Here is a 72,089-nt window from a genome sequence, read left to right as displayed (position 1 = left end):
CTCCGAGTGGATGAAGAGACATGCCGACAAGAGATGTCTGGACCCACCTCAATTCCGTCTGGGAGACAAGGTTTTGCTCTCCTCCAAACATGTTCGTCTCAAAAAACCCTCTTACAAGCTGGGTCCACGGTTCATCGGTCCATTTGAAGTCCTCAAGCAAATCAATCAAGTCGCCTACAAGTTAAAACTCCCGGCCACCTTACAGATTCCCAACTCCTTCCACGTATCTCTCCTCAAACCGGTTGTTCTTAATTCTTTTTCCAATGATCCAGGTTCCCTTCCCAGATCCTGTCTCCGCTGAGGATGTTTATGAGGTAGAGAACGTTCTGGCCACCAAGAGGGTAAGAGGAAAAAACTTTTTTTCTGGTGGATTGGAAGGGGTTTGGTCCAGAGGAGAGAACTTGCGAACCCAGGGAGAACATCCACGCCCTGCTTCTTCTTAAAAAAATTCTTTCAGGCCTAAAAAAGGCGTAAAGGAGGGCGGTTACTGTAGCATTGGCATCTCTGCCCCCTGACAGGTAGAGATGCTGTCCCCCTTACCGCCGGGCTCCTGTCCCGGCGTCTTCCTGCTCTTCTGCTGCTGCTGCCAGAGCGCGCAGCTTCCCGGGCACTGTGCAGCTTCCTGGGCACTGTGCTTAGGGTGCACGAGTGCTCCCTCCCTCTTAAAGGGGCCGCGCGCGCCATCCTAAGGAGTCCATTGGCCGGAGAACTTCTCATATAAAAGGCACCTCCTCCAAAATGGAGGTGCCCATGCAAGGTTGTAGCTCTGTGTTCTAAACTCTGCTTCAGCCCTCAGGTCCCGCTGCTAGTCTGATGTCCAGTCCAGTCCGTCAGCTTGACTACCAGTCCTCTCTGCCAGCCTGACTACCAGTCCAGTCTGCCAGCCTGACTACCAGTCCAGTCTGCCAGCCTGACTACCAGTCCACCAGCCTGACTCCCAGTCCAGTCCTCCAGCCAGCCTCCCTGGAGGCTCCTGCTTCTTACCTGCCATCCCTACTAGCCTGCCTACCTGGAGGCTCCTGCCAGTTACCCGTGGTGTCTGCCAGTCCATCTGCCCCTATCACCCGTCAGCCTGCCTGCCATGCTCATCTGCTGTACCAGTCAGTCCCTGCCTTCTGACCCATGGGAGTCACCTGCTCTCATACAAGGACTGGCCCAGAGTAGCACCTGATCCCTCTGCTCAGTCCTTCCCTGGTTCACGGAGTCGATTGAGCCGCCGTGCGACCTTGGTCATCAATCCGAGTTGATACCTAGTTATGCCCCTCTGGTCCCTTCTTGCACCGCAGCACAGAGGTTCCACCACCCGGATCCGTAACAGTTTAGATATGTACATAGGCTGCCAACCAACACTCACCACATCCCAGACCTCCGCTCAGCATGCACCACATCTCTGCACCTCATGTAACTGCTTACACTGTGAGCAGTGACAGGGAAAAGTTTGTACTTCACAGCACAGCACAGCTGCAAGCCATAACAAAGTGGCAACTGACGTCACAGTTGTGGGGGGGCCACAGCTGTGACCTGGACGGCCCAGGGGGCGAGCTCAGTTCACAGCTGTAGGCAGAAACAATGTAAGAGATTTGGTCAGCATAGATTCCAACCGTCCCAATTTGGGGGCTCAATCCTGACACATCAGTTGTTCCTCCTCAGCAGCGGGGCCGCATCTCTCTGCTGAGACATGAATTAAATTATAATATTCTCTTGTGATATCCCTGGGACTTAAACTCACATTTCTATGTTTACAGAGAGGAGCTTTAGCTATAAGCCAAAGCCCATAATGATGTAGGTAGGAGAATTTAGGAATCTTAACCTGTATTTCAAGCAGCAAACCCAGAAGAATATTATACAGGTACATTGTATATTACAGTGTATTCCTAAGTTCCCTGTATACTAAAGGTGAAGAAAAAGTCTGTTTTTTGCTCCTATAAAACTACTAAAAATAATAAAAAGCAATTATAAAAATGTCACTTTTTCTTTTTCTGTGAGTTTTTCTGGTACTCGAACCTATGACCTTCAACATTACAGGCAGGAGCTAAATCAGATTGAGCCATATGCTCTGGTGATGTCACTGAGAGAATTTTGTTTACTTGAGCTGTATTGCAGGGCCTAGTTCCACAGACTGATTATAGTGATGCATTGTACATAAGTGTATTTCAATATCTTTGTATTCTAGAGGGAGAATGAAATATTTATTTCCCTATAAAATGATTAAACAAAATAAACAAGAACAATAACAATAATGTCATTTTAATGCACTTTTTTAAAAAAAAATAATAAACATCAGAAATTACCAGAACATATTTGGTGTCCTTAAAATTGTAATGATCCACAAAACACAGCGGTCAGATTTTTTAAGGGGATTGAAAAATAGCATAATTGTTATTTTTTTCTCTATTAAAACCATAAAGAAATGTAATAGAAAAGGTAACGCTGAAGCCGTGATTACACATGGTGCAATTGCTGCATTTATTTTATGCATTTTCTATCATATTTGGTGCGTTTTTGATGCAGATGTGAAGCCGCATTTTTAGCACTTTTTAAAGAAATACAGAAAAGTTTTAATTCTGCCCTTAATAATATGTTTTTTTTTCAAGCTCCACATAGAAGCCTATAGAGAAAAAAGCACCAAAGCTGCACAGTTCAGCAGCGTCTTTACCTGCATTAAATAGGAGGAGTGTTCATGAAATCACAATCACTTTGCTTGGACATTTTGGCTATGTGCCCACGTTGCGGACCTGAAGCATATTTTTTACGCTTCTCCCTGGCGGGAAAATCGCATGCGGATATTACATGCGGTTTTCCCGCCAGGTAGAAGCGTTTGTGAGGCGTCTTTGCATGCATTTCCGCATGCGGGTTATCAAGCACTTCTCCAAGCATCACTTGGAAAAGTGCTTGACAACTTGTTCAGAATGGTAAAAAATAAAAAAATAAAGTTTATACTCACCTTCTGATGCATTCTCTGCCCCGTCCGGAGTCTTGAGCGGCTCACGCTGTTGTGTGCAGGACCTGCGGTGACGTCATTGAGTCATGTGGTGGGTCACATGACTCAATGACGTGGCAGGTCCTTCAGACAACAGCGCGACGGAGGGAAAACATCAGAAGATAAGTATAAACTTTATTTTATTTTTTTTTTACAGGTTCTTTGGTACCCAGGTCTGGATGAGAGTCTCCTCTCATCCAGACTTGGGTACCATCCGCACATTGATTCCGCTGCGCTTCCGCAAAATTAATGAAGATGCTGCGGATTTTTGACCGCAGCATATACGCTGCGGAAAAATCCGCAGCATGGGCATTGACATTGCGGAATGCCATTGGGGACCATGGGGTGCGGATATACATGCGTTTTTCAAGCGTTTACGCTGCGGAAATTCCGCAGCATATACGCTTGAAAAACGCTACGTGGGCACACAGCCTTTGGCCGTGTTCACATGTAGCATAGATGCTGCATGTTTTCTGCACAAAAATTCTCCTGTTTAACTGTCCAAACAAAGTGGATGTGATTTCATGAAAACTGTAGAATCAAAGCTTTTCTATGTTATAAAAAAACACATTAAAAATGCAGCTTCACATCTGCTCCAAAACGAATCAAATAAGGGGGAAAAGGTCTAAAAAATGCATCAAAGATGCAGTAAAGATTGTTATTGTGAAGTTTGGTGCGAATGCTGCAGGAAACAAAAACACAGTATTTCTGCAATGTGTGAATACGGCTTTACAGACACAAAAATGTCAGACGTCATATAGTGAAGCCACCTAAAGGTGAGAAAGTTCTGGCAGCTCCAACTGTGAGTGAAGGAACAAAAAATATATCCACAGGTCTGACGTAGAGATGAGCAGGACGCAAAGATGACCTCACACCGGCCCTGGCTCATCAAAAGCCGCTCCCGGGACGCCAGAAGGAAAAAGATTAATGTAAAAATAAAAGTTGTGTCACCTTTCCTTTAAGGCCCATTAGGACACACACCTGTGTTGTAGGATGGGACTCCAGACTCTGGTTTGGTGCTCCACCTTCTGTGCACCATGCTTTACCTTCCTTCGGTCCCTACTGGGCTCCACTACATCCGTCCTGCTGCTCATGTACCATCCTGCATTAACACCCGGGGTCCGTGTTCCCCCCCAGACCTGAGGCTTAGTGGATCCATCTCACCAGGTAAGCCTAAACAGGGGCTAATGGCTTCAAGTGAAGCACCTCTGAGAACATCCACGTGTAAGTCTAGACACGCATGTAATACATTTCTTTTTTTGGATTTTTTAGAATATGGAGATTGAAGGTATGTTTTTAACCACAGAAATTAGCCTTTTTTTTAAGATTTAGCCTTTTAGATTTTTCCTCCTTTTGTTAGTTAACTTTTTTTTTCTATTCATTAACGTATCAGTCTGCATGAGGGCTTTTTTTTGTGATAGAGACAAGTTATTTTGAATGACACTTTACAACGTATTGTATTGTAAAAACAAAAAACCCGTAAAATGTGGTGGGAAAAAAAGCCATTAGATTAGATTTTTCATCTTTACACCACTTAGTGATAAATGAATGTGATGCGCCTGCTGCTATGTCATTACTAGTGTTGAGGGAATTTATTCGGCATTTCAAATTCGGGTTCGTGTTCAGGGTTCTGGTTTGTTCACAGGTAACATCTGTGTGAGAGCATGGTAAATCAGGGATGTTCGCAGGCAGAGCCGTTTTTTGTTTTTTTTTGGCGCAATAAAGCCGGAACCCTGAACACGAAGCCGAATTTAAAATGCCGAACAAATTTGCTCAACAGTAGTCGCTACCACCTTCAATATTTTTTTTCCTCTGTTACTGTTCATTCCTTTTGCTTTTTTGAGACTTTAACAAAAATATACAAAAATAAATTTTACAGAACAGGGGTAAATGTGAGCCATTAATCCAACACAAGAAAGTCACAAGGACCATTAAATAATTGCCTCCTACGTCATCCAAATCCGCTGACATCAGCAGGACGGGACGACCATCTAATGAATATGGGGGTCTCCTTTCTCAGAATCGTCAGTTGGAGAGAATCAAAGGATCTCCATTATGAATTGAAATCGCCCCAATTGTTCATCCGTCTGGGGGAGACTGGTGAGATAGGCGTCAGGAAAACGAACAAACACTCCCCATGTGAGGGACATGAATACATTATGGCCAATCTCCCATGATAAAGTCATTCAAACCTGATAAATTTGGCAAGTTTTGATCAATATCTAAGGTGTATAGAAGATCTCTTACTCTTCCCTGACACATGATGTTGGCTTAAATATGGATCGTTTGACAATAGGGAGGTCGGGAGAAATAGGTGTTAGCCAAATGTTACCTCGATAGCTGTTGATAGTGTATGGGGGCCTTATTTCTTCTGTGTTTGAGTATTCGATTGTCAACAGCTTTCATCAAACTCATCTGGATCTGCCAATGGTCCAGTGACAAATATCCATGTGTATGGCCAACTTTATTCTCTTATGTCATAGAAATGGCCATCTAAAAATATCTGTAGGCTGCATCATCCATTGTGTGCCAGGCAGAAGACAAGACATTGGTAGATGAAGGGAATTAGTGGACAAATAATACACCGGGCATCACGTTTATTGTGGTAAACTTGGGATTAAACTGGTGTTAAAAAAAAAATATATATAATTTTTTTTTTTTTTTTTTAGGAGGAGAACCAGTGGCTGTGAAATTGGTGAGGAAGGACAGAACTCAGCTGCAAACATTTCTAATGGAGTTGTTGTTGTCAATCACCCTTTTGGACCACCCAAACATTATTGGCACATATCCCATCTTTATTGGAACGATGGACCAATATGTACGGAGGCAAGAGTTGGCAACGGCAGTCACCTTGCATCATATTATCCAATGTGAGGTAAGTAAGGCTGGCTCCATATGTTCTCTTACAATATACCCATATTTTATTGTTAAACACAAAAAAAACTGGAGATAGACATCAACAGTCAGGGGGAGAATTTAGTTACTTCCATAAATGATAGCAAGTTAGCTAACTAATGTGTATGGGATTCTTTGGGAATACATCAAGCCTTTCAAAGGGTGTAAGAGGGTTTCATAGCATGCACTGTTTGACACATGAACATCACAGCAGCAGTTTTACCTACTGCAGCATCCACTGTCCCAACAATAGCAAAATGTTCAAAGTTTAGTAGTTTTTCTTTAGATTAGGCACAACACAAGTAAATCTCATGATACTGATCTGTTTTCTGCAGGTTGGCATTCCCGAGGATGCAGTGAAGAGGTGCGCAGTAAAGATCTCTTGGGTTCCTGGACTATATGCATGGTAGAGGGTTGGTGCACAGGGACCTGAAGCCGGACAACTTGTTGCTCATGGATAAAGACTGTTATCAAATCAAGCTGAGTGACTTTGGTTTGACCAAACCAGTGGGGGAACCTATGTGTCATCCATGTCACATATAATACTGTACATGCCTCCAGAGTTGTGTCTTGAAAGAAGAACAATATTTAATCTTAGACCCTACTTTGGATACCTGGGCTTTCGGGGTTCTTCTCTTTGTTATTTTAACTGGATATTTCTCCTGGCTGGAGGCAATAGAAACTGATGCAATGTACAAAGTCTACATCAAGTGGAAACAAAGTCCAGACTGTACTCCTCCACTTGCTCAATGGGAGATGTTTTCAAGAGAATCCATAAACATGTTTGGCGATCTCCTCACTCCATTTCCCTCTTCTCGTCATCCAGTTCTCTCTGTCTTTGATTACCTCAATTTACCCTGGAAAATAAACCTCTTGGAAAATGGCACCAACTTGGCAGTTGAGGAGGAGGAATTGGAAATCGTTGTGGAGGACAATCAATAGCTTCAGTTTATGATGAAACAGAACCCGGAAAGCAACACATTAAGTCTTTAGACACAAGTCTACAATCCAATCATATTGATCCAGGCAGAAAGCATCACACTGAGTCTTGGATTGAAGTGGAAATTTCTAAAGACATGGAAGGACACCGTGGTGCAGTTATTCTCCCCATATCCTTGTGGTCGAAACTCCGGAGGGCACCACAATTACAGGAAGCAAAAGAAGCTTTACAAAGTGTGAGTAATGCATAAAACACTTGTAATTCTTAATATAATGAATGTTTTTTATAGAATTGAAAATATTTCACAGAAAGCTCTCTTGCTAGGGAGATCTGTCCGCAAATTTATACAATTTTTGTAGAATGCAATATGGTTATGGATTCTGACTTGATTTTTATTTTTTGTAATTTAAGGTAAACCTGTTAGTAAAGTTTCTGTCACTAAATGCTGTGTCACTTATCACTATGCTTATCTTTGCCTTCTTCACATCCTACATTTTAGGCTGAGTTCACATGTCCGGTATTTATCCATTTGAAACATATCTGTATTCTTTTTGTGGATCTGTTTCAAATGGACGAAAAAATTATTATTAAAGGATAGTTTTTAAAAAGTATCCAGTTACATTTTAATCCAGTTTTAGAATAAACATTATTTATATCTGCATTATTCCTGTTTTTGTTTCTACTCGATTTCTTTCTTTTTAACTTTTGTTTCCTTTTAAATGGATCTGTTAAGGATATATAAAGTAGGAAGTAACAAGAAATCCTTTCTGGAATGTGAGAAACTTCATTTGTGTGGCAACATTTGGGGAGGATTACACTGTTTGTTTTACATATTTATTTATTTTTTTTGTGAATTGGATTACTGTGAAAATGCTGCCTGCTTATATCATGTACAGCTTCCACGTGACGCTCCTGAAGAAGTGGAGAAGGAAGACCAGGGACTTCATCTGTGCCCAGAGAAGTATTGCACCTGCAAGTGGATGTCCATTGCCAGTTTAGATGAACACCAGGAATTGGTGTAGGAAGGAGGGGTTTGGGTTCCTGGAGAACTGGGCTGACATCTCAGTTGGCTACAGATTCTACGCTAGGGACAGGCTGCACCTCAATTTAGAGGGTGCAGCTGTGCTAGGAGAGAAAATGGCTAGAAGGTTGGAGGAGTGTTTAAATTAGGGATTGGGGGAGGGTATTCATTTTATAGGTGGGGAAGATAGTGCAGATAGTGACCTGGGCACAAATAAAGAAATTGGGGATGGGGTTAGAAGAGTCAATATAGTAAGAAGGAATAGAGGTACAGAGAGAGTCATAAAATGCATGAACACTAATGCCAGAAGCCTCACCAACAAAATGTAGGAATTAGAATTAATTTTGTTGGAAAATAATTATGACATGTTGGGGATATCTGAGACATGGCTGGACGAGAGCCATGACTGGGCAATTAATTTACAGGGCTATAGTCTGTTCAGAAATGACCGTACAAACAAGCGAGGGGAATGTGTGATAATATGTAAAACCCATCTTGCATGAGAATATATGTGAATCTAATGAAAATGTAGAGTCCCTGTGGGTGGAGATAAGGGGAGAATATCCTCATAAAGCAAATAGATGAAGCTGCTACTCAAGGAGAAGTCATTATTATGGGGGACTTCAACTACCCTAAAATACATTGGGGAACAGAAACCTGTAGCTCCAGCAAAGGTAATAGGTTTTTGACAACTATGAGAGACAATTGCCTTTCACAACTGGTTCAGGACCCAACAAGAAGGGGGGCACTGCTAGACCTAATATTAACCAACAGGCCAGACCGCATATCAAATATGAGTTGGAGGTCACTTGGGTAATAGTGATCAAAAAATAATAAGCTTTCATGTACCCTTTAATAAGATGTGTAGTAGAGGGGTTACCAAGACACTAAACTTCAGGAAAGCAAATTTCCAACGGTTGAGAGATGATCTTAGTGCAATAAACTGGGACGATATCCTGAGACATAAAACTACACAAAGCAAATGGGAGACATTTATTAGCATCCTGAATAGGACCTGTGCACAATATATACCCTATATTAATAAACATGCTAGAAATAGGAGGAAACCACTATGGCTAAATAGAGCTGTAAGGGACACAATAAGTGCCAAAAAAAGCATTTAGAGAATTAAAGGAAGTAGGTAGTGATGAGGCATTATATAAATTCTGTAAAAACCAAATCAAGGCAGCAAAGATTGAGACAGAGAGACTCATTGCCAGAGAAAGTAAAAATAATTCCAAAATATTCTTTAACTACATAAATAGTAAAAAACTAAAAAATGATAGTGTTGGCCCCCTTAAAAATAGTTTGGGTGAAATGGTGGATGAGGAAAAAGCCAATATGCTAAATGATTTTTTTTTCAACGGTATTTACACAAGCAAATGGCATGACACAAAACAAGATTAGTGTTGACAAAAATTCTCCATTAAATGTCACTTGCTTAACACAGCAGGAAGTACGGCGGTGTCTAAAATCACTAAAGTTGACAAATCCCCGGGCCTGGATAGTATTCACCCGCGAGTACTGCAAGAATTAAGTAACGTCATATATAGACCATTATTTTTAATCTTTAAAGATTCCATAATAACAGGATCTGTACCACAGGACTGGCATATAGCAAATGTGGTGCCAAAATTCATAAAGGGGACAAAAACCGAACTTGGAAATTATAGGCCAGTAAGCTAAACCTCTACTGTGGGTAAAATCCTGGAGGGTTTTCTAAGAGATGCTATACTAGAGTATCAGAAGAAGAATAACCTCATGACCCAGTATCAACATGGGTTTACCAGGGACCGTTCCTGTCAGATTAATCTGATCAGCTTTTAAGAGGAGGCAAGTTCCGGACAGGACCAAGGAAATGCAGTGGATGCTGTGTATATGGACTTTTCAAAAGCTTTTGATCTTTTGATACGGTTCCACACAAAAGGTTGATACATAAAATGAGAACAATGGGGATAGGGGAAAATATATGTATATGGGTTAAGAACTGGCTCAGTGATAGGAAACAAAGGGTGGTTATTAACGCAACACACTCAGACTGGGTCTCAGTTAACAGTGGGGTACCACAGGGGTCAGTATTGGGCCCGCTTCTTTTTAACATATTTATTAATAACCTTGTAGGGGGCATACAGAGTAGTATTTCAATATTTGCAGATGACACTAAACTCTGCAGGGTAATCAATACAGAGGAGGACAATTTTATATTACAGGAGGATCTATGTAAACTAGAAGCTTGGGCTAATAAATGACAAATGAGCTTTAATGGGGATAAATGTAAGGTAATGCACTTGCGTAGAGGAAATGTTTAATTATATGCTTAATTGTAAAATACTGGACAAAACTGTCACTGAAAAAGACCTGGGTGTATTGGTGGACGACAAGTTTACGTTTAGTGGCCAGTGTCAGGCAACTGCTGCAAAGGCAAATAAAATAATGGGATGCATTAAAAGAGGCATAGATGCTTATGATGAGAACATAATTTACCTCTATATAAGTCACTAGTGCGATCACACTTAGAATACTGTGTATAGTTCTGGTCTCCGGTGTATAAGAAAGACATAGCTGAATTAGAGCGGGTGCAGAGAAGAGCGACCAAGGTTATTAGAGGACTGGGGGGTCTGCAATACCAAGACAGGTTATTACACTTGGGGTTATTTACTTTGGAAAAATGAAGGTTTAGGGGTGATCTTATTACTTTGTACAAGTATATGAGGGGACAGTACAAAGACCTTTCTACCGATCTTTTTACTCTGAGGCCTGAGACGGGCACAAGGGGGCATCTTCTACGTCTGGAGGAAAGAAGATTTAATCATAATCCCAGATGCTGATTCTTTACAGTAAGAGCAGTGAGACTATGGAACTCTGTGCCCCATGATGTTGTAATAAGTGATTCACTACTAAAATTTAAGAAGGGCATGGATGCCTTTCTTGAAATGTATAATATTACAGGTTATATATACTAGATTCCTTGATGGTGCGTTGATCCAGGGAACTAGTCTGATTGTCGTATGTAGTAATTAAGGAATTTTTTTCCCCAATGTGGAGCTTAGTGTTTGCCACATAGTTTTTTTTTTTGCCTTCCTCTGGATCAACATGTTAGGCTATGGGTTGAACTAGATGGACTTAGTCTTCCTTCAACCTTAAAAACTATGTTACTATGTTAATGCAGTGAATATCACTATGGACCCAGCACCAGCTCATTCACACTCGCAGACCACACTCCTTTTTTGGACACTGCTCTGTCCCAGGGATGATCTGTACAGGACCACATCCAGAACATTTAGGCTTATCTAGCAGACTCGGGTGGACCTCTTCTGCTCATCCCAGTTGCAGAACAGACTCCTCTCCCAGACTCTGCATAAGTTCATGAGAGGAGCCAAAACATCTGGCTCACCAAGTAGACCTGAGGGTCTCTTCACCTCATCTTATATGCCTTTCCCTAACTCTGCTCTTTCCCTGGGATGTATATTTTTACTATTTTTTTAATTTAAATGTTAAAGATCAAATGATAAATGTAACTATATAATTAATTCTGCAGCAAAAAAATTATCCCAAACATCCATCCAATGTCATTAAGAGCAATCTTCATTGTAAGTAAGAACAAGGAGTCCTGGAAGTGAAGTTATGGTGTGGCGCCCCTGGGGGTTCAGTCGCCACAGAGGTACTACACCTCACCCAGAGGTGTGGTGTCTCCCTCTCTCATGTAAGCAGGGATTGCTACCCAGGACCCCAACACCCGCATTCAACACTACACTACTCCAGGCCTGCTGGAAAGGCATATGCACTCCTTCTGCTGCCCTGTCCATGGCTGGAGTGGGGGGAACCAAAGAGAGGGGGAACCAGTAGTGGGTGTGGGTGGAGGATGCAGAACAGGGGAGCACTTTTATAGGAGATATATAGGGAAGCCATCTTAGTAAGAGAGAGTAGAGTTCAGTCAGTGAGTAGTGAGGAGAGGAGCAGAGTCTCTTCAGGAGCTGTGCTCCATGACTGGGGCCTAGTAAGAGAGGCCCAGGAGGGGAGCCGAGGAGAAAGGCTCCGGTAACATAATGGATCCCAGGGGTCCGGAAGGAGCAGGAAGCCACCCGTACCCCCGAGTCTGCCAGGCGTCAGAGGGATCAGGCCGCAAGAACAGAACTGGTCCCTGGACCAGCCGTGTTACTTCCGGTCTCGGATGGAAAACCGGAGGCTTCTGCACTTACATGGTGCAGTTGCCACAACCTCACCCTAGCCGCCGTGAAGGGCACCAAATAGGTCCGGGAACGCCACGTTACCCAGCGGGACTTCAGAGTACCCAATCGGGAATTTGTGTGGGAAAGTGCAGGGCAGGAGGGAGAAGACCAGAGCGGGAAGTCGGTCTAGAAAGGGATATACAAAAGAGAGGTTCCGTCAAGCACTCCTGATATACTCGAGAAAGTGCTGAACCCCTTGTCTGGTAGAAGCAGTGCAACGTGGGAGGCTGACACGCGTACAGTGTACCTGAGGAACTTAAACAGAGCTGTGAGTAAACTCGGATGACTGCACTCCCCTGCCTCCGTCAGTTATTTTTGCTGCTCCATCTCTCTTGCATTACAACGCCCAGCATCACCATCTGCACCTACACTGCCCCAGGGGCCCGCTCCGCCTATGGGGAGCAGAAGCATCCCAGCTGCCATCCCATCACCCCCAGAGGTTTGCAGCAGCGCCGGTAACTATTACCAGAAACCACAGGTGGCATCATGAGACAAAAACTGTTACCAACCAAAAACCCCTTTTTCAAGAGAGACCCCAGATTACGGGCCCGGGAGCCGACTGCCGTGACATCCTAAACAAGGTAAAAGGAGTCCCCTATATCCCCCTGGGCGAGACACTCTCTTCCTGGCGTCACGAACAGGATTTCGTGCCCATTGCCACGGAGTACTGTGTGCCATATTCGAACTGTATTTCTTCACTGAATGTGGCGCCCACCCCAGAAGAATGGGCGCCATTGTGTGTGATCAAAGACAACAATAGGGAACCTCCCATCGTGGGCCAGGTCCCAGAATTTCGCCAAAAGCACACCCCGCCCCTTGCAACTGTGACCGTCCGCATAGATTTGTCCGTCAAGGCGGGGAGGACATCCCTTTGAGTGACCGACAGCAGGCTGCCATGGAACCGCTCCCAAAAAGGGAGGGGAGGAAGAGGACATGCCCCTGCAGTTCATGGCTGATGACCCGGCTGGGTCAGCCAACAAAAACCAGGCCTACCCCCGGCGGGGACACTATCACTAAGCAAAAGTGAGTGGACAAACTGTAAAATAGTTACCCGTGAGGGTGTACAGACTGCAGGCTGAGGACTGTGAGCTGCCAAGAACTGATCTTGTAAATAGTTTGTACTTCTTCAAGTGCCCCTTATTGGTTTTATATTTGCAACCAAGCGACCTCAGAACAAAAACCCGTTTGGCGTGGCCGAAGACGTGGTCCAGCACCAGGATCACTTAAACCCTGCAGCCACGCCCAGGGCCTATGTTGAGGATTTTCGGACGGGTCCCTCGTGCTGCTCGATTTGCATCTTTACCAGTGAGATGGACACCCTGTTTGGGATCTTACTACAATTTGCTGGAAAAATGTTGAAAATGTTTTACATAAGGAAATATGTATATGCAAGTGAAAAGTTTAATATTGTTCTTAATAATGTTAACCTGTAACGTTTAAGAAATGTGCCTCCCATAAAGGGAAGAAAAAATTTAATAATCTTCCAAGTGATGCATCTGAAAATTTTGTATGTATAAAATACTGTGTTTTTGCTCAGTTCCAGCCCGCGGACAAGCTCTGATTTACCAGGGGGGAGTGTGGCGCCCCTGGGGGTTCAGTCACCACAGAGGTACTGCACCTCACCAAGATGTGTGGTGTCTCTCTCTCTCAGGTAAGGAGGGAGTGCTACCTGGGACCCCAACACCCGCATTCAACACTACACTACTCCAGGCCGGCTGGAAGGGCATATGCTCTCCTTCTGCTGCCCTGTCCCTGGCTGGAGTGGGGGGAACCAAAGAGAGGGGGAACCAGTAGTGGGTGTGGGTGGAGGACGCAGAACAGGGGAGCACTTTTATAGGAGATATATGGAAGCCATCTTGGTAAGAGAGAGTAGAGTTCAGTCAGTGAGTAGTAAGGAGAGGAGGGGAGCAGAATCTCTAAAGGAGCTTTGCTCCATGACTGGGGCATAGTAAGAGAGGCCCGGGAGGGGAGCCGAGGAGAAAGGCTTCGGTAACATAAGGGATCCCAGGGGTACGGAAGGAGCAGGAAGCCACCCGTACGCCCGAGACTGCCAGGTGTCAGAGGGATCAGGCCGCAAGAAGGGAACCGGTTTCTGGACCAGCCGTGTTACTCCAGGTCTCGGCTGGAAAACCGGAGGCGTTGCCGTGAAGGGAACCAAATAGGTCCGGGATCTCCACATTACCCAGAGGGACTTCAGAGTACCCGATCGGGACTTTGTGTGGGAAAGCGCAAGGCAGGAGGGAGAAGACCCAGCGCTGGAAGTCGGTCTAGAAAGAAATATACAAAAGCGGGGTTCCGTCAAGCGCTCCTGATATACTCGAGAAAGTGCTGAACCCCTTGTCTGGTAGAAGCAGTGCAATGTGGGAGGCTGACACCCGTACAGTGTACCTGAGGAACTTAAACAGAACTGTGAGTAAACTCGGATGACTGCACTCCCCTGCCTCCGTCAGTTATTTTCGCTGCGCCATCTCTCTCTTGCACTACAATGCCCAGCATCACCATCTGCACCTACACTGCCACGGGGGCCCGCTCCACCTGTGAGGAGCAGAAACATCCCAGCTGCCATCCTATCACCCCCGGAGGTCTGCAGCAGCGCCGTTAACTATTACCGGAAACCACAGGTGGCGTCACAAGACAAACTGTACACTAAAACCCCTTTGTCAAGAGAGACCCGAGAGTATGGGCCCAGGAGCCGACTGGCGTGACATCCTAAACAAAGTAAAAGTCCCCTATATCCCCTGGGTGAGACAATGGTCCCCACAGAGCCCGGATCCCATATCATTATGCCTGTGTGGGATTACAGAAGGAGACAGAAGTATTTCCACAAGCGACAAGCGAAGATCTGTGGTCAGTTATACAAGATATTTGGATAAACCTCCCTGCCGAGCTCCTTCACAAACTGTGTGCAAATGACAAGTACCTACAAGAACTGATGAAGACAAAGGGCGGCCACCAAATATTGATGTGATTTAAAGTTAACTTTTGTTTATTCCCTTTGCATTTTATTAATTGATAAAAATAAACTATTAACACTTCTATTTTAATGCATTCTTACTTTGCAGAAATTTTTCAACACCTGCCTAACACTTTTGCATAGTACTGTATTTCTATCCCCTTTAATTTACAATGAGGCACACACTAGGGGTGTCCCCTTCTCCCATTATTATTTGCAATATTACTGGAATGTTTAGCAACCCTGATAACCCCTGATATCGTTATCCTGACTTATAAATATGGTATTGAAGCAGAAAAGACAGGATTATAGGCTAATGATATTATGTGACTTCTGGGAACTAATGATGCTATAGTGAGGGTCTGTAGGAGAAATAAAGAATATGGAGCCGAATCTGGTTCTGACAATCCACTGGGCGAAATCAGCCTATATCGCAATACATATATGTAATAGACACACAGATTGAGGCTGAGGAAGGTTCTACTGAAAACATGTAAAGTATTAATGTTTTATTTTTTTCATATGGACTTTTTTCATGGTCTAAAATCTGAAAAATAATTTTAAAAGTTTTGATATTTTCCACTTTTAAACACTAGGAGGAGCAGGTGATGAAATTTGCCATGAAAACCTTGTGTAGGGCTAGTTCACATTTTAAATCCTATGAAGAGAAGGAAATACCAAAAGGCTATGTGCCCACAATGCAGAAATGCTGCATATTTTTTACGCTTCTCCCTGGCAGGAAAAACGCATGCGGTTTTTACATGAGTTTTTCCCGCCAGGTAGAAGCGTTTGTCAAGCGTTTTTGCATGCATTTCTGCATGCGGGTTATCAAGCTCTATTCCAAGCGATTTTAGCATCACTTGGAAAAGTGCTTGACAACTTGTTCACACTATATAAATCCATGCAACCGGCATGGATTTATAGTACTGTGACCAAGTTAGTTAAAAAAAAAAAGAAGAAGAATGGTAAAAAATAAAGATTATACTTACCTTCCGATAGCTCCCGGTGTTTTCTCTGCCGCGTCCGGTCTTTTGCACTGCTTGCGGTGGTGTGAAGGACCTGCGGTGACGTCATTGAGTCATGTGACAGGTCACATGACTCAATGACGTCATGGCAGGTCCTTCACAACACCGTGAGCAGTGCAAGAGACCGGACAAAAGGGAGAAAACACCGGGAGGACATCGGAAGGGGAGTATAATCTTTTATTTTTTATTTTAAATTCTTTTTTTTACAGTTTCTATGGTACCCAGGTCTGGATGAGAGTCTTCTCTCCTCCAGACCTGGGTACCATCCGCACATTGAACCGTGTGATATAAGCTTGTGCACATGTAGTGATGTGGATGTCACGTGGTCCAATGCAAGTCAATGGCGGCAATTACGGTGCGTGTCTGCAAAATTAATGGACTTGCTGCGGATTTTTGAGCGCAGCATGGGCATTGACATTGCGGCTTATCATTGGGGACCATGGGGTACAGATTACAAAGCGTTTCTCAAGCGTTTACGCTGCTTAAATTCCGCAGCATAAACTGCGGAAAATGTTTTGTGGGCATGCAGCCAAAATCTTACTTGATTCAAATGCCCCTATGAGAAGTTCCTTCCCTACCTTAAAAAAAACTGGCTACAAAAACAGGAATATTTGGATGTTTTTTAGGTGTGTAAACACCTCGTCCTTGGAATCTACTTTCTACTATGAAGTTTATAAAACATTTACGAGAATAAACTTAATCCTAACGGACTCAATTTCAATATGAAAGTTTAAAAAAGTAATAATTAACCCAAAAACCTTCTCAGATCACTCACCAGTTATGTGCGAAATATTGTTAGGCAAGTTGGCTCATTTAATTTTTTTTATGGAAAAATAATGCCTTCCTCATGCAATCACCTAAATTTAAAAAAGAAATTGAACTAGATATAAGTAATTATTTTATAGAAAACAAAATCGATAATATGTGTCTGTTCGTCATCTGGAACGCCCACAAGGCTGATATTAAGGGGGTATTGACACATATTTCTTTCCAAAATAATAAACAAAATAAGGACAAAATAGCGAAGTTACAATCTGAGTTAAAAGTTAAAGAAGATGCAAAATAAAACTTAATTAGCCCTTCACCAAATATACACTTAGAAATCCTTAAACTTAGAACAGAACTAAGGTCAGCCCTTTTCAGTGAGTACAACAAATTCGCTAGAATTAGAAAACGAATTACTACTCATCCTATAACAAACCAACTAAATTAATGGCCCAAAAAAAAAGAGTTAAAAAAAGAATTAATAGAATTAACCATAATGGTTTCATAGCAATTTATCCTAAAGATATTGCCAATGCTTTTGAGGATTACCCTAATTTACATAACTTAAAATTCGATATAGACACATTACAACCAACTAAGCAAAAAATAAACTACTACCTTCCCAAATAAATCTTCCCTCAATTTTCAAACAACTATTACTGCATCTCCATTCCCCAATTACTGAAACAGAAGTTTCTCTCGTCATTAAATTAATTGAAACTTAAAAAATCTCCAGGTCCCGATGGATATTCTAATGGATATTATCAACTATTTGCCGCGTTGTTAACACCATCCTTGGTAGAAGTTCTAAATAAAACTTAAAAAAATGGAGAATTCCCGCCAGAAATGTTGCAGGCCACTATCACATTAATCCTTAAACCCAAAGGGGTCTTGGAGTCGGTAAAAAGTTATAGGTCCATATCCCTTATAAATACCAATGTTAAAATCTATTCAAAAATTATTGCTAACAGACGTAAAACAGTCCTACCAGAAATAATTAATAAAGACCAAGTCAGATTCATTGAAGGACGACAAACAGACGGAACTAGAAAAATAGTCAACTTAATCAATATTATAAAACAAACTAAGGCTCCATCTGTCTTATTAACACTCGACACCGAAAAAGCATTTGATAGAATGAATTGGGACTTTTTAACTGCAACACTACTCAAATTTGGATTCAACCCTCAATTTATAAGAACAATTATGGCACTTTACGCATATCCATCAGCAGAAATCTTTGAAATTAACCAACTATCCAATTCCGTACAAATTACTAACGGTACTAGACAAGGCTGCCCACTATCTCCTCTACTATTCGTTATAGCTATGGAACCACTAGCTGAGCATATAAGAAATAACCAAAAAATCAATGGTATCCAAACAGACAAAAATCATTACAAGATAGGATTGTTTGCGGATGATGTCATGCTTAGTCTTTCCAATCCCCTAATATCCATAAGAGAAACTCTTTTAATTATTGAAGAATTCTTGGAACTATCTTACTATAAAATCAACACATCCAAGTCGAAAATTCTGGACTTCAATATTAATGACTATAATTAACACTATTAAAAGTTTTTCTTCTTTTGAATGTGAAAAAGTTGCCATTCAGTATCTAGGCATTTATCTAACTAGGAATCATAACAAGAATATTGAATTCAACTTAATATCATTAAATCTATACAAATTGAATTAAACAACTTTTCAGGGTATGAATTATCGTGGATGGGCAGAATTATCACCTTTTTAAATTATTTTCCTTAACAAAAATATTATATGTTTTTAGGGTCATTCGACTGATATTTGCGTTGAAATTTTTGAGAAGACCAAATTCTTCTTAATAACAATTTCATATGGAATAAAAAGAGAGCCAGAGTAGCAAATAAAAACTTTGGCCAAGGCAAACTAAATGGAGGATTAGCTCTTCCCAATTTAATTAATTATTTATAATTCAAACTTAATCAGTCACTTAATTGGGTCAAGACCAAAAATCCTTCGGCCTGTGTGGAAATTGAGCAATTCTTAAATAACAACACAAATGTAATAAATCTAATTTTGAATCACTTGTTGTCCCCCTATCTATCCCCTCCTACTCAACCTACATTATCAGCTACTTTACAGGCATGAAAATACTTGGCAGGACAACAAATAACAGGGAAAAGCAAATACGACCAAATTAAACATTTATCATTAAAACCTCATGAACTAATATCAGACCAGAAAATATCTGACTCATGGAGACCCAAGAACATTACAAAAATCAAGGATCTTCATGATGGTAATGACTTTATCTCCCACCAGCAACTAACAACGCAAAATAACTTTTCCAATGAGGACTTTACTTCCTTTGGCTTAATAAAGAACTCATTATTATTTTTTCTAAAAGATAGTCTCTGTGATTAATGATCTATCAGCCTATTGTTATTTAATCCTACTAACGAACTTTACTGTAAATCAAAGAATATTTATGGCTTTTTAAACCAAAACTTAGAATTTGAATAATCCTCTTTAATGATGAATTGGGAAAAGGACTTCAATATTTCTTTTACTCCAGAATAATGGCAGATGTCCATAAAAGCGACGTAGTCATCCAATATCTGTGCATCACTGGAGGAATCCTTGTTCAAGATTGCGTCTAGGTGGTACTTCGCTCCTACAAAGATAGCCAAAGCCTTTCCAGGTCAATCTTCAGATTGCTGGAGAGGATGCGGTCTTACAGGAGATGTAATACATATGTTTTGGGGATGTCATAAAATGCTGCCTCTGTGGTAGGACATATATATTTTTATTAATTTAACACAGCTAAATATAAATCTAACACCTCAAATGGCTTTGCTGTTCTTAGATTTAGAATCCATTAATCCAAATTATAAACCAATAATTATTCATATCTCTTATTCACACTTAGGCATCATTAGGCATCAGTATTTTTCATTGATAGCCTGTAATGGGTACATGCTCTATGGGGCCGTTCACCTGTTCATTTTTTATTGAACAACTGTGAGCAAATGCCTGTTGTGACGTCTCAATTTTTGATCCGGTTTGCAAATTAAAACTCGTTCATTCAAGAAAACGGTCTTTAAAAAAAAAAGACTGACACATTGACGCCATGCGAGTGTTATCTACTTTTTGTCCATTTTTACTATTTATTGGTGGAGAAGCTTTGAATATTTTTGCATAAGATAAACAGATGCATCACAGAGGGGAAAAAATCAGATCAAGAGCTCTGATGAAAAATTTGAAATTTTTTGAATGCGAATAAAACAGAATATCTGAATGAGGCTTTCCTGGAAACAGTTTGCTTGTGCAGGTAATGTCCGCAGTGTATTACTGCAGCAGATAAGGGGCTGACATCTTACAAATCTCACCCAGATGCTCCTTAAGTTTCCATTGTAGAATCGGACATGGAGTCTGGATTTATAAATAAATTCCTACAGAGATTAGTTTGTGTAAATGAAGAAAAAATAATCTCAAATCAAATCTGAAAAAAATTATATAAATGTTTATTTACTTGCAAAAATTTGTATAGATTTTAAGAGAAATATTTCTTGGCCTCCTTCATTATCCACACAATTTGGTGCAGATTTGATATGATAGTTTTTCAGCAGATTTTTCTCAGATTTGCAGCAAGAAAACATACAAGTCTGTATATTCCGAGCTGTGTGTGGACTTCGGTATCCCCTAATCATTAGATATATCTGATTCCAACCATAATGAGCGACCATTGTCTGTGTGGTGGAAATGACTGATGGACATTTATAACCATTCAAAGCTCTGGTCCAGGGTGGTGGATTTTCTCAGCAGATGATCAGTTCTAATGCTTGAAAAGAAACATTGGCCGATATATTTTGTAATGTGTTTGGTGCAATCACTGAACAATGGTTTGTTGCCCCATTTTCATCTAATGTGTATGGGGCCTTTACCCTTAGTTGTATTAGCAGCTTTACTATAAAAGAAATAGATTATTCTGTTATTTCCATGTAATAATAATGTCAGTTGGGACAAGACTATTCTACAGGATATGTTGATTACGTTTATGGCCATATACACTGGATAAAAGAACCGTGCATGACAAATGTATATTTATATAAAGCCATGGGTCCAGTTTCTCTATTGGTGAAAGCAGCAGGATGTCGGGAAGGTGAGATGTGACCATAGGGGGTAGAATAAATTCAGAACTAATTACATTAGCAATTCACTAACAACACAAACAATATTAAGGTGTTGGCCTCCCTCACACCATTGTGGCACCACCAGCTCCTTGGACTGTCTGTTCACTGGTAATTAAATGACAATAGGGTCTACCTGAATGTGAATGTTCTAGGTGACACATGCATCTGTAATTCAATGGAAATTTTTGACATCCAATTGAAAAAAGTAATGACATCAATGCCAGGTAGCTGCTTCCCTATAAGAACTCTAAAAGTACATGGGTCTTGTTCATTTATTCCTGAGTCTCTGTGGAGATAGGACCTCTAAGACCAAACCATAAAAAAGCAACATCACTCAACTTAATGGAGCAGAACCCAACTTATCATCAACTTCACCAAAATACCAATGCAGGTAAGACTCCTCTTCATTAGCATATCCATAATCCATTGGTGTTATTTAATATGTGTTTGGGGTCTTCTTGACATATGACCATTACACAATTACTCCCCTTTCTAGTAACATTACACAGGGTATAGATTCTAGATTTTTTTATTTGTATTAGTCACCAAAATATAAAAAGTAATCTTTAGATATTCCCTTCTGTATTATTGTAGAATTATATAGAATTATTTTAGTTTTGACCTTTTCTTTGATTGCAACGATTTCAATTAAAAATTCATACAAAAATGTGATGCACTTAATGGGTGAGGCTTAACAGGGAGTGAAGTTTCAACGTTTAATATAGAGTCATTCTTTGTCTGCAGAACTGTTATATAATACAAGGGACAAATAGCGATTTTCAACCCTGACATCTTATATGTTAAATGCAAAACTAAATGATAGTTATGGAAACTAATATGACTTAACTATAATGGGGGCTGTTTGATTTCATCTAAGGTGTCCAGTATTTGGCATACCCTAATATAAATTAACCAAACTTCATTATAGATAAACTAATATGTCTGATAGTTTTTGCGTCTGGCATGCCGAAAATACAGCTTACAACAAAACTGATGGTGGTTTTAGTGCTGTATTCTTGTACTGATGGCAATTCTGATACTGTATTCATGTACAGATGGTAGTTCTGGTGATGTATTGCTGTAATTAAGGTGGCTCTGATGTAATCATCATGATTCAATTGTAATGCCAAGTCAGCCCCATATACATATATGCATCACATTGTATCACATTAACCTACAGCTCATAGTATGTCTTTAATAATGTTAAGGAAATACTGGGAGTTATTATTGGCCATCAGACCATACAGGAACCGCAAAACTGATAAGACAAAGGCAATATAACAAATAAATATTTACACCTTGTAGGTGACATTTTCTCTGAGTAGTTCATTTTCTTTTCGTCTTTATCTTGTCCAGATACCATGATGATTTTTCACATCCACACTTTTTTTCTGCAGATTTCCATCTTTTTCGGTCTCCTGCAACACATCCCAACATGCATTGACATGCATACTTTATTAATTCTCTGCTTAATTCTGAGGCTAAGTCCACAGACCTGCACACTCATGAATATGTACCCATATTCTATGGGTGGAAATATAAGTCCAATAATAGTAAACTTTCGAGGAAAAAAGTGATTCCACCATTGTTTTTTTTTTTCTGTATTAATTTAGTTGTAAAAACAACCTCACAAAATGATTCTCCATGTCAGTTACAGATGTGCTAAAGCCAAGCACATTTTTTTTACTTAAATGTTGATAGAAAAAAGCAGCTTTATATATATATAAAAAAAAATAAAATAACTTTTATTTTGACAGCTCTATAGAGCTGTGTGAAGGCTTTATTTTTTTGTGTGTCCAGTTGTATCTTTTAATGATACCTTTCCTGGATTGGCAGGACATTGTGAAGTCTCTTTGTTGCAAATTTTTTGGCAAATTTGAAAAAACCCACTTCTGAGGTTATTTTTTTTCCTCAATCCGGTAATTACGGTTTGGATTAGTTAATTATATATTTTTGTATGTTGGACTTTTACTGATATACAGATGTGGTGATATCAAATAAGCTAATTATATATGTTTTTATATTATTGGGGAAAGTTTGGTGATTCAAACTAGATTTTTTACTTATTTTCTTGCTTTTTGATCAATGTTTTTTAGCCTTAAGGGAATTAAGCCTGCAAGATTCTGATTGCTGTATTGCTGTATATACCTAAATTAACATTCTTATATGAAATTAAACCAGACAGGTCTTAACAGGAGGACAAAAATGAAAGCTATGGCTTTCAGTAGGCTTAGATAGTAAGTTTAAACAATTTACCCCCTGCAGTTGTGTAATGGGGGGCGATAATGGGTGCTGGTGCAGGTAAATCATCAATTACGGGCATATAAATACCACTGTCAGCATTGAAATGGTTAATCGGCAGTAATCTGAGTACTCTCCAATTGCTGCAGATATAGGCAGGTGGCAGCTATGTAATACAGCTAGCATCTGCCTGGTATGGTGCATGCTCAGCTCCTGAGCCCGCTCCATACATTTGCCGCACAACATAAACATTTCCATTATGTGTTGGCTAAGTAGCTAATAAATCTTGTATTTTCTCAGCAGCTAGAAGCTTTATGTTACCCTCTGACATGCCAGCCCAAGACCTTGATGATGCCAGATCCTGTGTTGACAAGAAAAATCCTACTGACCTTTCCTGCCTTGAATTCTGCAAAGAGATTGGAGAGGGAGGATTTGGAAAAGTAAGTGTGAATTTATCCTCCTTCATGTTCCCCAATATATCCTGCACTAGATACATGGGAGGGACATACATATTCATTACAGGATACACATAAGTAATGATAACTGGGATAATCTAGTGATCCATTACACAGATCTATGTGGTAATTGACAGAGTTTGTTCTGATCTGTTGTGATTTTCCTCCAGGTCATCTTGGCATCAGATCCGGTCAGTGAAGAACGTCTGGCTGTTAAAATAATGGATAAAAGTCGTTGCAAGAAAGAGAAAATCTATACAGAGGTAGAAGTACTAAGAATGACTGCTGGGTGCCACTACCTAATATCTCTGCGGGCATTTATGGAGACACCAAACGAGTATCTAATTGCCATGGACTATATGGCCAGAGGAGACTTGTTTGATCACATGGCACATTGGATGCCGTTCGATATTGAGACAACAAGGTAAATGTCTTATACTGAATGTTGATAATCCGCTGCCCGTACATTGTAGTAGTAATGTATGTAACCACTGATCCATCTTCTACTTTCTACTCCACAGACTCTTTGCAGCAGAGATGGTGTGTGGACTCCAATTCCTGCATGAACGTGGCATCATACATTGGTAATCAGCTCATTTTCATAAATCTTTCACCCCCGACTGTTGTCTCCTTACATTGGCGTCCTAATGGTATATCGCACTGACGAGTCATGAACAGGAATATATGAGATTATACCTGAAAAATTCTACTGTTACGTTGTAATTCATGTCTATGTTCTGCTGCTGTGATACTGTAATTTCTCTCTGGATCAATAAAGTGTATTGTATCATATCTGTTGTGGAAAATTCTGTTCATGAATTGTTCTCACAGTCAGTGTCTGCTCCTTCTTCCTGCAGTGACCTGAAGCCAGAGAACATCCTTCTCGACGATGTCGGACACATTAAAATCACCGACTTTGGTTTATCAGCCATGAATGTTTTTGAGGATGATACCTTGGATAACTTTGTCGGCTCTAAGGGATACATCGCTCCAGAGGTAAGGAACATCCCTGTATGATTAATTCCAATAGTAGGACTGAGGGGTAATCTGATCCCAATATATCTTACTCATATTTGATCACAGACCGGTCCTTAATCTGTGTGCAAATCCCCTTTCCAGTATTTTCAGCTCATCTCCAATCTTATGTTCCCACAGATAATGGATGGTGGTGGTTACAACCATAAGGCAGACTCATTTTCCTTTGGCGTCATCCTATATAAGATGATCATGGGTGAACAGCCATTCTACAGCCGAGGATCATTGGAGGAATACCACCATTCTCTACATGAAGACGTCCCATATTTTCCTCCTGAGATCTGCTTTGATACTATTGACATCATAGAAGGAGTGAGTAGGATTATATGAAGACGGATGATGGAGGATTAAAAGAAGAGATAAAAGATCAAATGTGGACAGGGCATAGACATTGTGTAATAACTTGTCAGTAATAATACATAATATGATGACTAATGGTCTCTATCCTTTTCTAGCTTCTCTGCACAACTCCTTTTCTCCGGTTTGCCATAACAGCTTACATTAGATCCCACCCGTTCTTCTGCTCTATAGATTGGAGCGATGTGGAGTCCGGCAGAGCTGACCCGCCATTCTGATAGGACTTCTGTAAGTACAACGCATAGGGACATCCATGGTATGATCACTGCCCAGTAACACACTTACTCACTATACACCTTATCCTTATATCCCCCTCCCCAAATATACTGTATATATGTGAGGAGCTGATTCTCAGACATGTTTGTTTATTCTCTTACAGGACTACTAGGCTGATAAAAATCAGTTACAACTAGGTGGGAAGGATATGGACAGAAAGAAGGAAGCTGCTGCTCCTTCTCCTACTTGGCCATGTACAGACAGAAGGATTTCTCCAATAACATTCTCAGAAAATCTGTGGTTAGCTCTCCCTGATATTTGGATAAACTGCCCCACCGAGCTCCTTCAAAAACTGTGTGCAAGTGGCAATTACCTAAAAGAACTGAAGAAGGAAAAAGGAGGTCACCAAACATTGATGTGATTTTAGATTTAACCTTTGTTCATTCATTTTGTGTTTTATTAATTGATAAAAAATAAACTATTAAACTTATTTTTTAAATCATTCTTACTTTGAAGATTTTTTACACACTTGCCTAACAATACTTTTGCACAGTACTGTAATCCTAACCCCTTTAATATACAATGAGATACACGCCAGGGATGTCCCCTTCACCCATTATTATTTGCAATATTACTGGAACCATTTTGCAACACTGATTAGGCAGGATAACGATATCAGTGGTTATAAATATGGAAGTGAAACAGAAAAGACAGGATTATAATCTGGTGATATTATGTTACAGGGCTAAAGTCTGTTAAGAAATGACTATGTAAAATCATTCTTAAAACCCATCTTGAGTGAGAATATATGTGAATCTAATGAACATGTAGAGTCCCTGTGGGTGGAGATAAGGGGAGGGGGAAAAAATAATAAATTACTGATAGAGGTTTGTTATAAGTCTCAAAAGATAATGGAAGCAGCGGAGAATATCCTCATAAAGCAAATAGATGAAGCAGGGACTCAAGGAGAAGTCATTATTTTGGGGGACTTCAACTACCCTGAAATACATTGGGGAACAGAAACCTGTAGTTCCAGCAAAGGTAATAGGTTTTTTGACAACTATGAGAGACAATTACCTTTCACAACTGATTTAGGACCCAACAAGAAGGGGGTCACTGCTAGACCTAATATTAACCAAAAGGCCAGACCGCATATCAAATATACGAGTTGGGGGTCACTTTGGTAATAGAGATCACAAAATAATAAGCTTTCATGTATCCTTTAATAAGATGCGTAGTAGAGGGTTTACAAGGACACTAAACTTCAGGAAAACAAATTTCCAACGGTTGAGAGATGATCTTAGTGTAATAAACTGGGACGATATCCTGAGACAAAAAACTACACAAAGCAAATGGGAGACATTTATTAGCATCCTGAATAGGACCTGTGCACAATATATACCCCTTGAGAATAAACATGCTAGAAATAGGAGGAAACAACTATGGCTAAATAGAGCTGTAAGGGGCGCAATAAGTGACAAAAAAAAAGCATTTAGAGAACTAAAGTAAGTAGGTAGTGACGAAGCATTAAATAAATACGGAAAATTAAATTAAATTCTGTAAAAACCAAGGCAGCAAAGATTGAGACAGAGACTCATTGCCAGAGAAAGTAAAAATAATCCCAAAATATTCTTTAACTACAGAAATGTTAAGAAATAATAATAATAATAATAATAATAATAATAATAATGATAGTGTTGGCCATCTTAAAAATAGTCTGGGTGAAATGGTGGATGAGGATGAGGAAAAAGCCAATATGCTAAATGATTTTTTTTCAACAGTATTTACACAAGAAAATCACATGACAGAAAACATGATTAGGTATCACAAAAATTCTCCATTAAATGTTACTTGCTTAACCCAGCAGGAAGTACGACCGCGTCTAAAAATCACTAAAGTTGACAAATCCCCGGGCCCGGATGGAATACACCCGCGAGTACTGCAGGAATTAAGTAAAGTCATAGATAGACCATTATTTTTAATCTTTAAAGATTCCATAATAATAGGGTTTGTACCACAGGACTGGCATATAGCAAATGTGGTGCCAATATTCAAAAAGGGGACAAAAACCGAGCTTGGAAATTATAGGCCAGTAAGCTTAACCTCTACTGTGGGTAAAATCCTTGAGGGTTTTCTAAGAGATTCTATACTAGAGTATCTGAAGAAGAATAACCTCATGACACCAATATCAACATGGGTTTACGAGGGACCGTTCCTGTCAAACTATTCTGATCAGCTTTTATGAAGAGGTAAGTTCCGGACTGGACCAAGGAAATGCAGTGGATGTTGTGTAAATGGACTTTTCAAAAGCTTTTCATACGGTTCCACACAAAAGGTTGATACTGTGGGTACTGAAAGTATTCAGACCCCTTTAAATTTTTCACTCTTTGTTTTATTGCAGTCATTTGGTAAATTCTAAAAAGTTCATTTTTATCTCATTAATGTACACTCTGCACCCCATCTTGACTGAAAAAAACAGAAATGTAGAAATTTTAGCAAATTTATTAAAATATCAAAACTGAAAGATCACATGGTCATAATTATTTAGACCCTTTGCTCGGTATTGAGTAGAAGCACCCTTTTGAGCTAGTAAAGCCATGAGTCTTCTTGGGAGTGATGCAACAAGTTTTTCACACCTGAATTTGAGGATCCTCCGCCATTCTTCCTTGCAGATCCTCTCCAGTTCTGTCAGGTTGGATGGTGAACGTTGGTGGACACCATTTTCAGGTCTCTCCAGAGATGCTCAATTGGATTTAGGTCAGGGCTCTGGTTGGGTCAGTTAAGAATGGTCACAGAGTTGTTCTGAAGGTACTCCTTTGTTATTTTAGCTGTATGCTTAGGGTCATTGTCTTGTTGGAAGGTGTACCTTCAGCCAAGTCTGAGGTCCAGAGCACTCTGGAAGAGGTTTTCATCCAGGATATCTCTGTACTTGGCCGCATTCAAGTTTCCTTCAATTGCAACCAGTCGTCCTGCCCCTGCAGCTGAAAAATAGCCTCATAGCATGATGCTGCCACCATCCTGTTTCACTGTTGGGATTGTATTGGGCAGGTGATGAGCAGTGCCTGGTTCTCTTCACACATACCGCTTAGAATTATCACCAAAAAATTCTATCTTCATCTCATCAGACCAGAGAATTATTTCTCATAGTCTGGGAGTCCTTCATGTGTTTTTGAGCAAACTCTATGTGGGCTTTTATATGTCTTGCACTGAGGAGAGGCTTTTTTCGGTCCACTCTGCCATAAAGGCCTGACTGGTGGAGGGCTGCAGTGATGGAGGGCTTCCATCTCCCTACTGCATCTCTGGAGCTCAGCCACAGTGATCTTGGGGTTCTTCTTTACCTCTCTCACCAAGGCTCTTCTTCCATGATTGCTCAGTTTGGCTGGACGGCTAGGTCTAGGAAGACTTCTGGTGGTCCCAAACTAATTCCATTTAAGGATTCTGGAGGCCATTGTGCTTTTAGGAACCTTGAATACTACAGAAATTCTTTTGTAACCTTCTTTCTCTGAGCTCCTTGGGCAGTTCCTTTGAGCTCATGATTCTCATTTGGTCTGACATGCACTGTGAGCTGTGAGGTCTTATATAGACAGGTGTGTGCCTCTACAAATCAAGTCATATCAGTTTAATTAAACACAGCTGGACTCCAATGAAGGAATAAATCCATCTCTAGGAGGATCACAGGGAAATGGACAGCATGTGCCTTAAATATGAGTGTCTGAGCAAAGGGTCTGGATACTTATGACCATGTGATATTTCATTGTTTTTTTTAATAAATTTGCAAAAATGTGTACATTTCTGTTTTTTTTCAGTCAAGATGGGGTGCAGAGTGTACTTTATTTAGAAAAAAATGAAATTTTAGAATTTACCAAATGGCTGCAATGAAACAAAGAGTGTTCTACGTCTGGAGGAAAGAAGGTTTAATCATAATCAAAGACGCAGATTCTTTACTGTAAGAGCAGTGAGACTATGGAACTCTGAGCCGCATGATGTTGTAATGAGTGATTCACTATTAAAATTTAAGAAGGGCATGGATGCCTTTCTTGAAAAGTATAATATTACAGGTTATATATAGTAGATTCCGTGATTGGGCGTTGATCCAGGGAACTAGTGTGATTGTCACATGTGGAGTCAGGAAGGAATTTTTTCCCCCAATGTGGAACTTAGTGTTTGCCACGTGGGTTTTTTTTGCCTTCCTCTGGATCAACATGTTAGGCGATGGGTTGATTTAAATGGACTTAGTCTTCCTTCAACCTCAAAACTATGTTACTATGTTACTGCAGCCCAACACCATTCGGGACTTTATGGCAGAGTGGCCCAACGGAAGCCTCTCCTCAGTGCAAGACATATGAAAGCCCACATAGAGTTTGCTCAAAAACACATTAATGACTCCCAGACTATGAGAAATAATATTCTCTGGTCTGATGAGACGAAGATAGAACTTTTTGGTGATAATTCTAAGCGGTATATGTGGAGAAAACCAGGCACTGCTCATCACCTGCCCAATACAATCGCAACAGTGAAACATGGTGGTGGCAGCATTAGAGAGGATGACTGGTTACAATTGAAGGAAACATGAATGCGGCCAAGTTCAGAGATATCCTGGATGAAAACCTCTTCCAGAGTGCTCTGGACCTCCGACTTGGCCGAAGGTTCACCTTCCAACAAGACAATGAACCTAAGCACACAGCTAAAATAACAAAGGAGTGGCTTCAGAAATACTCTGTGACCATTCTTGACTGGCCCAGCCAGAACCCTGACCTAAACCCAATTGAGCATCTCTGGAGAGACCTGAAAATGGCTGTCTATCAACGTTCACCATCCAACCTGACAGAACTGGAGAGGATCTGCAAGGAAGAATGGCAGAGGATCCGGAAATCCAGGTGTGAAAAACTTGTTGCATCATTCCCAAGAAGACTCATGGCTGTACTAGCTCAATACTGAGCAAAGGGTCTGAATACTTATGACCATGTGATATTTCAGTTTTTCTTTTTTAATAAATTAGCAAAAATTTCTACATTCATGTTTTTTTCAGTCAAGATGGGGTGCAGAGTGTACATTAATGAGAGAAAAAATTAACATTTTAGAATTTACCAAATGGCTGCAATGAAACAAAGAGTGAAAAATTTAAAAGGGTTCTGAATTCTTTCAGTACCCACTGTATATAGATAATCTCCTCAACATTGAACTTGCAAAAGAAAGGAGTAAAATCCCTGCCATTATCGAAATCACAGGGTTTGAAAATAACTATAGAAGAGCGGAAACGTTGCCTTGTCTCACATATTTTAAAAGGAATAAACTACTTTTTGGATTTTTTTTTCAATTTTCTCTTTTTGGAAATAGATCGACAGAATACAATAAATATATAAAATCTTGTTGTACTTTAGTGACTCATATACCCGTGATGTTTCTGTTCTGCTTGGGGTCTTTCGAAAACTGAAAATGTTCCATGTATTTGGTAATAAAGTTTCTCACTTTATTAAGCTCCATTGTTGAGGTTCTGCTTGCTTGTTTCTCTGTTATTAGAGGCACAGGGTCAGGGATCCAGGACTTGCCCCCTATTTTAAGTACAGTACTGTTTTCTTGCACAGAATATAACAACATATGTCTGAGTGGTGGTTTTATTAGGATAATGGATTGTGCTATATTGTTGCAACAAAAACAATGAAAAAAACTGAACTTTTAGTTAATAGTGGGGGGTTCCCCCATTCAGGCCTATTATCTATTATCCTGACCGGGAACAGGAGCGCCCCCTGTTATGGATGACCCAGCACCTAACTGGTTTCACTGGATACTGTGTAATGCTTCATCTCACCACTGGGGATGCTGCAGAATAATGGAGCACTTACTACTAGATATCTCCACAAATTTAAGTGATCTGATCATAGCTGTAATAAACAAATTTGTTTAAAATATTATTTAAACACATTTTAATTAATAATATCAAATAAAAATAATTTAATTAAAAATATGTATTAAATGGACACTTGTATAGACTGTTGATGAGGTTCTGGCCAAGCGCACAATATGGGTGAAGACCCAGGGGCAGATGTAAGTGTTTGGCTTCCAGGGAGAAGGAGACACCTGAGGCTATGGGAAAAGCCTGATTGTACTAATGAGCTGCACAATAACCAGTGTCCACATAGGAGCGGCTAATGTGATGCTAATGGCTACAAGTGAAACCCTCTGAGCACATCCATATGTAATTCTAGAAGCTGTAGATCTATGGTGGTCTCCACAGGTGATCTGTTCTGTGGGAAAGTTGTCTGGCACCGAGATCACTGATCAGAGACGGCTCATAAGAGCTCACTCACACTGCCGTATAACATGGCCGAGTGTTATCTGATGATTTATCGGATAGCTCTCGGTCCAATGTTATACTATGGGGCAGTGCAGATCTGAGATTATTTCCTCGTGCCGAAACGTAGAAATTACGATCTGCATCTTCTCTGCTCCTGTGATTCTCACATGCCGGATAATCGGATCACACTGAGGTGACTCTTGGATCAGACACTGAAAAATATTGAGCTGAGTGTCAATAGCATAATGGGCACGATTTTATCACATGAGAGAATATATGTCAGTGTGAACGAACCCTAATTTTGAGCACATCTGTAATAGAGATAAATAATTGTTCATCACCACATTGTTCCTGGATGAGGGGAGAAGTTGTTCTTGGAGGATGTTTTGATCACATTCTTTATTCATGGTCATGTTCTTGGGAAAAATTGTGAGGGATCCCCTACATGGATGAGAAGCCCGCACACATGAGTGGTCTCAGGATACTTCACTGTTGGCAGACACAGGACTTATAGCAGCTCTCGTCTATTCTCTACTCCAAGAGTAGACAACCAGAAAAAGACAATGGAGGGACCTAAACAAGTGTAAAGTTACTTCACCATCTTGTCAATAACATATGGATTTAATATTACAGAGACAAATATCAGACAAGTTTTGTCGGCTTCAGTTCAGATTTATATTATTTTACTTTTTCATTATGGTGATAATATATATCTGTAATAGGAAATCCGCCCGTCTGCAATAATTGCTCCTAACAGGATAAATGTAGGTGTGCGGCTGTATTCTGCCAGCAATCCGGAAATCAAACGTCTTGTAGTATCGGGGTAAAGCTGACATGAGCATCTTAAGAACAAGTCCGGACATTACAGCTGTGCTCAGGATTGTGTGTGGATTTTATATTGTAAATCTACAATTTACAGCTCAATGTAGATAAAGATTTCATAAACCTCATCCCCATAGAGCTGAAAAATCAGCGTATAATCAGAGCTGGCGGCAGAGTTATCAGAGGGGTTTCCCTCTGTACATTTATTCACCAACACCGGAGTTACTGCCTTATTCATAACGACCAGATTAATATTGTCCGGAGTCTTCACCGTCCAACAGCAGATACATGTAAGATGGAGGATAGTCAGGAGGTCGGGAGAGAAGGCGGCTGGCCAATCTTACACTGGGGCATCAATCACAAGTCTGTTCTTCATGGATAGGACTAGTGCCCATTACAGGCTATGTGGCCGTTCACATGTCCGTTTCCTCTAGAACAACTGGACAAAAAAAGGTTGTGACGTCTCCATTTTTGACCGTTTTGCAAGGAAAAACTTTCATAAAAAAACAGACAATTGCTCAGGTGGCGTCCATGTGTTATCCATGTATTGTCCATTTTTTCTATTTAATGAGTAGGAGAAATTTGGATTTTTTTTTGCATAAAAGAAAGATAGATGCCCCACTGATGGGAAAAACTGAGATATGGACAAAAAATGGGTAAAAATCAGATCGAGCGCCCTGATCAAAAATATTCTGTTTGATTTTTATTAAAAACATTTCTTATCTGAATGAGACGTTTCTGGAAATAGTATGAGTTTGTGCAGGTAATGTCCGCAGTGTATTACTGCTGCAGATAAGGGGCTGACATCTTACAAATCTCACCCAAATGCTCCTCAAGTTTCCATTGTAGAATTGGACATGGAGTCTGGATTTATTAATAAATTCCTACAGATGTTATTAGTGTGAATGAGGAAGAAATAATCTCAAATCAAATCTGAAAAAAAATATTTTACTTGCGATATTTTGTATGGATTTTCAGTGAATTATTTCTTTCCCTCCTTCATTATCCACACAATTCGCTGCAGATTTGATTTACTAATTATCCAGCAGATTTTTTTTAGATTTGCTGCAAAAAAAAACTTACAAAACCACCAACTCTGAGCTGTGTGTGGACTTCAGAAGCCCCTACACATTAGATATATCTAGAATGAGACGTCTGATTCCAATATAATGAGCGACCGTTGTCTGTGGTGGAAACAGACGATTGTGCATATCGACCGATGACCATTTGTAATATTTTAAAAACACTGGTCCAGTGAGTTGGATTTTTTCGGCAGCTGATCAGATCTATTGCTCAAAAAAGAAATATTGGCCAATATATTCTATGATCTGTTTGGGGAAATCACTGAACAATTGTTTGTTGCCCCATTTCCATCTAATGTGTATGGGGCCATTACCCTTAGTTGTATTAGCAGCTTTACTAAAGGATAAATAGACAATTCTGTTATTTCCATGTAATAATAAAGTCAGTTGGGACAAGACTATTCTACAGGATATGTTGATTCAGTTTATGTCCATGAACACTGGACACAAGAACCATGCATGACAAATGTATATTTATATAAAACCTTGGGTCCAGTTTCTCTATTGGTGAAAGCAGCAGGAAATCGGGAAGCTGAGATGTTACCATAGGGAATAAAATAACTTCAGAACTAATTACATTAGCAATTAACTAGCAACACAAACAATACTAAGGCGGGCTCCTCCCTGATACCATAATGGTACAACAAGCTCTTTAGTCAGTCTATTCACAGCTATTTAAATGACAATAGTGTCTACTGAATGTCCAAGTTCTAGGTGAAACATTCATCTGTAATTCAATTGAGATTTTTGACTTCCAATTGGCAAAGGAGGAGGATGGACCTCAATGCCAGGTAGCTGCTTCCCTATAAAAGCTGTAGCGCCGGCGTCCCTGCCCTCTGCTAGGCAGGGACGCTGTTCCCCTCACCCCTCTGCTCCGAGCCCGGCGTCCTCCTCCCGCTCTGCTGGCAGCGCGCGCTCCTTCCCGGTCACTGTGCTTAGGGCGCGCTCCCTCCCTCTTAAAGGGGCCGCGCGCGCCGTCCTAAGGAGTCCCCGGCCAATGGCCGGAGGACTTCACCATATATAAGGCACCTCCTCCAAAATGGAGGTGCCCGAGCAATGTTGTTGCACTGTTCACTACTCTGCTTCAGCCCTCAGGTCCCGTTGCCAGTTACCTGCCAGTTACCTGCCAGTTTGCTGTCTGTTTCCTGCCTGACATTCCTCCTACCTGCTTGGTAGCCTGTGGTCCGACGGTCTGCCTTCCTACTCCTATCAGTCTGTCTATGGACCAGCTTGCCCGCTCACCTGGGAGCGCACATCTGCTACCTGCCTGCTAGCCTACCTGGAGGCTCCGTCGTCACGTGCTGTGACCACCTGCCATTCCAGAGACTCCTGCCCGCTCACCTGGGAGCGCACATCTGCTACCTGCCTGCTAGCCTACCTGGAGGCTCCGTCGTCACGTGCTGTGACCACCTGCCATTCCAGAGACTCCTGCCCGCTCACCTGGGAGGGCTCATCTGCTGCCTGTCTGTTGGCCTACCTGGAGGCTCCGCCGTCACATGCTGTGACCACCCGTTTATCCAGAGACTCTCGCTTGCTCACCTGGGAGCACACATCTACCATCTGCCTGCTAGCCTACCTGGAGGCTCAGCCATCACAGGTCGTACCTACCCTTTACCCAGAGACTGCCCCGGTCACTTGCCGTGACCTCCTGCCCATTCATCCAGAGACTGCCCCGGTCACTTGCCGTGACCTCCTGCCTGTTCATCCAGAGACTACCCCGGTCACTTGCCGTGACCTCCAGCCCGTTCACCCAGAGACTGTCCCGGTCACCTGCTGTGACTGCCTGCCCGTCTTCCCTGGTCACCACCCGCTCCCTTACAAGGACCGCCCCCTTGTATAGTAGCTCAGAGGTTCCGCCTCCCAGACCCGTTACAGTTTGCTCGGGCCATGGAACCCGGTAGCACCCAAGCTCCCTCACTCTCGGACCTGTGTAATGAACTGTCCCGTCAGAGGTCCCAACAGGAGTCCATCCTGGGTCACCTGATGAATGTCAATTCTCGCCTGGACACTCTGACTGCTCCACCAGCAACCACCGCCAGTGCCATGACTCGCAATCCGGCAGCTCCGCTGCCCACCAATACTATGGTATCCTACCCCGGACCCCGGCTTTCTGCACCTCCTCGCTTCGGAGGCGACTCCGCTCAGGCTCGGGGCTTTATAAATCAGTGCACCCTGCACTTTGAACTCCTGTCCCACCAGTTTAACTCCGACCGCGCCAAAATTGCCTTCATCATGTCCCATCTCACCGGGGAGGCCCTGGCCTGGCTAAATCCTCTATGGGAGAGAGGAGACCCCCTGGTGTCCGGCTTGGCTGCCTTTCTCACGGCTTTCCGGAAAGTCTTCGACGAACCTGGACGGAAGACCTCATCCGCATCATCTCTGCTACGCCTCAGTCAGGCAAGCCTCACCGTGGGCCAATATGCCATAAGGTTCCGTACCCTTGCCTCGGAGCTGGCCTGGGATAACGACGCTCTGGTATCTGTCTTCTGGGAGGGTCTGTCCGGCCGTATTAAAGATGAACTCGCCGGTCGACCTAATAACTCTTGCCACCCGGATTGACCTACGGTTCCAGGAGCGTGCCAAAGAAGTCACCCGTGAGAGGAGGTTTCCACGTCTAGCTCCTACTTCTCAGAAACCCGTCACTCCCTCCGTTTCTCCCCAGGTACACTCTCCTGAGCCTATGCAGGTCGACCAGACCAAGATGGTCAAAACCCGTCAGGACTTACGCCGTGCCGAGGGGAGCTGCTTCTACTGTGGCAGTAAGGAGCACCGGATCCGTACCTGCCCGGAGAGGTCGGGAAACGCCTGTGTCTAGGTTCGCTCAGAGAGGTCGACCTAGACAAGAATAAATCCTCTCCATCTCTGCTGCTGTCAGTCTCAATTATCTGCGGGGAGAATCGTTATTTCGAACTAGCCCAACTTGACTCTGGAGCGGCCGGGAATCTTATTTCACAGGCCCTGGTAGAAAAATACCGCATTTCCACCAAACCTCTGGCTATACCATTATCTGTCGCTGCCGTGTATGGGGGCCTCTTACCACGTCCCATCCAACTCATCACCGAATCCATAACTCTGCAGGTGGGAATGCTGCATTCTGAGAGCATCTCTTTTCATGTTCTGCCTGGACTCTCTCACGCCCTCTTACTAGGTCTACCTTGGCTCCAGAGAAAAGCACCCGTGCTTGACTGGCAGACCGGAGAAGTCCTTCGCTGGGGACAGGACTGTCATAAGACTTGTTTGGTTCCTGTTCATCCTGCCCGTCCTTCTCCTACCCCAACTAATCTACCTGGACTTCCGATTCCCTATTGGTCATTTGCTGATGTCTTTAATAAAAAGGAGGCAGAGACATTACCCCCTCATAGACCATACGACTGTCCTATCGACCTGTTACCCGGTACTACTCCTCCCCGTGGGCGTATTTACCCATTGTCCGCTGCTGAGACCCAGTCGATGTCCGAATATATTGAGGAGAATTTGGCCAGGGGATTCATCCGGAAATCTACCTCCCAGGCGGGAGCAGGCTTCTTTTTCGTAAAAAAGAAGGACGGCTCTCTCCGTCCCTGTATAGACTATAGAGGCCTTAACCAGATCACGGTGAAGAATAAGTACCCCCTTCCGCTCATTCCGGAGTTATTTGATCGTCTGAGGGGGGCTAGAATCTTCACCAAACTGGACCTCCGTGGGGCGTACAACCTGGTTCGTATCCGTCAGGGGGATGAATGGAAGACGGCATTCAACACCCGGGACGGCCACTATGAATATCTGGTAATGCCCTTTGGTCTCTGTAACGCTCCTGCCGTCTTTCAAGAGTTGGTCAATGACATCTTCCGGGACCTTCTCTACTCCTGCGTAGTGGTGTACCTGGACGACATCTTGGTCTTCTCTCCGGATCTCCAGACTCACCGGAGGGACGTTCGGCAGGTCCTGCTCAGGCTCAGGCAGAATCACCTCTTCGCTAAATACGAGAAGTGCCTCTTTGAGCAGACCTCGCTTCCGTTTTTGGGCTACATTATTTCTCAGACCGGCCTACGAATGGATCCAGAGAAACTGTCTGCCATCGAGAAATGGCCTCGACCGGAGGGGTTGAAGGCCATTCAGCGGTTCCTGGGCTTCGCCAACTACTACCGCCTCTTCATACCACACTTCTCTTCCCGGACTGCCCCAATTTCCGCGCTCACCCGTAAGGGTACTAATCCCAAAGAGTAGCCGCCCGAAGCAGAGGAGGCCTTTCTTTCCTTAAAACAGGCCTTCTCTTCCGCCCCGGTGCTGCATCGCCCGGAGGGCAACAAGCAGTTCTTCCTGGAAGTTGACGCCTCCTCCTCTGGAGCCGGAGCGGTACTTACTCAAAAATCATCTTCCGGGAGGATGGTAACTTGCGGCTTCTTCTCTAAACTCTTCTCCTCCTCAGAGCGCAATTATTCCATAGGAGACCGAGAGTTATTGGCCATCAAACTGGCATTGGAGGAGTGGCGTTACCTGCTCGAGGGGGCTCTTCACCCGGTAATAATTTACACTGACCACAAGAACTTGGCTTACCTCCAGCATGCCCAGAGACTTAACCCGCGCCAAGCCCGGTGGTCCTTGTTTTTTGCTCGCTTTGATTTTGTTCTTCATTTTCGCCCGGCTGACAAAAACGTCAAGGCGGACGCCTTGTCTCGATCCTTTCTGGTGTCTGATCTCGAGGAAGATCCGAAACACATCATCGATCCCGCCAGAGTAATGCAGGTGGCTCCCGTGAGTCTAAATCGTCTCCCTCCCGGAAAGACGTTCGTATCAGTACCTGATCGGGAGAAGATCCTTCACTGGGGTCACTCGTCTAAACTGGCTGGCCACGCCGGTCAGAGAAAGACCCTCCAGCTTATTACCCGGCACTACTGGTGGCCTACCCTGCACAAGGACGTAATAGACTTTGTTTCTGCCTGTGTGTCCTGCGCCCGCAACAAGGTTCCGAGACATCTGCCAGCCGGTCGCCTCCTTCCGCTTTCTGTACCTGCTGCCCCCTGGCAGCATATAGCAATGGACTTTATAACTGACCTCCCAGTCTCTGCCGGTTGTACGGTCATTTGGGTGGTCGCTGACCGCTTCTCCAAGATGGCTCATTTCGTTCCCCTGCCAGGCCTCCCGTCTGCACCCGAGCTAGCTAAAGACTTTATTCGTCACATCTTTCGTCTTCATGGCCTGCCCCTCCACATCGTGTCGGATCGTGGGGTACAGTTCACCTCACGCTTCTGGAGAGCCACTTGTAAACTGCTAGACGTCACCCTGGACTTCTCTTCCGCTTACCACCCACAGTCCAATGGTCAAGTGGAGCGGATCAATCAGAACCTGACCAGTTACCTCCGGCACTTCGTTAATGCCCATCATTCAGACTGGGTGGATCTCCTACCATGGGCCGAGTTCTCTTATAACAATCACGAGAGCGAATGCTCCTCCAAATCCCCGTTTTTTGTAGTCTTTGGTCAGCATCCTCGGATTCCTTTTCCTGTCTCCACCTCTGTGGACAACCCGGCTGCGGAATCTCTCGTTAGCAAATTTTCCTCCATTTGGGAGAGTACCCGATCCGCACTCCTTCAGTCGTCCGAACGGATGAAAAGACACGCTGACAAAAAACGCCTGGATCCTCCACAATTTCGTCCTGGAGATAAAGTCTGGCTCTCATCTAAATATGTCCTACTCAAGATACCTTCTTACAAGTTAGGGCCTCGGTTCATCGGTCCTCTGGAGGTCATCAGTCAGATCAACCCGGTGGCCTATAAATTGAAACTCCCGGCCAACTTACGGATCCCTAACTCCTTCCATGTATTTCTCCTCAAACCTGTGGTACTTAACTCTTTTTCCAAGTCTACAGGTACACCTCCTGCTCCGGTTTCTGCTGAGGACGAGTTTGAGGTAGAGAACATTCTTGCCACCAAAAGGGTAAGAGGAAAGACCTTTTTTCTAGTAGATTGGAAGGGGTTTGGTCCTGAGGAGAGAACGTGGGAGCCCCGGGAGAACATCCATGCCCCTCTAATCCTTGCTAAATTTCTGTCTGGCCTACAAAAGGGGGGGCCTAAAGGGGGGGTACTGTAGCGCCGGTGTCCCTGCCCTCTGCTAGGCAGGGACGCTGTTCCCCTCACCTCTCTGCTCCGTGCCCGGCGTCCTCCTCCCGCTCTGCTGGCAGCGCGCGCTCCTTCCCGGCCACTGTGCTTAGGGCGCGCGCGCTCTCCCTCCCTCTTAAAGGGGCCGCGCCCGCCGTCCTAAGGAGTCCCCGGCCAATGGCCGGAGTACTTCACCATATATAAGGCACCTCCTCCAAAATGGAGGTGCCCGAGCAATGTTGTTGCACTGTTCACTACTCTGCTTCAGCCCTCAGGTCCCGTTGCCAGTTACCTGCCAGATACCTGCCAGATTCCTGCCAGCTTGCTGTCTTATTCCTGCCTGATATTCTGCTACCTGCCTGCTAGCCTGAGGTCCGACGGTCTGCCTTACAACTCCTGTCAGTCTGTCTAAGGACCAGCTTGCCCGCTCACCTGGGAGCGCACATCAGCTACCTGCCTGCTTGCCTGAGGTCCGACGGTCTGCCTTCCAACTCCTGTCAGTCTGTCTATGGACCAGCTTGCCCGCTCACCTGGGAGCGCACATCTGCTACCTGCCTGCTAGCCTACCTGGAGGCTCCGCCGTCACGTGCTGTGACCACCTGCCTGTCCAGTGACTCCTGCCCGCTCACCTGGGAGCGCTCATCTGCTGCCTGTCTGCTAGCCTACCTGGAGGCTCTGCCGTCACGTGCTGTGACCACCCGCCTGTCCAGAGACTTCTGTCCGCTCACCTGGGAGCGCTCATCTGCCGCCTGTCTGTTGGTCTTCCTGGAGGCTCCGCCGTCACATGCTGTGACCACCCGTTTATCCAGAGACTCTCGCCTGCTCACCTGGGAGCTCACGTCTGCCATCAGCCGCCACAGGTCGTACCAACCCTTTACCCAGAGACTGCCCCGGTCACTTGCCGTGACCATCTGCCCGTTCATCCTGAGACTGCCCCGGTCACTTGCCGTGACCTCCTGCCCGTTCTTCCAGAGACTGTCCCGGTCACCTGCTGTGACTGCCTGCCTGGTCGCCACCCACTCCCTTACAAGGACCGCCCCCTTGTATAGTAGCTCAGAGGTTCCGCCTCCCAGACCCGTTACAATGACCCAATACAACAATTATTCCCACTTCTAATAACATTACACCAGGCATAGATTCTAATCTTCTTGCTTGTCATAATCCTCAAAAATATAAAAAATAATCTCTACATACAAACACTTCTGTATTATCGTAGAACCATTTAGAGTAATCCTAATTTTGACCATATCTGTAATTATAATGGCTTCATGGAAAAGTTGCTGGCAACCAATATACCAATCAAGATACTTTTTACAAGGGTTGTCAATCATCCTTTCCTGGACTGGGACATCTTTCTGTTTATTATGGGTTTCTAAATTATGATAGATGCTCAAAGAACCGAGGATTGTGATCATCACATGATGTTGTACTAATCATATTCCTTCTATTGTCCTATAGAGTTGTACAGAGATTGTTGTTTAGCCCAAAGAATCACCAATTTCCAAGCAGCAATGGCCGCCTTCCAAATCTTGGAGATGCTGGAGATTTCTGAATGCTACAACGTCATCAAGAAGCTGGGCCAGGGGTCATATGGAAAAGTTCTACTGGCACAGAACAAATTGACAGGTATATGAACAAGGCAAAAACAAAGAGGGTCATTAATGTAGATTGATGATATAAAAGTGGTAATTTATGTATAAGTATAAAAATGTAATAATGAATTTATCTGGCCATAGAGATGAGATGTTTATCTGTAGGTAATTGGCAGTTCCACATTATTTTAGTAACATCAACTGTATAAATGTCCATACACATAGGAGCAAAGTCATCCAAACTTGCCAAATTTGGCAAGTTTTGATCAATATCTAATATGTATAGAAGATGCCTTACTCTTCCCTGACACATGATGTTGGGTTAAATAATGATCATTTGACCAAAGGGAGGTCAGGAGAAATTGGTGCTGGCCAAATGTTACCTCAATAGCTGTTGATAGTGTATGGGGGCCTTATTTCTTCTGTGTTTGAGTATCCAAATGTCAACAGCTCTCATCAAACTCAGCTGGATCTGCCAACGGTCTGGAGACAGATATCCATGTGTATGGCCAACTTTACTCTCATATGTCATACAAATGGCCATCTAAAAATATATGTAGGCTTCTGCATCATCCATTGTGTGACTGGCAGAAGACATTGGGAGTTAAAGGTTGATAAGTGGATGATAAATACATCTGGCAACACTTTTATTGTGGTAAACTTGGGATTAAACTGGTATTATTATACATTTAATAAATTTTATTTTTTTTCGTGTTTTTTTTTAGGAGAACCAGTGGCTGTGAAATTGGTGAGGAAGGACAGAACTCAACTGCAAACCTTTCTGATGGAGCTGTCATTGTCAATCACCCTCTCTGACCAACCGAACATTATTACCACATATCCCATCTTTATTGGAATTATGGACCACTATGTACTGAGCCAGGAGTTGGCAAAGGCGGGCACCTTGCATCAAATTATCCAAAGTGAGGTAAGAAAGGCCGGCTCCATATGTTCTCTTATAATATACCCATACTTTATTCTGAAACACAAAAAGGTTGGAGATGGATATCAACACTCAGGGGGAGAATTTAGATACTTCCATAAATGATAGCAAGTTAGCTAACTAATGTGTATGGGGTTCTTTGGGAATACATCAAGCACTGTCCCAACAGCAAAATGTTCAAAGTTTAGTGTTCTTGCTTTAGATTAGGCACAACACAAGTAATCTCATGATTAGTGTTGAGCAATACCTTCCGATATCGGGAAATATCGGATCGGATTGGATCGGACCGATACCGAAAAAGTATCGGATATCGCCGATTCCGATACCGGAAACCAATGCAAGTCAAAGGGACAGAAATATCGGAATGAAAATAAACCCTTTCTTTCCTTGTAGGTTAATTCTACATGAAGGAAAACAACTAAGAATAATGTAGAATGTATTGGGGGAGGTGGGGGAGACAATAAAGGCATAGAGGTTTAGCCCAATCAAATGGAATAGCAGGAATTAATATTTTTTTTAAGACGTTCTGAGTTACGGAAATATTGACAATGTTAAGTATTTTTATATTTTGTCAGATTTTTATGTTTCACTACTTCCATGCTCTTCACCTTCTTTTTTACTTCTCCCACACTTTCTCCTTCATCATCCTCAGCATCTTTTTCATCCACTTCTTCTTCACCTTCTTCATCTTCTTCTTCTTCACCTTCTTCGTATTATTCTTTTTTTTGCATTCTTCATATTCTACTTCTTCATCTTCTTCATATTCTTCTTCTTCATCATATTCTTATTTGTGACAGGCATTCCTGTAGTTGTTATCTATAAAAGGTTGGACATTACAAATTTCGTTCTGCCCGTCACAAAAGATTTACAACAGGATTTGTCCGCGTTCAGTTTGGCCTGCAGCAGCAGGTCTTTTCCAGGGGCACCACGAGGAGGAACGGACTCACCCCCATACACTGCTTAGTCATCTTCTGCTTATAATTTAGATATTATCTTTTGCTCTGATTTTTAGTCTTATGCTTAATGTTCTTCCGCTTTTTGTTCTGCAGCTTCTTGTATTTCTGCTTCTTGGTTTTCTGTCTCTTGTTCTTCTGTATCTTGGTGCTTGTCTTCTCTTCTTTGTCCTCTTGGTCAACTTCTTCAGGGTCATCTTCTTGGTCTTCTTCGGGGTGGTCTTCAGGGTCATCGTCTTCGGGAGTCCTCGTCTTCGGGGTCCTCGTCTTCTTCGGGTTGGTCTTCTGGGTCCTCTTCTTCGGGGTCCTTGTCTTCTTCGGGGTGGTCTTCAGAGTCCTCGTCTTCTTCGGGGTGGTCTTCAGGGTCCTCGTCTTCAAGGTCGTCGTCTTCGGGGTCCTCGTCTTCTTAGGGTTGGTCTTCAGGGTCCTCGTCTTCAGGGTCCTCGTCAGGGAGATCCAGAGTGATTACCAAGAACCATTTCAAAAAGCTTGAACTTGGAAATGTAGCAGAAGGTACAAGAAAGCTGAGGAACTACCGAGGACCAGCTGACGGTACTGGAACCCGGATGGGTAGCAGAAGGTACAAGAGCCAATGGAACTGCCGAAGACCAGCTAACGGTACTGGAACTCGGTTACTAAGCAGGAGGTACCTGTGCCAGAAAGCACTTCCAAGGACCAGCAGACGTTGGTGGAACTTGGATACCGAGAAGGAGGCACCTAATCCAAAGGCACTGCCGAGAACCAGCTGATGGTACTGGAACCCGGATGGGTAGCAGAAGGTACCCATGTAAAAAAAAGTTCAAGGCCGCGAGCCGGCCGCAGTTACCAAAACCCACAGTCCTACAGGGGGTGCTTGTCCTATTGGCACTATGGAACCAGCCTTCATTGCCAGATCCCGCAGCCCACATAGGAGTCACCTAAACTGCAGGCACCATAGAGTCGGCTAACCCGACCGCAACACAACAGGACAACGCATTGGAGGCAAAGTGACGTTGACACTACCCGGAAACAGCTGGCGTGCTGGAACCAGGCTGGGCAGAAGGGAGTACCCGTGCCAAAGACACTGCCGAGAACCAGCTGACGGTACTGGAACCCGGATGGGTAGTAGAAGGTACAAGAGCCAATGGAACTGCCGAAGACCAGCTGAGGGTACTGGAACTCGGTTACTAAGCAGGAGGTACCTGTGCCAGAAAGCACTACCAAGGACCAGCAGACATTGGTGGAACTTGGATACCGAGAAGGAGGCACCTAATCCAAAGGCACTGCCGAGAACCAGCTGACGGTACTGGAACCCGGATGGGTAGCAGAAGGTACCCATGTAAAAAAAAGTTCAAGGCCGCGAGCCGGCCGCAGTTACCAAAACCCACAGTCCAACAGGGGGTGCTTGTCCTATTGGCACTATGGAACCAGCCTTCATTGCCAGATCCCGCAGCCCACATAGGAGTCACCTAAACTGCAGGCACCATAGAGTCGGCTAACCCAACCGCAACACGACAGGACAACGCATTGGAGGCAAAGTGACGTTGACACTACCCAGAAACAGCTGGCGTGCTGGAACCAGGCTGGGCAGGAGGGAGTACCCGTGCCAAAGTCACTGCCGAGAACCAGCTGACGGTACTGGAACCCGGATGGGTAGTAGAAGGTACAAGAGTAAATGGGACTACCGAGGACCAGCTGATGGTACTGGAACCCGGATGGGTAGCAGAAGGTACAAGAGCCAATGGAACTGCCGACGACCAGCTGACGGTACTGGAACTCGGTTACTAAGCAGGAGGTACCTGTGCCAGAAAGCACTACCAAGAACCAGCAGACGTTGGTGGAACTTGGATACCGAGAAGGAGGCACCTAATCCAAAGGCACTGCCGAGAACCAGCTGACGGTACTGGAACACGGATGGGTAGTAGAAGGTACAAGAGCAAATGGAACTACCGAGAACCAGCTGGAAGTGCTGGAACCCAGGGTAAATACTAAAAACAGAGTGGAGCCAGAGGTGTAATTGGAGCAAGTTTTAAAATCAGTAGTACAGTGGATGTGGACAAAGCAGGAGAATTTCCCGGACACACAGCAGGGGAACAGCTGACGTTACTGAACCCCAATAACACTGGAGCAAGCGTTGACTGTGCAGACGGCACTTCTGAGCAGCAACTAGCGGTATTGGAGCCCAGGGTAAATACTAAAAACAGAGGAGCCAGAGGTGTATTTGGAGGAGGTTTTAAATCAGTAGTACAGTGGATGTGGACAAAGCAGGAGAAATTGCCGTCCGCACAGCAGGGGAACAGCTGACGTTACCGAACCCCAATAACACGGCAGCAAGTGTTGACTGTGCAGACAGCACTTCCGAGCGCCAACTGGCGGTGCTGGAGCTCAGGGATAATACTGAAAACAGAGGAGCCAGAGGTGTAGGTGGAGCAACTTTAAAATCTGTAGTAGTGAGAATGTGGACAGAGCAGGAGAAATTGCCGTCCGCACAGCCGGGGAACAGCTGACGTTACTGAACCCCAATGACACGGCAGCAAGTGTTGACTGAGCAGACGGCACTTCCGAGCGCCAACTGGCGGTGTTGGAGCTCAGGGATAATACTGAAAACAGAGGAGCCAGAGGTGTATTTGGAGCAACTTTAAAATCTGTAGTAGTGAGAATGTGGACAGAGCAGGAGAAATTGCCGTCCGCACAGCAGGGGAACAGCTGACGTTACTGAACCCAAATAACACGGCAGCAAGTGTTGACTGTGCAGACGGCACTTCCGAGCACCAACTGGCGGTGTTGGAGCTCAGGGATAATACTGAAAACAGAGGAGCCAGAGGTGTAATTGGAGCAACTTTAAAATCTGTAGTAGTGAGAATGTGGACAGAGCAGGAGAAATTGCCGTCCGCACAGCAGGGGAACAGCTGACGTTACTGAGCCCCAATGACACGGCAGCAAGTGTTGACTCTGCAGACAGCACTTCCGAGCGCCAACTGGCGGTGTTTGAGCTCAGGGATAATACTGAAAACAGAGGAGCCAGAGGTGTAATTGGAGCAACTTTAAAATCTGTAGTAGTGAGAATGTGGACAGAGCAGGAGAAATTGCCGTCCGCACAGCAGGGGAACAGCTGACGTTACTGAACCCCAATAACATGGCAGCAAGTGTTGACTGTGCAGACGGCACTTCAGAGCGCCAACTGGCAGTGTTGGAGCTCAGGGATAATACTGAAAACAGAGGAGCCAGAGGTGTATTTGGAGGAGGTTTTAAATCAGTAGTACAGTGGATGTGGACAGAGCAGGAGAAATTGCCGTCCGCACAGCAGGGGAACAGCTGACGTTACTGAACCCCAATAACACGGCAGCAAGTGTTGACTGTGCAGACGGCACTTCCGAGCGCCAACTGGCGGTGTTGGAGCTCAGGGATATTACTGAAAACAGAGGACCCAGAGGTGTAATTGGAGCAACTTTAAAATCTGTAGTAGTGAGAATGTGGACAGAGCAGGAGAAATTGCCGTCCGCACAGCCGGGGAACAGCTGACGTTACTGAACCCCAATGACACGGCAGCAAGTGTTGACTGTGCAGGCGGCACTTCCGAGCGCCAACTGGCGGTGTTGGAGCTCAGGGATAATACTGAAAACAGAGGAGCCAGAGGTGTATTTGGAGGAGGTTTTAAATCAGTAGTACAGTGGATGTGGACAGAGCAGGAGAAATTGCCGTCCGCACAGCAGGGGAACAGCTGACGTTACTGAACCCCGATAACACGGCAGCAGGTGTTGACTGTGCAGACGGCACTTCCGAGCGCCAACTGGCGGTGTTGGAGCTCAGGGATAATACTGAAAACAGAGGAGCCAGAGGTGTAATTGGAGCAACTTTAAAATCTGTAGTAGTGAGAATGTGGACAGAGCAGGAGAAATTGCCGTCCACACAGCAGGGGAACAGCTGACGTTACTGAACCCCAATAACACGGCAGCAAGTGTTGACAGTGCAGACAGCACTTTCGAGCGCCAACTAGCGGTGTTGGAGCTCAGGGATAATACTGAAAACAGAGGAGCCAGAGGTGTAATTGGAGCAACTTTAAAATCTGTAGTAGTGAGAATGTGGACAGAGCAGGAGAAATTGCCGTCCGCACAGCAGGGAAACAGCTGACGTTACTGAACCCCAATAACACGGCAGCAAGTGTTGACTGTGCAGACGGCACTTCAGAGCGCCAACTGGCAGTGTTGGAGCTCAGGGATAATACTGAAAACAGAGGAGCCAGAGGTGTAATTGGAGCAACTTTAAAATCTGTAGTAGTGAGAATGTGGACAGAGCAGGAGAAATTGCCGTCCGCACAGCCGGGGAACAGCTGACGTTACTGAACCCCAATGACACGGCAGCAAGTGTTGACTGTGCAGACGGCACTTCCGAGCGCCAACTGGCGGTGTTGGAGCTCAGGGATTACAGTTCAGGTGGTAGAAACATGAACAGAACAGGAGACCTGGATACTGTTGCCAACCAATTATTTATTCTGGAAGAGGACTGGCAAATTCATGAGAGATCCAGGCCTTGTTCATTTTGAGAAAAGTAAGCCGGTCAACGTTATCGGAGGATAGTCGCATGCGACGGTCTGTTAGTACACCACCTGCGGCACTAAAGACGCGTTCCGAAAATACACTAGCAGCAGGGCAAGCTAGCACCTCAAATGCATACTGACTAAGCTCTGGCCATGTATCCAGCTTACAGACCCAAAACTTGAAGGGAGAAGAGCCGTCTGGGAGTACACTAAGTGGGCAAGACATGTAGTCTGTCACCATCTGACGGAAATGTTGCCTCCTGCTGACTGGAGCCGTCTGTGATGGTGTAGACATTTGTGGCGGCGGGGACACAAAACTTTGCCACATTTCGGCCATACTGGTCTTGCCTTGTGCTGAGGCGCTGCTTCTGCTCCCTCTTTGTGCAGAGCTTCCTCCACTGCCTCGACGCACTGAGCTGCTTTGTAAAGTACTAGCAGCACTGCTCTCGGTTGGAATGGAGAACATGATGGAATGCACCAGTGCGTCTTGGTACTCCCGCATTTTACGCTCCCGGTTCAACGGTGTTATGAGGCTTTGTAAGTTGTCCCGGTAGCGAGGATCTAGGAGGGTGGACACCCAATAATCAGCCGTGTTGAGAATGTGGGTGATGCGGCGGTCGTTTCTCAGGCACTGCAGCATGAAATCAACCATGTGCTGCAGACTGTTAACTGGCCAAGAAACGCTGTCCCCTGCTTGAGGCGTGATCTCTGCCTGCTCTGCATCACCCCACCCTCGCTCTAGATACTGACTACTAGAACATTGTGTACCTCCCTCCTCTGGACAGATGTCTTCCTCATCCATTGACTCCTCCTCATCCTCCTCACAAAGTGTCCCCTGCCTAGGCCTTTGTGAGGAACCACGTTGCGCAGACTGTAGAGAAGCAGATGGCATTTGTGACTCCTCATCCTCCACCTCTTCCAAAACCTCGTCCCTTAGTGCTTGCAGTGTTTTTTCAAGCAGGCAGATAAGGGGGATAGTCATGCTGACTAGTGCATCATCTGCACTCGCCATCCCCGTGGAATAATCGAAGGCACGCAAAACGTGGCAAATGTCCTTCATAGAGGCCCACTCAGTGGTGGTGAAGTGTGAACGGCGCGCACTGCGACTTGTTTGCGCCTGCTGCAGCTGGTACTCCATTACTGCTGCCTGCTGCTCACACAACCTCTCCAACATATGTAACATTGAATTCCACCTGGTGAGTAGGTCACATATGATGCGATGGTCCGGAAGACGTAATCGGCGCTGCAGAGCTGCAATGCGTGATCTTGCATTGCTGGAACGCCGCAAGTGAGCGCACTCTATGCGGACCTTGTGAAGCAGTGCATCAAGATCCGGATAGTCCCTCAAAAAACTCTGCACGACCAAGTTGAGTACATGTGCCAGACATGGGATGTGAGTGAGGTTGCCTAGGCCCAGAGCTGCCACCAGATTTCGGCCATTGTCACACACTACCATGCCTGGCTGGAGATTCGCTGGCACAAACCACACGTCGCTCTGCTGCTTGATGGCATTCCAGAGCTCCTGCGCTGTGTGGCTTCGATTCCCCAAAGAAATTTATTTTAATATGGCCTGTTGACGTTTGGCCACGGCTGTGCTCATATTGGTCACCATAACAGGTAACCGTTCACGGGTCGATGTGGAGGTAGACCGTGACGGCTCCTGCAGCGCTGATTCAGAGGAACTGGAGTATGAGGAGGAGTCAATGTGTACAGACTGGATTCCTGCAATCCTTGGAGTTGGCAGAACACGTACAGCGACACTCTCAAGATCTGTACCCGGCTCCACAACATTTACCCAATGGGCAGTGAGGGAAAGGTATCGTCCCTGTCCATGCTTACTGGTCCACGCATTGGTGGTCAGGTGGACCTTGCTACTACTTTTGTAGCGCATGTTTAATTTTTCCCTCCACATGATGTTGCAGGGCAGGGACGGCTTGCCTGCTGAAATAAAAGCGGCTGGGCACGTTGTATTGTGGGACTGCCAATGCCTTAAAGTTACGAAATGTGTCAGTCTCCACCAGCCTGAATGATAGCATTTCAAGGACCAGTAGTTTAGCAATGCCAGCATTCAGAGCCTGTGCTCGGGGGAGGTTTGCCGAGTATAGGCGCCTTTTCTCCCATGCCTGTGCTAACGATGGCTGTAGACTGGCCTGGGAGTGTGAGGATTACTGGGAAAGTGGTGCTGTGGGTGGAATTACACTGTGTCTCTGTACAACAGTGCCAGAGATTCTTCCATGGCGATCCTGTGAGGAAGCCGAACCAGCTGTGTGTGAGCTGGAGGAAGAGGCTACAACACGAGCTGAAGAGGTGGTAGGTGGTGCTGTAGGTTGGCCTAGGTCTTCAGTGTGTTTTTGTAACTCCACCACGTGCTTGGTCCGCACATGTTTCCACATATTTGTGGTATTGAGGTTGCTGACACTTTTCCCTCTTTTCACCTTCTGATTACACAGCTTGCATTTGACAAAGCAAATGTCATCTGCAACTGTGTCAAAAAAGGACCAGGCACTGCAAGTCTTGGGAGCGCCCGCTTTGGATTTTGGAAGAGCCATGCTCCTAATGGGTGCCGAAGTGGAGGCTACAGGCAACCAAGTCTGCCCCTCCCTCTCCCTCCTTTTTGGGCTGTTCGGGGAATCTCTTCCTCAGAGCTGCTCCCACCACCTTGCTGTCCCTCACGCCATGATGGGTCAAGGACCTCATCATCTACACCACCCTCTTCAAACAACTGCTTCTCCTGGGTAGTCTCGACAGCACAGTACGCACCAGAAAGTGGCACCTGAGTCTCATCATCAGATGCGTACTGAGGTGTGCTGCTGACCATAGGCACTGGCCCACCCGCCTCTTCAGATTCAGAGAGACAAAACGGTTGCGCATCACTGCATACTACCTCTTCTTCAAATTCTCGAATTCTGCTTGGCTGGCCCCCTCTTTCCAAGCCAAGAGATTCAGAGAACAGAAGTAGAGATGGCTCCTGTCCAGGGCTCTCTGACTGCCTGGGCAATTTGGCAGGTGGTGAAGAGAGAAATGGGTGCTCTTCAGTGCTCAGGACCTGAGAGGATCTGGAACTAATTGAAGTCGATGCGCTAGCTTCCATCCATCCGACAACGGCTTCAATTTGGTCCTCCCGCAGCAGTGGGGTGCGGCTAGCTCCTACCAAGCTGCGCATAAAGGACTGTTCCCTGGTATAACTGGGGGATGCCGAGTCACTGGTGCCCGCAGCAGGCACAGAATCCCCACGTCCTCTCCCTGCAGGCACAGAATCCTCACGTCCTCTCCCTGCAGAAACTCCACTCCCACGCCCACGCCCACGACCACATGCCTTACTCCCTGCCTTCTTCATCTTGGTAGACTGATAAAGATAGGCAGAAAAGTACTAAGGGCTTAGTGTGCTTATTCCTGAACAGCTCCTAACAGGTATAAGAAACACTAATTTTATAAAGTGTGGACTAGACTTTAATATAAGCTAATGTGGCCTACACAACTGTAAAGTGGAGTGTTTGGTGAACTTTATTTAGGTTTTTTTTGTCACAAAAAGACACTGGATGTGCCTAAAGATGTAATAACGATAGTATCACAAACTTTTTGTAGCTATTACAATGTAGGAAGGTAACCTACAATGCAATAGATGAGGCTACAAAAAATAGGCTAATACTAATCTGGCTGGGGCTGCAGGGCCCAATGCTGCAGAAAGGCTCCTCTAACTACTCCTATATAGTGTGTTTGGAACCAATTTAGCTGAATATGGATGGAACCACCACACTAATAGGAGAAATCAGGAAAAATTATGAATTGGCAAAAAAGGACAATGTATGAGGCAGTGACACACACTGAGTGCACTACAACCAGACGTGGTTGAAGCACACACTATAGGGTGAGATGCACTCACACACCAGACCTTGCAGACAGCGGTGAACAGTACAGATGCAGAGCACTGTGCACTAGCGCTGCAAGACCAAAAAAATTTCTCTATCTACTCCTATATAGTGTGTTTGGAACCAATTTAGCTGAATACGGATGGAACCACCACACTAATAGGAGATATCAGGAAAAATTATGAATTGGCAAAAAAGGACAATGTATGAGGCAGTGACACACACTGAGTGCACTACAACCAGACGTGGTTGAAGCACACACTGCAGGGTGACCTGCACTCACACACCAGACCTTGCAGACAGCGGTGAACAGTACAGATGCAGAGCAATGTGCACTAGCGCTGCAAGACCAAAAAAATTTCTCTATCTATTCCTATATAGTGTGTTTGGAACCAATTTAGCTGAATACGGATGGAACCACCACACTAATAGTAGATATCAGGAAAAATTATGAATTGGCAAAAAAGGACAATGTATGAGGCAGTGACACACACTGAGTGCACTATAACCAGACGTGGCTGAAGCACACACTACAGGGTGAGCTGCACTCACACACAGAGACCTTGCAGAAAGCGGTGAACAGCACAGAGAACTGTGCACTAGCACTGCAAGGCACAGCAATTTATAAAGTAGCTTGGGTAAAGCAGAATAGACCAAATAGGTAGCTAAAACTGTCCCTCAGAACAACAGCGTCCTATCCCTAACTGAATTCACAGCAGAGTGAGCTCAAAATGGCGGCGGCGGCTTTTATAGTGCATCATGACATCATTTCAGCAGCCAATCACAGCCATGCCATTAATTAAGATGCCTACATGCCTAACAGGATGTGCCCACACTTCTTAGGATCCTCATTGGCTGAATAAAATGAAAATGGCTCATTGCATTATGGGAACTTCCGATTCCGGTATACGATATTGCAAAAGTATCGGAATTAAGTATCGGAATTCCGATACCGCGAATATCGGCCAATACCCGATATTTCAGTATCGGAATGCTCAACACTACTCATGATACTGATCTGTTTTCTGCAGTTTGGAATTCCCGAGGATGCAATGAAGAGGTGCGCATTACAGATCTCTTGGGTTCTGGACTATATGCATGGTAGAGGGTTGGTGCATAGGGACCTGAAGCCGGACAACGTGTTGCTCATGGATAAAGACTGTTATCAAATCAAGCTGAGTGACTTTGGTTTGACCAAACCAGTGAGAGCCTATGTGTCGTCCATGTCACATATAATACCGTACATGTCTCTAGAGCTTTGTGACTTGAAAGAAGAACAATGTTTAATCTTGGACCCTACTATAGACACCTGGGCTTTTGGGGTTCTTCTCTTTGTTATTTTGACTGGATATTTTCCCTGGCTGGAGACAGTAGAAACAGACACAATGTACCAAGTGTACATCAACTGGAAGCAAAGTCCAGACCGTTCTCCTCTACCTGCTCAGTGGGAGATGTTTTCTAGAGAAGCCATAAACATGTTTGGCGATCTCCTCACTCCATGTCTCTCTTCTCGACATCCAGTTCTCTCTGTCTTCAACTACCTCAATCTTCCTTGGAAAAGAAACCTCTTGGAAAATGGCACCAACTTGGCAGTTGAGGAGGAGGAATTGGAAATAGAAGTTGTGGAGGACAGCCAATAGCTTCAGTTTATGCTGAAACAGAACCCGGAAACCAACATTAAGTCTTGGGACAGAAGATGGCAATCCAATCATATTGATCAATGCAGAAAGCATCACATGGACTCTTGCATTCAAAGTGGAAATTTTTTAAGGACATCGTGGGGCGATCATTCTTACCAAATCCTATTGATTGAAGCAATCTTCCAGACGGACAACAATTATGGGAAACAAAAGAAGCTTTAAAACGTGTGAGTATTGCATGAAACACCTGTTATTTTTAATATAATGAATGTTTTTTTATAGAATTGAAAATATTTCACAGAAAACTCTTGTGCTAGGGAAGTCCATCCACAAGTTTATGCAAATCTTGTAGAATGCAAAATGGCTATGGATTTCAACTTGATTTTTATTTTTCAAGATGTAAAGGAAACCTGTTAGTAATGTTTCTCTCACTAAACGACTGATATCCTGCTATCTCATTTATCACTGTGCTTATCATTTTCCTCCTCACATTCTATGTTTTAGGTTGGGTTCACATGTCCAGTACTCATCCATTTGAAAGGTATCAGAATTATTTTTAAAAGATACTTTTTTATTGGAAAGTTTAGCATTTTAATCCAGTTTTAGAATAAACACTATTAATATCTACATTTTACCTGTTTTTGTTTCTACTCGATTTTTATATTTTTTTTAAGTGACATTTTTTCTTTATTTTTTTTTAACCTTTTCTGTTGTTTTTTTGTAATATATACATTTAGGATCAATAAAATAGGAACTAGAAAGTAACAAGAATTCCTTTCTGGAATATGGGAAACTTGATTTGTGAGACAGCATTCAGAGAGGATAACACTATTTGCCTTAAATTTTTTTTTTGTGAATTTGATTACTGCGAAAATGCTGCCTGCTTATATCATGTAAGGAGAAGTAGAAAAGGGAGCAAAATCGACAATAAAGAACATTGATCCATCCCATCACTGCTGCCAGGATGATCCGAGGAGTGTATACCACCCGGCCCCAGGAACTTCATCTGCACCCAGAGAAGTATTGCATCTGCATGCAGCTGTCCATTGCTAGTTTAGATGACTTGATGCAGTGAATATCACTATGGACCCAGCACCAGCTCATTCACACTCACAGACCACACACCTTTTCTGGACTCTGCTCTCTCTCAGGGATGATGTGTATAAGACCACAGCTGGAACATTAGGCTCCTCTAGCTGAGTCAAGTGGGCCTCTTCTGCTCATCCCAGTTGCAGACCAGACTCCTCTCCTAGACTCTGCTGTATCTGGGATTATCTGAAAAAGACCATCAGGTCCATGAGGGGCGCCAGTACATCTGGCTCACCTAGTGGACCTGAGTGGGCCTCTTCACCTCATCCCACATGCCTTTCCTCGACTCTGTTCTTTCCTTAGGATGTTCTGAAAAGAACATCTCAGGTCCACAAAGAGAGCTGGAACATCTTGCTCACGCAGTGTACATAAGTGGTCCACTTCAGCTCATTCCAGCTGCTTAATGGACTCTGTTCTCAGACTCTGCTCTGTCTCTTGGTTGACCTGAATGGGACCAATGAGGAACACAAAGATAGACACAACATCTGATCACTTAGCAGACTCAAATGAGCATTTTTAACTTATGCTAGTTGCAGACCACACTCCTTCTCCAGACTCTGCTCTGTCTCAAGGATGATCTAAAAAGGACTGCTCAGGTTTTCAAGGAGAGTCAGAACATTTGAAAAGGCTACAAAGACAGCTGCAACATCTGGGGGCCTCCTCAGCTCATCCTAGGTACTTCGATAGTTAGACCATTTTTCAGATAGTTAGGGTCTCGCAAGACAATGAAGACCCTTGTCGTGGGTTGCTAGCTTATGGTATTTTATTAAAAATATTCAAGTGTTATTTTTTTTTATTTTTTTACTTGACCATTTTGGGTAACTTATCAACTAATACCTCATTATTACCAAAAGGAATCCACAGAACATTGTACGTTAAAAAGAAAAATAGATAGTAAAAATATATTTTTTTATCTAAATATTAACCCCTTTACCCCCGAGGGTGGTTTGCACGTTAATGACCAGGCCAATTTTTACAATTCTGACCACTGTCACTTTATGAGGTAATTACTCTGGAACGCTTCAACGGATCCCCCTGATTCTGAGACTGTTTTTTCGTGACATATTGTACTTCATGATAGTGGTAAAATTTCTTCGATATCACTTTTGTGAAAAAATCGGAAATTTGGCGAAAATTTTGAAAATTTTGCAATTTTCAAAATTTTAATTTTTATGCCCTTAAATCAAAGAGATATGTCACACAAAATAGTTAATAAATAACATTTCCCACATGTCTACTTTACATCAACACAATTTTGTAACAAAAATTTTTTTTTTAGTAGGGGGCTATAAGGGTTAAAAGTTGACCAACGATTTCTCATTTTAACAACAAAATTTACAAAACCATTTTTTTAGAGACCACACATCACATTTGATGTGACTTTGAGGGGCCTTTATGACAGAAATACCCAAAAGTGACACCATTCTAAAAACTGCACCCCTCAAGGTGTGCAAAACCACATTCAAGAAGTTTATTAACCCTTCAGGTGCTTCACAGGAATTTTTGGAATGTGTAAGAAAAAAATGAACATTTAACTTTTTTCACAAAAATGTTACTTTAGACCCAATTTTTTTTATTTTCGCAGGGGTAACAGGAAAAAATGGACCCAAAATTTGTTGTGCAATTTCCCCTGAGCACGCTGATACCCCACTGTTTGGGTGCATGGCAGGGTTTGGAAGGGAAGGAGCACCATTTGACTTTTCGAATGTAAAATTTGCTTGAATAATTAGCGGACACCATGTTGCGTTTGGGGAGCCCCTAATTTGCCTAAACAATGGAAACCCCCAACAAGTGACCCAATTTAGGAAACTAGACCCCTTAGGGAACTTATCTAGATGTGTGGTGTGCACCTTAAACCCCCAGGTGCTTCACAGAAGTTTATAACATTGAGCCGTAAAAATAAAATTTTCACATTTTTCCAACATAAATGATTTTCAGTCCCCAATTTTGCATTTTTATAAGGGTAACAGGAGAAATCGCACCATGCAATTTGTTGTGCAATTTCTCCTGAGTAAGCCGATACCCCATATGTGGGGGAAAACCACTGTTTGGGCACACGGCAGGGTTCGAAAGGGTAGAAGCACCATTTGACTTTTTGAATGTAAAATTTGCTTGAATAATTAGAGGATGTGCCCCTGATGTGCCTAAACAGTGGAAACCCCTCACAAGAGACACCATTTTGGAAACTAGGCATACAAATGTGTGGTGAGCACCCTGAACCTCCAGGTGCTTCACAAAAGTTTATAACATTGAACCGTAAAAATAACATTTTCACATTTTTTCAACAAAAATGTTTTTCAGCCCTCAATTTTGCAATTTCACAAGGGTAACAGGTTGCGTTTGGGGAGTCCCTGATGTGCCTAAATAGTGGAAGCCACCCCATCCTCCCCCCAGTGACTCCATTTTGGAAGCTACACCCCTCCAGGATTTTATCAAGTGGTATAGTGAACATTTTGAACCCAGAGGTACTGCACACAATTTGATAACATTAGGTCATCATATTGAATAAGTTGTAATTAGTCTTGAGTGCAAGTGCCCGCTATTTGAGTTTGCATCAGGTACTAGGATATGCACCAAGTATCGCGAGTGCTCAATTGACATGCTCGAGTCCCTGCCCCGCATGTTTTTTTTATTAGACACCCAAAAACATGCGGGGATAGCTCGTGCATGGCAGGCAATCCCTGCAAGGTTTTTTTGGCTGTATAACAGCTGCAAAACATTTGGGGAGGAGATTCGAGCATGTCACTCGAGCACCCACCATGCTCGGTGCATACCCAAGCACCCGATGCAAACTCAAGTAGCGAGTACTTGCGCTCACTAGTCGCCATATCGTCGTCATTTTTTTTTCTTTACTTCTGAAAAAATCCCAACCCCAACCCGAACCTTAGCCCAACCCTAACCATAGCCTAACCCTAACCTTAGCCTAACCCTAGCCTAACCCTAGCCCAACCCTAACCCTAGCCCAACCCCAACCCTAACCCTAGCCCAATGTTACGGGGCCGGTTGGTGGAACCTCTGTGCCGAGGTGCAAGGAGGGACCCAGAGGGGCGTGACTAAGTATCCACCCGAACTGACCCTGGTCATACGGCAGCTAACGACACCGTGACCAGGGAGGATCCGGGCTGAGGGACCAGGTGCTACTCTGGGGATGACCTTGTAAGAGAGCAGGTGGCTCCCACGGGTCAGATGGCTGGGACTGACCGGTATGGCTGATGGACACGGCAAGCAGGCGGAAGTGTCTGGTAGCTGGCAGGTGGACACAGTTCGAGAAAGCAGGGCAGGTAGCAGTCTATAGGTTTTACCAGGAAGATGGCCACAACAAGTGACGGCAGCGTCTCCAGGCAGGCTGGCAGTAAACAGGCAGGTGCTCCCAGGTGAGCGGGCAGACAGACGAGGCGGGTAAATGGCAGGTAACTGGTGGGCGCTCCCAGGTGAGCGGGCAGACAGACGAGGCAGGTAACAGGCAGGTAACTGGTGGATGCTCCCAGGTGAGCGGTCTGACAGACGAGGCAGGTAACAGTCAGGTTACTGGTGGACGCTCCCAGGTGAGCGGTCAGACAGACGCGGCAGGTAACAGGCAGGTAACTGGTGGACGCTCCCAGGTGAGCGATCTGACAGACGAGGCAGGTAACAGTCAGGTAACTTCTGGACGCTCCCAGGTGAGCGGTCAAACAGACAAGGCAAGTAACAGGCTGGCAGGCAGGACGAGGAGTCAGGCTAGCAGCAGAACCTGAGGGCTGAAGCACAGGTGTGACACAGTGCAAACAACTTTGCTCGGGCACCTCCATTTTGGACGAGGTGCCTTATATATGGGAAGTCCTCCGGCAATTGGCCGGGGACCCCTTAGGATGACGCGCGCGGCCCCTTTAAGAGAGGGGGAGCGTGCGCTCGCGCGTCCTAAGCACAGTGCCCGGGAAGGAGCGCGCGCCGGCAGCAGCGAGGGAAGGAGCGCAGGAGGACGCCGCGCGCTGAACAGGAAGGTGAGAGGGACGGCGTCTCTGCCTAGCAGGAGGCAGAGACGCCGATGCTACAGTACCCCCCCCTTTAGGCCCCCCCTTTTTTAGGCCAGAGAGAAATTTCTCAAGGAGAAGCGGAGCGTTGATGTTCTCCCTGGGTTCCCAAGTTCTTTCCTCAGGACCAAACCCCCTCCAATCCACCAGAAAAAAGGTTCTCCCTCTTACCCTCTTGGTGGCCAGGATACTCTCCACTTCAAAGACGTCCTCAGCAGAAACCGGAGTAGGAGGAGTACCTGGATTGTCGGAAAAAGTGTTAAGGACAACGGGTTTGAGGAGGGATACGTGGAAGGAGTTGGGAATGCGTAGGGTGGCCGGGAGTTTTAATTTGTAGGCCACTGGGTTAATTTGCCTGAGGACTTCGAAGGGTCCGATGAACCGAGGGCCCAACTTGTAGGAGGGTACTTTGAGTCGCACATATTTGGAAGAGAGCCAAACCTTGTCCCCTGGACGGAATTGAGGTGGATCCAGACGTCTCTTATCAGCATATCTCTTCATCCGCTCGGAGGACAGAAGAAGAGCGGACCTGGTACTCTCCCAAATAGTAGAAAACTCGCTGACAAGAGACTCTGCGGCAGGGCTGTCCACAGAAGCGGAGACAGGAACTGGAATCCGGGGGTACTGGCCATAGACAATAAAGAACGGGGATTGGGAAGAGGATTCGCCTTCATGATTATTATAAGAGAACTCGGCCCATGGTAGGAGATCCACCCAATCCGAATGGTGGGCATTAACGAAGTGCCGGAGGTAGCTGGTCAGGATCTGATTGATTCGCTCCACTTGACCATTGGACTGTGGGTGGTAAGCGGAGGAGAAATCCAGGGTAACGTCTAGCAGCTTACATGTGGCTCTCCAGAAGCGTGAGGTGAACTGAACCCCACGATCCGACACGATGTGGAGGGGTAGGCCATGGAGACAGAAGATATGGCGGATAAAGTCTTTAGCCAGCTCGGGTGCAGATGGGAGACCAGGCAGGGTAATGAAGTGGGCCATTTTAGAAAACAACCGGCAGAAACAGGAAGATCGGTGATAAAGTCCATAGCAATGTGCTGCCAAGGAGCAGCAGGTACGGGTAGGGGCAAGAGATGGCCAGCTGGTAGATGTCTGGGGACTTTGTTACGGGCACAGGATGAACAGGCCGCGACGAAGTCTACAACGTCCTTACGCAGGGTAAGCCACCAGTAATGCCGGGAAATGAGCTGGAAGGTCTTCTTTTGGCCAGCATGGCCAGCTAGTTTAGAAGAATGTCCCCAGCGAAGAACCCTCTCCCGATCTGATACTGCTACAAACGTCTTACTGGGTGGAAGACGAGTCAGATCCAAGGGGGCCACATTCATCACCTTGGAGGAGTCAATGATGTGCGTAGGCTCCTCCTCTAGATCGGAGGACAGGAAGGACCGGGACAAGGCATCAGCTTTGACGTTCTTGTCCGCCGGGCGGAAATGAAGAATGAAGTCGAAGCGGGCAAAAAACAACGACCACCGAGCCTGGCGAGGATTGAGTCTCTGGGCATTTTGGAGATATGCCAGGTTTTTGTGATCCGTGTAGATGATTACCGGGTAGAGAGCCCCTTCTAGCAGATAGCGCCACTCCTCCAGTGCCAATTTGACGGCTAGCAATTCACGGTCTCCTTTGGAGTAGTTGCGCTCAGATGAGAAGATTTTGGAGAAGAAGCCGCAGGTTACCATTCTCCCGGTAGAAGATTTTTGGGTGAGAACCGCTCCGGCTCCGGAGGAGGAGGCATCAACCTCCAGGTAGAATTGTTTAATATAGTCCGGACGATGCAGGATGGGGGCAGAGGCAAAGGCTCTCTTTAAGGAAAGGAAGGCCTCCTCGGCTTCAGGTGACCATACCTTGGGATTTGCCCCCTTACGGGTAAGCGCAGATATGGGAGCAGTCCGGGACGAGAAGTGTGGGATGAAAAGACGATAGTAATTAGCGAAGCCCAGGAATCGCTGTATCGCCTTCAAACCCTCTGGACGGGGCCATTTTAGAACAGAAGAGAGCTTCTCCGGATCCTTTTGTTGACCTGTCTGGGAGATAACATAGCCCAAGAATGGAAGGGAGGTCTGGTCGAAGAGGCACTTCTCGTATTTGGCATAGAGGTGGTTCTGCCGGACCTGACGAACATCCCTCCGGTGTGTGGGGAGATCCGGAGAGAAGACCAAGATATTGTCCAGGTAAACCACTATGCAGGAGTACAGGAGGTCACGGAAGATGTCATTGACCAGCTCTTGAAAGACAGCGGGGGCGTTACAGAGACCAAAGGGCATCACAATGTACTCATAGTGACCGTCCCTGGTATTGAATGCTGTCTTCCACTCGACTCCTTGACGGATACGGACCAAGTTATATGCCCCTCATAGATCAAGCTTGGAGAACATCCTGGCGCCTGTAACGGGTCTGGGAGGCGGAACCTCTGAGCTACTATACAAGGGGGCGGTCCTTGTAAGGGAGCGGGTGGCGACCAGGGAAGACGGGCAGGCAGTCACAGCAGGTGACCGGGACAGTCTCTGAGTGAACGGGCTGGAGGTCATGGCAAGTGACCGGGGCAGTCTCTGGATGAGCGGGCAGGAGGTCACGGCAAGTGACCGGGGCAGTCTCTGGATGAACGGGCAGGAGGTCACGGCAAGTGACCGGGGCAGTCTCTGGATGAACGGGCAGGAGGTCACGGCAAGTGACCGGGGCAGTCTCTGGGTAATGGGTAGGTACGACCAGTGATGGCAGAGCCTCCAGGTAGGCTAGCAGGCAGATGGTAGATGTATGCTCCCAGGTGAGCAAGCGAGAGTCTCTGGAATGGCAGGTGGTCACAGCACGTGATGGCGGAGCCTCCAGGTAGGCTAGCAGGCAGGTAACAGGTGTGCGCTCCCAGGTGAGCGGGCAGGAGTCTCTGGAATGGCAGGTGGTCACAGCACATGACGGCGGAGCCTCCAGGTAGGCTAGCAGGCAGGTAGCAGATGTGCGCTCCCAGGTGAGCGGGCAAGCTTGTCCATAGACAGACTGACAGGAGTTGGAGGGCAGACCGTCGGACCTCAGGCTAGCAGGCAGGTAGCAGAAGAGCACTCCCAGGTGAGCGGGCAAGCTGGTCCTTAGACAGACTGACAGGAGTCGGTAGGCAGACCGTCGGACCTCAGGCTAGCAGGCAGGTAAGCGGAATATCAGGCAGGAATCAGACAGCAAACTGGCAGGAATCTGGCAGGTAACTGGCAACGGGACCTGAGGGCTGAAGCAGAGTAGTGAACAGTGCAACAACATTGCTCGGGCACCTCCATTTTGGAGGAGGTGCCTTATATATGATGAAGTCCTCCGGCCATTGGCCGGGGACTCCTTAGGACGGCGCGCGCGGCCCCTTTAAGAGGGAGGGAGCGCGCGTGCGCCCTAAGCACAGTGGCCGGGAAGGAGCGCGCGCTGCCAGCAGAGGGGGAGGAGGACGCCGGGCTCGGAGCAGAGGGGTGAGGGGAACAGCGTCCCTGCCTAGCAGAGGGCAGGGACGCCGGCGCTACAGCGCCCTTGAGACGGTCAAACAATTCGGAGATGAGCGGCAGGGGGAATTTGTTTTTTATAGTTATAAGATTGAGTCCTCTGTAGTCTATACAGAGACGTAGCAAGCCGTCTTTCTTTTTGACAAAGAAGAATCCAGCCGGGGAGGTAGATTTTCGGATAAATCACATAGCAAGATTCTCCTCAATGTATTCAGACATGGCCCGGGTTTCGGCCGCAGACAACGGGTAGATTCGCCCATGGGGAGGAGTGGCGCCAGGTACCAGGTCGATCGGGCAGTCATATGGCCTATGGGGTGGCAACGTCTCTGCTTCCTTTTTACCGAAGACGTCCGCATAGGGCCAGTATGGAGCCGGGAGACCGGGAAGATTAGCTGGAGTAGGCGGAGGGCGAGCTGGGCAGACCGGATCCTAGACACCGGCTTTTCCCGGCCACTCCGGGAAGGAGCGGATCAGGTGCTCCTTGCTGCCACAATAGAAACAGCTCTCCTCGGCCCGGCGTGACTCCTGGCGGGATTTGACTAACTTGGTCTGGTTGACCAGCATGGGCTCGGGTGAGTGCACCCGGGGAGTGACTGAAGAAGAGACATGTCTCTGGAAGTTAGGAGCAAGGCGGGGAAACTTTCTCTCGTGGGTGGTTTCCTTGGTACGTTCCTGGAACCGGATGTCAATCCGGGTAGCAAGTGACACTAGGTCGTCCAAGGTGGTAGGGATGTCCCGACCGGCAAGTTCATCTTTAATCCGACCGGAAAGACCCTCCCAGAAGACGAACAGCAGGGCCTCGTTATCCCAGGCAAGTTCAGAAGCGAGGGTACGGAACCGTATGGCATATTGGCCTATGGTGAGACTCCCTTGGCGGAGACGCAGCAGAGAGGAGGCTGACGAGGTTTTTCGTCCCAGTTCATCAAAGACTTTCCGGAAAGCAGTGAGGAAAGCTGACAAGTTGGATACTAGGGGATCCCCTCTCTCCCACAGGGGATTTAGCCAAGCCAGTGCCTCTTCAGTGAGATGGGACATGATGAAAGCCACCTTGACCCGGTCGATGGTAAAGTGATGTGCCAAGAGTTCAAAGTGCAGGGTGCACTGGTTTATGAAGCCCCGAGCTTGAGCGGGGTCGCCTCCGAAACGAGGAGGTGCAGAAAGCCGGGGTCCGGAGCAGGATGCCATGGTATTGATGGGCAGAGGCGCTGCTGGGGTGCGAGTCGTGCAACTAGCGGTGGTTGCTGGTGGAGCAGTCAGTGTGTTCAGGCGGGAGTTGACATTCCACAGGTGGTTCAGGATGGACTCCTGATGGGATCTCTGACGGGAGACTTCCTGGTATAGGTCAGAGAGCGAGGGAGCTTGGGTGCCACCGGGTTCCATGGCCCGAGCAAACTGTTACGGGGCCGGGTGGTGGAACCTTTGTGCCGAGGTGCAAGGAGGGACCCAGAGGGGCGTGACTAAGTATCCACCCGAACTGACCCTGGTCGTACGGCAGCTAACGACACCGTGACCAGGGAGGATCTGGGCTGAGAGACCAGGTGCTACTCTGGGGACGACCTTGTAAGAGAGCAGGTCACTCCCACGGGTCAGATGGCTGGGACTGACCGGTATGGCTGATGGACACGGCAAGCAGGCGGAAGTGTCTGGTAGCTGGCAGGTGGACACAGTTCGAGAAAGCAGGGCAGGTAGCAGTCTATAGGTTTTACCAGGAAGATGGCCACAACAAGTGACGTCAGGGTCTCCAGGCAGGCTGGCAGGAAACAGGCAGGTGCTCCCAGGTGAGCGGGCAGACAGACGAGGCGGGTAACTGGCAGGTAACTGGTGGGCGCTCCCATGTGAGCGGGCAGACAGACGAGGCAGGTAACAGGCAGGTAACTGGTGGACGCTCCCAGGTGAGCGGTCTGACAGACGAGGCAGGTAACAGTCAGGTTACTGGTGGACGCTCCCAGGTGAGCGGTCAGACAGATGCGGCAGGTAACTGGTGGACGCTCCCAGGTGAGCGATCTGACAGACGAGGCAGGTAACAGTCAGATAACTGGTGGACGCTCCCAGGTGAGCGGTCAAACAGACAAGGCAAGTAACAGGCTGGCAGGCAGGGAGAGGAGTCAGGCTAGCAGCGGAACCTGAGGGCTGAAGCACAGGTGAGACACAGTGCAAACAACTTTGCTCGGGCACCTCCATTTTGGAGGAGGTGCCTTATATATGGGAAGTCCTCCGGCAATTGGCCGGGGACCCCTTAGGACGACGCGCGCGGCCCCTTTAAGAGAGGGGCAGCGTGCGCGCGCGTGCCCTAAGCACAGTGCCCGGGAAGGAGCACGCGCCGGCAGCAGCGAGGGAAGGAGCGCAGGAGGATGCTGCGCGCTGAACAGGAAGGTGAGAGGGACGACGTCTCTGCCTAGCAGGAGGCAGAGACGCCGATGGTACACCCAACCCTAGCACAACCCTATACCTAAAGTTTATTTTTTACGCCGTTCCTCGTGTGGTATAAGTGATTAGACAACGTTATTCTTCGGGTCGGTGCAATTACAGCGATGCCAGATTCATATCGGGTTTTTATGATTGACAGCTGTCACTCACTAAAAGAGGCATTTTTTTGCAAAGAATAGTTTTTGCATCGCCATATTTTGAGAGCTATAATTTTTCCTTATTTCGGCCGACAGAGTCATGTGATGGCTTGTCTTTTGCGGGACAATTTGATGTTTTAATTTGTATCATTATCGGGCAAATGACGTTTTTTGATCGCTTTCTATTCCGATTTTTGGGAGGCAGAATAAACAAAAGCCAACAATTCAGGAATTGTTTTTTGTTTGTTTTTTTATGCCGTTCTGCGTGTGGTAAAATTGATAAGGTAGCTTTATTCTTCGGGTTAGTACGTTTACAGCGGTACGCATTTTATTTTTTTTTTATATTTTGGCGCTTTTACACAATAAAAACTATTTTATAGAAAAAATAATTGTTTTTGCATCGCTTTATTCTGAGAGCTATAACTTTTTTATTTTTCTGTTGTTGGAGCTGTATTGTGGCTTGTTTTTTGCAGGACAAGATGACGTTTTCAGCGGTACCATTTTTTATTTACATTCATCTTTTTGATCGCATTTTATTCCATTTTTTGTTTAGTGGTATGATGATGAAACATTGTTTTAGGTTTTTTTTTTTTTGTTTTTTTTTTACCGTGTTCACTAAAGAGGTGACGCGGCGACACCAAATATGTGTGCTTTTATTGGTTTATTTTTTTTTTCATAAGATTATTTATTTATGGGTACAATATATATATTTTTTTCCTTATTATTTTTTTCATTTTTTTTTTTTAATATTTTTACAATTTTTTTTTTTTAACTTTCTGACATTTTTATTACATGTTCACATTGTCCCACTATAGGACTTTCACTTTTTGCAGCCTAATCGCCTGCATGGCATAGAGAGCAGCAGCTCCCTATGCTTTTCAGCCTGTCAGTGCTGCACAGGGAGAAGTTACTTTGGTCGTGCACTGCTCATGACCAAAGCAACTTCCTGCCTCCTGGTGACCCGGATGTTGTCATGATGACGTCGGGTCACCATTAGAGATGAGTGGTGTTCGACTAGAACTGTTCGCCAATCTCAAATTCGAGCTGTTTTGGGCGGTGTTCGAGTTGTTCGACGAACCCGAACGATTTGCAAAAAATTCGGCTGTTCGAGGTTATGTTCGATAACTGTTCGTGCACCAAAAGCGTGTCCTGCATGTCTGGCGCTATTTAGAGCACCAATCATGCAGGGATTGTCTGCCACTCACTGTAATGCCACAGCCATGGTGGTTGTGGCATTACAGTGATTGCCCAAATCGATGGGAACAGTGCTCACAGTGAAACATGAAAAGCCGGCAATTCAGCAGCGGCATACACCGGTACCCGACAATTTAGAACCGAAAGAATAGAGCTTCACACATAGATTAGATAGATAGAAACATGTCAGTCACACATATAAGAAGCACAGTGACAGTGTTGCTTACTGTACTTGTCATTTAGTGTAAAGGATTTATCAAAAAAAATAATAGTGTTTTCATGCACCGTCTCTTTAAAAAAGCCGGCTGGCAATTCAGCATCTGTACCCCACAATTTAGAATAGAAGGAATAGAAAATCACACATAGATTAGATAGATAGAAACATGTCAGCCACATATATACGAAGTACAGTGACAGTGTTGCTTACTGTACTTGTCATTTAGTGTAAAGGAATTATTAAAAAATATAATAGTGTTTTCGTGCACCATCTCTTTAAAAAAGCTGGCCGGCCATTCAGCAGCGGTACCCGACAATTTATAACAGACAGAATAGAGCTTCACACATAGATTAGATAGATAGAAACATGTCAGTCACATATATATGAAGTACTGTGACAGTGTTGCTTACTGTACTTGTCATTTACTGCAAAGGATTTATTAAAAAAAATAATAGTGTTTTCATGCACCGTCTCTTTAAAAAAGCCGGCCGGCAATTCAGCATCTGTACCCGACAATTTATAACAGAAAGAATAGAGAATCACACATAGATTAGATAGATAGAAACATGTCAGTCACATATATAATAAGTACAGTGACAGTGTTGGTTACTGTACTTGTCATTTAGTATTAAAATAAAGGATTTATTATTAAAAAAAATTGGCGTGGGGTTCCCCGTAATTTTAGTCTCTAGCGGAGGTTAAGCAGACAGCTGGGGCAGATGTTTGAAGCCTGGGAAGGGGGTAATACCCACGGAGCTTCCCAGGCTACTAATATCAGCCCCCAGCTGAATACCTAGCCTTTACTAGCTATTAAAATGGAGGACCCCCCCCAAAAAAATGATGTGGGGTCCCCCCTAATTTAATAGCTAGCAAAGGCTAGGCAGACAGCTGGGGGCTGATATTAATAGCCCAGGAAGGGAGCCATGAATATTGGCCCCCTCCCAGGCTAGAAACACCAGCCGCCAGCCGCCCCAGAAATGGCGCATCCATAGGATGCGCCAATTCTGGCACTTAGCCTCGCTCTTCCACGCTGCCCTGGTGCGGTGGCAGGGGGTAATAGGGTTGGGGTTGATGTCAGCTTATAATGCCAGCTGACATCAAGCCCAGGTTAGTAATGGAGAGGCGTCTATAAGACACCCCCATTACTAACCCCATAGTCAAAGTTAAAAGAAAACACAAACACCCAGAATAAAGTCCTTTAATTGAAATAAAGACACATTCCTTTATTGTTCTAAATTAAACCATACTTACCGTCACGCTCATTCCAGCTGAAGCCAACGATCTCCTGCAATAAAAGAAAAATAATAAAGCAACCTCATCCTTACCTTTCCATGGTTCCCACGACAGCTTCAGCTCTGCTACATTGAGATGACAGGCTGAACCGCAGCAGAAAGCTGCCATCCAGCCTGTCATCCCGCAGACACTGAGAAGCGCAGGCATGCTTGCGCTCTGCAGTGTCTGGCTGTGACGGCATAAAGATGAGACGAGTTCATGTCCAATGAACTCGGCGCACCTCATGTACGTCACTGACAGCGTGGGAGAATTCTCACGCTGTAGCGCTGAGTGCAGGAGAATTATCCCACGCTGTCAGTGACGTGCATGAGGTGAGCTGAGATCATTGGACATGAATGAGCTCACCTCATGCACGTCACTGACAGCGTGGGAAAATTCTCCTGCACTCAGCGCTTCAGCGTGAGAATTTTCCCACGCTGTCAGTGACGTGCATGAGGTGAGCTCATTCATGTCCAATGAACTCAGCTGACCTCATGTACGTCACTGACAGCGTGGGAGAATTTTCACGCTGAAGTGCTGAGTGCAGGAGAATTCTCCCACGCTGTCAGTGACGTGCATGAGGTGCGCCGAGTTCATTGGACATGACCTCGGCTCATCTGGATGCCGTCACAGTCAGACACTGAGGAGCGCAAGCAGGCCTGCGCTTCTGAGTGTCCGCGGGATGACAGGCTGGATGGCAGCTTTCTGCTGCGGTCCAGCCTGTCATCTCGATGTAGCAGAGCTGAAGCTGTCGTGGGAACCATGGAAAGGTAAGAATGAGGTTGCTTAATTATTTTACTTTTATTGCAGAAGACATTGGCTTCAGCTGGAATGGGCGTGATGGTAAGTTTGGTTTAATTTAGAACAATAAAGAATTGTGTGTTTATTTCAATTAAAGGACTTTATTCTGGGTGTTGTGTTTTTTTAAATACTTTACTAGAAATTCATGGTGGTCATGTCTAATATTGGCGTGACCCCATGAATTTCGGGCTTAGGGCCAGCTGATAATGCCAAGCTGGCCTTAACCCCTTTATTACCCAGTGAGCCACCGCACCAGGGCCCTGGATGAGTCGGGTACAGCGCCAGAAGATGGCGCTTCTGTGAACGCGCCATTTTCTGGGGCGGCTGCGGACTGTAATTTGCAGCGGGTGGGGCCCAGAAAGCTTGGGCCTCCCTGCGCTGCGGATTCCAGCTCCCAGCTGCCTAGTTGTACCTGGCTGGGCACAAAAATAGGGCGAAGCCCCACGCATTTTTTTTTTAAATTATTTCATGAAATTCATGGAATAATTAAGAAAAAAGGGGCTTCCCTATATTGTTGTGTCCAACCAGGTACAAATAGGCAGCTGGTGGTTGGGGGCACCCCGTCCCTGCCTGCTGTACCTGGCTGGACACAAATATAGTGCGAAGCCCCACGTCAATTTTTTTTTAATTATTTCATGAAATAATTTTTTTAAAAAAGGGCTTCCCTATATTGTTGTGTCTGGCCAGGTACAAATAGGCAGCTGGTGGTTGGGGGCAGCCCGTTCCTGCCTGCTGTACCTGACTGGACACAAATATAGGGCGAAGCCCCACGTCAATTTTTTTTAAATTATTTCAGGAAATTCATGAAATAATGAAAAAAAAATTGATGTGGGGCTTCGCCCTATATTTGTGTCCAGTCAGGTACAGCAGGCAGGAACGGGCTGCTCCCAACCACCAGCTGCCTATTTGTACCTAGCCGGACACAACAATATAGGGAAGCCCTTTTTTTCTTAATTATTCCATGAATTTCATGAATTTAAAAAAAAATACGTGGAGCTTCGCCCTATTTTTGTGTCCAGCCAGGTACAACTAGGCAGCTGGGCGCTGGAATCTGCAGCGCAGGGAGGCCCAAGCTTTCTGGGCCCCACCCGCTGCAAATTGCAGTCCGCAGCCGCCCCGGAAAATGGCGCGTTCATAGAAGCGCCATCTTCTGGCGCTGTACCCAACTCATCCAGGGCCCTGGTGCGGTGGCTCACTGGGTAATAAAGGGGTTAAGGCCAGCTTGGCATTATCAGCTGGCCCTAAGCCCGAAATTCATGGGGTCACGCCAATATTAGACATGACCACCATGAATTTCTAGTAAAGTAATTAAAAAAAACACAAACACCCAGAAAAAGTCCTTTAATTGAAATAAACACACAATTCTTTATTGTTCTAAACTAAACCATACTTACCGCCACGCCCATTCCAGCTGAAGCCAATGATCTCCTGCAATAAAAGTAAAATAATAAAGCAACATCATCCTTACCTTTCCATGGCTCCCACGACAGCTTCAGCTCTGCTACATCGAGATGACAGGCTGGACCGCAGCAGAACGCTGCCATCCAGCCTGTCATCCCGCAGACACTGAGAAGCGCAGGCATGCTTGCGCTACTCAGTGTCTGGCTGTGACGGCATCCAGATGAGCCGAGGTCATGTCCAATGAACTCGGCTCACCTCATGCACGTCACTGACAGCGTGGGAAAATTCTCACGCTGAAGCGCTGAGTGCAGGAGAATTTTCCCACGCTGTCAGTGACGTACATGAGGTGAGCCGAGTTCATTGTCGGCTCATCTGGATGCCGTCACAGTCAGACACTGAGGAGCGCAAGCATGCCTGCGCTTCTCAGTGTCTGCGGGATGACAGGCTGGATGGCAGCGTTCTGCTGCGGTCCAGCCTGTCATCTCGATGTAGCAGAGCTGAAGCTGTCCTGGGAACCATGGAAAGGTAAGGATGAGGTTGCTTTATTATTTTTCTTTTATTGCAGGAGATCGTTGGCTTCAGCTGGAATGGGCGTGATGGTAAGTATGGTTTAATTTAGAACAATAAAGAATTGTGTCTTTATTTCAATTAAAGGACTTTATTCTGGGTGTTTGTGTTTTTTTTTTAACTTTGACTATGGGGTTAGTAATGGGGGTGTCTTATAGACGCCTCTCCATTACTAACCTGGGCTTGATGTCAGCTGGCATTATAAGCTGACATCAACCCCAACCCTATTACCCCCTGCCACCGCACCAGGGCAGCGTGGAAGAGCGAGGCTAAGTGCCAGAATTGGCGCATCCTATGGATGCGCCATTTCTGGGGCGGCTGACGGCTGGTGTTTCTAGCCTGGTAGGGGGCCAATATTCATGGCTCCCTTCCTGGACTATTAATATCAGCCCCCAGCTGTCTGCCTAGCCTTTGCTAGCTATTAAATTAGGGGGGACCCCACGTCATTTTTTTGGGGGGGGTCCTCCATTTTAATAGCTAGTAAAGGCTAGGTATTCAGCTGGGGGCTGATATTAGTAGCCTGGGAAGCTCCGTGGGTATTACCCCCTTCCCAGGCTTCAAACATCTGCCCCAGCTGTCTGCTTAACCTCCGCTAGAGACTAAAATTACGGGGAACCCCACGCCAATTTTTTTTAATAATAAATCCTTTATTTTAATACTAAATGACAAGTACAGTAACAAACACTGTCACTGTACTTATTATATATGTGACTGACATGTTTCTATCTATCTAATCTATGTGTGAAGGTCTATTCTGTCTGTTATAAATTGTCGGGTACAGATGCTGAATTGCCGGCCGGCTTTTTTAAAGAGACGGTGCACGAAAACACTATTATATTTTTTAATAAATCCTTTACACTAAATGACAAGTACAGTAAGCAACACTGTCACTGTACTTCATATATATGTGACTGAAATGTTTCTATCTATCTAATCTATGTGTGATGCTCTATTCCTTCATGTCTAAATTGTCGGGTACCGGTGTATGCCGCTGCTGAATTGCCGGCCGGCTTTTTTAAAGAAAGCATCTTCTGAGTAGTGTTGAGCCACCCCCGTAGTGTTCGAGTTCGGTTCGGTTCGTCGAACACCCGTGTGTTCGCCGAACTGTTCGTCGAACTGTTCGACGAACACCTTCGAACACCGTTAAAACCAATGGCAGGCAAACAAAAACACATAGAAACACATAGAAAACACATTCAAAGGTGTCCAAAAGCTGACAAACTGCTCAGAAGACATAACTAACACATGGAAAAGTGACAAGTACATATAGTCATGCGAAAATAAAAGAGGTGGAGGAGTAAAAGGAGGGGGAGACACAGATATAGGCATGTCATGCCCTTCTAAAATCCAAAAAGTGAGAAGCCGACACGGCCAGTCCGCTCCTGCCCGTGCCACCTCCGTGTCGCCGGGTTTGTGCCAGAGCCGCGGTGAACCCTGATGGCCAGCCCCCCTCTCCCAATACTGGTGGCTGTCCGCTGGTGGGTCGAGCGAGCCCCCCTGTGGTGGAGGCAGCTCTAAGCTTTTTAATTTAAATTGTCTCTCTAATTTGAATGAATACACTTTAAATCCATTTACAGGGATCTATTGGAGGGCAAGTCTCATGCCAGCAGCCGCGTAATTCCAGCTCCAGTAGCGTCCACTAAAGCTGCTGCAGTTAAAAAGCTTTTATAAGGATCGAGCTCGGCTGTCCACCGCAAGGCATCCTACTGCCAGTCCCAGCCCCTATGCCTTGGGGTGCCTCCTGATGCTCTTCACTGAGTATCCCGTGGTCCCGAAGCATTTCCTTTGAAAAAATGAAGTGTCCAAACTACAGGTGGTGTAGCTTGCTTAACAGCCGGGATAATCCGCTGACTAGCAGACCCTGCTACTAGGCACAAAGTATTTCCTGGGCTAGATGCAGTTAAAAATTTGTAATTAGATACTCTCGTTGGATGCTGAGAAAGCATTCCATAGAGTCTCCTGGCACGCCATATATGATTCTCTTAAAAAGCTTGGGGTAGGGGTCTAGGGGACCCTTTTATAGCCAAAATCACGGCCCTGTATCGCAATACGTCACCTAGGCTGAAGATAAATGGAACTGTAGCACCCTGAGGGCTCGGTTGCTACAGAGGTATTGCACCTCACCCAGAGGTGTGATATCTCACTCTCAGGTAAGGATGTAGTGTGGATCAGGACCCGACACCTGCATGCATTACACCACATTGCCGTGGGGCAGGGCGACCAATATGCCCCTGAGATGGGCACGACAGTCCCTGTCCCTGGCTGGAGTGGGGGGAGGGAACACTGAGGAAGGGGAACCCTGTAGTGCAGGAGCAGGGAGGAAGCAGTTCCTGGGTGCATTGAGAAGGGAGTATAAAAGGTGGGCACCATCTTAGTTCAGTGCAGAGAAGTCTGAGCAGAAGTGGCAGGGAGC

At 45.1% G+C, this 72,089-nt stretch overlaps 1 protein-coding gene across 1 annotated transcript; it reads left to right on the top strand.

The window, feature by feature from the left end:
- Positions 1-24,609: 24,609 nt before the first annotated feature.
- On the top strand, positions 24,610-53,076 carry LOC141258452 (serine/threonine-protein kinase SBK1-like). Its single transcript, XM_073673450.1, has 5 exons — positions 24,610-24,675; positions 24,835-25,030; positions 41,022-41,189; positions 41,881-42,083; positions 52,468-53,076. Exons 1-5 carry the CDS (start codon positions 24,610-24,612, stop codon positions 53,074-53,076), a joined length of 1,242 nt encoding a protein of 413 aa, XP_073529551.1.
- Positions 53,077-72,089: the final 19,013 nt, after the last annotated feature.

The sequence above is a fragment of the Phyllobates terribilis genome, unplaced genomic scaffold (assembly GCF_046119375.1).
Source record: "Phyllobates terribilis strain yellow unplaced genomic scaffold, ASM4611937v1 Scaffold_3__8_contigs__length_932513732, whole genome shotgun sequence".
NCBI lineage: Eukaryota > Metazoa > Chordata > Amphibia > Anura > Dendrobatidae > Phyllobates > Phyllobates terribilis.
The sequence above is the reverse complement of the archived record's forward strand: the minus strand, read 5'-3'. Positions and strand labels throughout refer to the sequence as shown.

Excerpts from the sequence above, each read along its gene's own strand:
- LOC141258452 (XM_073673450.1), top strand. The coding sequence starts at position 24,610 with ATGAATGTTTTTGAGGATGATACCTTGGATAACTTTGTCGGCTCTAAG. Across the intron at positions 25,031-41,021 it reads TGACATCATAGAAGGAGTGA|AGTTGTACAGAGATTGTTGT; the intron begins GTAGGATTATAT and ends ATTGTCCTATAG. Across the intron at positions 41,190-41,880 it reads GGCACAGAACAAATTGACAG|GAGAACCAGTGGCTGTGAAA; the intron begins GTATATGAACAA and ends GTTTTTTTTTAG.